This window comes from Hibiscus syriacus, unplaced genomic scaffold (genome assembly GCF_006381635.1).
Source record: "Hibiscus syriacus cultivar Baekdansim isolate YM2019G1 unplaced genomic scaffold, ASM638163v2 tig00111016_pilon, whole genome shotgun sequence".
Lineage (NCBI taxonomy): Eukaryota > Viridiplantae > Streptophyta > Magnoliopsida > Malvales > Malvaceae > Hibiscus > Hibiscus syriacus.
Window position 1 is genome coordinate 2,186 of NW_024062955.1, and position 72,089 is coordinate 74,274.

Below are 72,089 nucleotides of genomic sequence, written 5' to 3' on the forward strand. Positions count from 1 at the left end.
TGATAAGATAGCTAAATCCACTTAGGGGCTCTAAATTCAATTTTTGAAACACGTAACATTAGGTTTCATAAGTTAACTTCTTTAATGACAGTTTTAGTTGAAGATTCATGGGTAAATGCATATTGGTAAAACACCATGAACATTCTCCCATGACCTCCAAAACACAAATCTATCCAAACATGATCAACATTAGATGATTTCATGGTTGTAACTAAACAAACGAGATGCGAAACTAAGACCTGTTGCCGGATGGGGAAGGATGTCGTTGGATATTGGAACGGATGTCGCCGGAGAGAGTGATAGATGGAGATGGAATGAGTTGCGATTAGGGATTTAGGTTATGAGTTGTGCTGCTGCGTATATATACATACACAAAAAATTTGGCTTGCGAAACTAAAACCTGTTGCGAACTTTGAAACTCGCATTGCGATTCTGTATTATCTCGTTGCGAAAGTCAGAATCGCGTTGCGAAAGGCAATCATTGACCATCGCAATGCGAACTGCAAATCGCAACGATAGAATCGCAATGCGAAATGAAAAAGGCAACGAGGATTAACATGCATAAACTTTTAACATTATTATTGAATTCTAGGTACTTAACCAAACTTTTCAAAACAAAGGAGTATATATGTTAACAAAACTTGCATTATGTGTATTTTATGTGTGCACTTTTAACATTTTCAGTTAGGCATGTAGTAACTTGAGTTTGAACATTGCTATGATCTGTTCAGTTGTCATCACTAATTCATTTGACTATCGCAACGCGAAAATGGTTATCGCAACGAGAAAATCGCAATGCGAAATGAAAATCGCATTGCGATTTTCTCGTTGCGATAACCATTTCGCGTTGCGATAGTGTTTGCCTTCAACATAAATCAGATTGAAAATCAACAAATCAACTATTACATTTCAACACAAATTATGTACACATCAATTAAACAAATCACATTTACAAATAATCTTTTACAAATCAATTAAACAATCAAAAAATAATAATAATTCTTATTTCTTCATCATTATTGAATCAAGAATCAACAACTTTGTGACCCGTACATCCATTTCACGCAGCTCACTTAAGGATTAACCTGCAGAAACCAAATATTTGCTCAAACAAGACTTCCTACACATCTAAACCTACAAACAGCAAATTATTGAATTCTAGGTACTTAACCAAACATTTTCAAACCAAAAGGAGTATATATGTTAACAAACTTGCATTATGTGTATTTTATGTGTGCACTTTAACATTTTCAGTTAGGCATGTATTAGTAACTTGAGTTTGAACATTGCTATGATCTGTTCAGTTGTCATCACTTATTAGACATTCATTGACTATCGCAACGTGAAAATGGCTATCGCAACGCGAAAATGGTTATCGCAACGAGAATATCGCAACGCGAAATGACAAATCGCATTGCGATTTTCTCGTTGCGATTTTCATTCGCATTGCGATTTCATTTCGCATTGCGATTTTCTCGTTGCGATAGCCATTTCGCATTGCGATAGTCTGTTTTGCCTTCAACATAAAGCAGATTGAAAATCAACAAATCAACTATTACATTTCAACACAAATATGTACACATCAATTAAACAAATCAACATTTACAAATCATCTTTTACAAATCATTAAACAATCAAAAATAATAATAATTCTTATTTCTTCATCAATTATTGAATCAATGAATCAACAACTTTGTGACCCCGTACATCCATTTCACGCAGCTCACTTAAGGATTAACCTGCAGAAACCAAACATTGCTCAAACAAGACTTCCTACACATCTAAAACCTACAAAACAAATTATTGAATTCTAGGTACTTAACCAAACATTTTCAAACCAAAAGGAGTATATATGTTAACAAAACTTGCATTTGACTTACCAATTAACAATGGACACTTTCATAACGCGGATGCAGGTAGGCAGCGTCTCGAATATATTGCTAGCCAATAATGCCGAAACCACAAGCCTACTGCAGCTCTATCTCTATCGGTGGGAGGTAAAAACTCTGTGCTTCCGTCGTCAAACGCGCCAAGCAAAGGCATACGAGAGGACCACAATCCCTCTGCTCCCGGCGATTGCTGTGGCGCGGTCTCGTCTCTGACAACTGTGACATTGAACTTCTTTGGCTTCTTGTGTCCAGAATGACTCCAATACTTAATCCCATCCAAGAATTTAGCCAAATGAGAGCTCCATCCCTTGAAAATATCTCTCAAATCAGACAGTGATATGTAATTGATCATGCTGTCATACATATTATCTTCAGGGATGGGAGCTGAAGTTGGACGAGAAGCCATGACGACGTTCCAAAACAGGGATAAACACCTGCGATCATAAGTAATAATTCATTTATTTGCGCACTTATTTATTAACACCTTTAAAAAATTTAAAAAATTAACACAACCTATCGACCTCCCCATGCAGGATAAAGTTTAGCTTGTCCATTGCCCAACAAAAATGATTCATCTCGTTGATTCTTCAAGTGAACTGCGTGAAAAGCCGTCGGCATTATTGTATATAGCGAATTTTTTATTTTTCCTAAGCTTCCTTATTATTAGTAGACGTAACACCCATGCATCGATATGCTGTTTACAAAAAAATACATATATAGTGAATTACATTAATTTTTAAACAAATTAATCAAAATCATATATAAGACAAATATAGTCTTACCTCCCCATCCAAATAGCCACTGTCTTCAACCCCTAATAGCACACCCCACCAAGACCGATCAAGCAACAAAAACATTTCATCGTTGAGTTTGCTGATGTCAGTGTAACACCCTTGGCTCCGCTCATGTAGATAAAAATCAACTGCGGTCTTAGCCCAAAGGGTATTATCCACATTGTTTCCGGTAGTTGTCCTCTCCACTTCAGATACCGGAAGGGTACTAGCCGGTAACTCATACGAGAGCCAACTCTCATCCATCATGTCCGGAACTGGTGGGGGTTTCTCAATACTCGATATTACCCCATGTGAATCGGGCTCTGGAATGGTGGAGGGACCTCTTCAACGATGACAGTGGCCTCTTGAACGGGGGGGGGGAATCTGAGGGAGAATAGGGGCCTCTTGAACGATTGGAGGGACTCTTGAGGGATGACCGGGTGAGTCGGGCTTCTTCTTGCGGAGTCTTCGCACCATGGGTGAACGGAGACGTAATAGCACGTCCACGCCGTCTGATGCGTGAACTCTGTCGTGCAAGGAAAACCCGACGTAAAGCATCCACCTTATCGGGCCGCTAAAAAAAATTAATACATAAATCAGTAAATAAACAGACATGATATTAAACAAAGACAAATATGTTTCAAACTAGCATTGTATTCACCCAAATCATTATTCTATAGTCACAAAATGCTCAGATAACATTCCAGAAGTAAGCACTTATATAAACATTTAAAAGGACAACATATATAAACATTCCAGAAGAAGAATAGTTTACTTTCGCAACACGAAACTTAAATCGCAACGCGAAATGACTATCGCAACGCGGAAATGGCTATCGCAATGCGAAATGAAAATCGCAACGACAAAATCGCAACGCGAAATGAAATCGCAACGCGAACACAAATCGCATTGCGATTTTCATTTCGCGTTGCGATTTTGTCGTTGCGATTTCATTTCGCGTTGCGATTTTGTCGTTGCGATTTTCATTTCGCATTGCGATAGCCATTTCCGCGTTGCGATAGTCATTTTCGTGTTGCGAAAGTAAACTATTCTTCTTCTGCAAATTGAAACTTGAATGGATTGCATTACTTCAACCAAAAGACAAAACAAAACCAAAAACAAATACTAACAAAACAGATTGGCAGCAACCGAAGAATTACGAGTATGAAAAATCTTAAACTTACCTCGTTGCGTAGAGTATGAACCTCATTCTGTAACGATGCTACCATCTCACGTAGAGCGGCTACCTCACCGCGTAATGTAGACACCTCAACACGCCATGCACCATCGTCTTTGCGTAAAGTACCAACCTCCTCACGCAAGGCATTGACCTCATCACGTAACTCTCCTAACTCATCCCGTTGAGGTGGAGGTGGGGAATAGGGAGATAAACGTCGTGACATCTTTGCCGGTCGCCTATCTTGCGGTGATGGTGGAGAAGAGACTCGATGATGTGAAAGAATAGGTGATGGCTGTCGTTGTGGAGGTGTATAGCCGGGTCGATCAGATGATGGCTCTAGGTGAGGTGATAGCTCTGGGCGAGGTGATGGCTCCCGAAGTGGGGGCTGCTCATCAACCGTTCCATCAAAAAAACGCTTACTAGCTTGCCACCAATCAGTGGCAAGCTCAGCTTCCGTGGGTGTCAGCCTCTGTAGAGGAGTGTTGGCCTCCTAACAATATAAAAGCTTAAACAAAGTTAAATGTGTACTAGTAATAACTTGTTTATAAACATATGGTAGTATTTATGTTAACTTACATTATTTATTGTCGTATACCGTAGTAAATCTTCCCATTGCAAGGTTCATTTCCTCTTCCAGGAAATAGCCCTGGGAATATTATTTGAAGTTTTTATTACATATGTCTTCATGGCGGGAAAGGCCTCAAATATCCAATCTACAAACATATAATAACAAACATTAGTAATTGTTAAATAATTACTTATAATTTTGGAAACATTATATAAAAATTCTTACCTTAAAGGCCCAAATAAAGCCTGTCAAAGTGTATTTGGAACCATCGCCATGCAAACTTTTTCGATCATCCAAGGCAGACGATAACTTATTCCATGTAGCTTTCCATAAATACGAGCCCCACGGAAACAGGTTCCACGCATTTAGGTCTTCTACCAATTTGATTAGATCATTTGGAATAGGTTGTCTGGCCTCTCTGCCTAAAAAGCCGGCATGCAAAAGAATTAGAAGGCATACTCGGACAACGTCGACGTCATCCATCCGAGTAAAACCATCTTTATTATTCAAAAATCTTGTCAGGTCTTCTACGTGTAGACTCGGCCTCTCCAGCTCAGGGAAAACCCGGGATAGCCATGATGGGCGGGTAATGTGTCTAGTATACCGACCTAAATCATCGTGTCCGAAGCGTAGACCGGTGATTAAGCAAAACTCCTCCCGCCCAAAACACGTATACGCCGGTGGAAAATCAAACCATATCTCTTCATCACGACGTTGTATAGTCTCTGGTAGATCTCTAGTCATGGTTTGAAGAAACAGGTGTGTCAACATCGCATCTCCACCGGGATGTTGTACTTTCAGCCATGGCCCGAAGCATGTATCCTCAAACATTTTTCTTTGTGCAGGTGAAAGCTTCAACGCAATTGTTTTGGCCAGGCTGACTTTATTTCTCAAGGTCAATTGAGCCGAATAAAAGTTCTACAAAAACAATAAACATACTAAATTAGATATACCAAAAACTACACTGTGAAGATATACCAAAAATAATAATAAACATAAATAGTAGTAGTTTATTCTTCAAACTTAAATATGCAACACTGTGAATTTCGTATTTGTCTTTGTTTTTTGGTTGAAGTAATGCAATTCATTCAAGTTTCAATTTGCAGAAGAAGAATAGTTTCTGAAAATGAAAATCGCAACACGAAAATGACTATCGCAACGAGAGAATCGCAACGCGAAACTAAAATCGCGTTGCGATTTGCATTTCGCGTTGCGATTCTTGGTTGATTTAATAAGCAATCTAAGTGAAATGGTTAATCTATTATTGAAATTACCAGTAAACCTATAATCAATTTCAATGTGAAAAACCTAATAATAATGCAAAAATTTCAAAAAGAAAATAATTAAAAAAACTAACCCTCGTTGGTTGATTTGGTTGATTTTCCATTTCTGATTGTGAGGGTGGCTTTGAGAGATTTAGATAGACGGATTTCGCCGGAGATGGGGACGGATTTCGTCGGAGATGGGTGAGAGAGTGAGAGATGGAGATGGGACTGAGTTGTGATTTTAGGTTTTAGGTTATGAGTTGCGATTACGGGATATACTGTGGACAGTTCAGTGTTCCAATATATTTATATTCATGTTTGGAATTTAAAAATAAAATACTTGGCCAGGATACTAATGGCGCTTTGAAAATCGCATTGCGATTATGTATTATCGCGTTGCGAAAGTCAGTATCGCGTTGCGAAAGTAAGTATCTCGTTGTGATTTTTTATTATCGCATTGCGATAGTCAGTATCGCATTGCGATTTTCCCAATTCGCGTTGCGATTTACTTATTCGCATTGCGAATTTCCCAATTCGCGTTGCGATTTACTTATTCGCATTGCGAATTGGGAAAATCGTAACGATACTGTAGACCATCGCAACGCGATTTTCAACTATCGCATTGCGAAAATGCAACGCGAATTTGCGATAATGGAGATCGCGTTGCGAATTAGTGATCGCATTGCGATTTTGTTGGTCATTTTGACAAATCCGAAAAAAATTGGTTAAAATCGTATATTATATGGGATTTTTGGTCACTGAGATTATTTTCTCTTTTAAAATTCACGTAAATTTTTTATCTTTTTGTCTGATGTGAACTTTATTATTTTATCCAAAATATTTAGAACCACAAATGAATATGATATTTTGGTGAAAAAGTTTAAATTTAAATCAGAGAACCAGGGAACTATTTTGGTTACTCGTCAACCCGCTTAATCGACCCATAGCATGCCTTAACTCGAGCCATCAACATTTTCGACCTAAGATCAGTAACCCGAACCAAAAACGACAACAACAACCTTCTCTCATCCAGTAACAGTAGTGATAGTGTTCCAACAGTGTCAAGCTCTGACAGTGTTGAAAGACCGAGTATGCAAGTTTGTTCATGCACCGTGTCGTCACCTGTAACCAAACGACCAAGGAATAACATCCAGGCAGCAAGAATCAACAAGAAATGAAATACAAAGGTCAATGGGGGTAAGTTTTTCGATTCCCGATGATTCTGATGTTGGTTGGAAGATTCGTGCGGCGGGAAGAGCGGTATGGTAGCGAGGATCAACATACTGTAAACATGGCTCCATCGGACGATTGTCGACGGCGAGCGAAAGCCTTTTATTTCCAGAAAGCTAAACATTTTCTGTAGATCCACGACCATCTATGGAGTTTCTCGATGAACATAGGACATATTCATGGAGAGGAGACCAAGGCGCTTTGAACGGTGTAACTTGGGTCTTGGTTGGCAACCGTCGACGACGGCCGACACGGTGGTCACCGGCATTTGAATAATGGCCGATGAAGCTTCTTTGTCTTCGTACAGAGCTTTCGATTGTGGGAGAATTTAAAAGAAATAAAATAAATTGTGAAATAAAGAATGGTTCAAGCGTATATGGTTTTGGAGATTGTTAATAAATTGAGAATGGAAAATTACAAGGTAAGTCATCCAAGTTTGGTAAAAGCTTAAGCTTGTTTTTCAACTTCCAAATTGTTATAATTATGCCATAATTGTTTCTATTTTACTTCAAAGGTAGCATGGTTTTTGGAAAGGGAGATGGTCAAATCACATTTTTATTCCTCCATTTTCAGTAAAATTCTGATTTTGTTATTCAATTTTAGTGTTCAACCTAGCTTTGATAGTTTAGATTAGTTCGTTTTAGCCCTGATTTTAGTAATTAAATATTATAGTAGCACCATCAGTTTTTAGTTTTACCAATTGGGTCCTCAAATTTTTTTTAGATTCTAATAAGTTATTTCTATGGCGAGGGAAATTATGTTAGGAATTGAGTTCATATATTTGATGGTATAACTCCTGATACCTCGCGATCCATCTGTACGCGATTGTGCAATGCTGTAAAGCGTAACGAGACGAGTACTCAGTATAACTCCTGATCCGACCCGTTTTGCGAGGTGTGTTCCTTGTGTGATATATATATGTTTGAAATATCATGTGCACATAACTATTTTACTTGATTTACAATATAGCTGGTTGATCTGATTTAATTTCGTATGATTTATCTGTTTCAAGCCTGATTTCTGATTTAATGAAGTTTTAAGTATACTTGTTTGATTCATGTTCTCTAGTTACTGTTCTTATTAAATTGATATCTGCTGGAACTATAATTTCCTTGATACTGTTAGTTACTGCTTGAAAACTATTCTCTTTGGGGTACTTTGGGATATGGTATTGAGTCTCTGTAGGTTCAACTCCGATCAAGCTGGTAATTTCTCAGTAGGTTCAACACCGATCAAGCTGGTAATTCATTATGGACATAAGGCGACCTTCGGGTGGGCTTCTGGGTCCAATGGGCCTAGTGGTAAGACCTTATGGACCCTAAGATACTCCTTTAGGGTGGATTTTCTACTATGTGCATTGGGTAAGTCCTTATGTGCCTGAGGGCACACCCCTCAGGTAGAAACCTACGCTTCGGCTAGGATAAGACCTTGTGGACCTAAGGTGCTCCCTTAGGTTGGCATCTACGCCCTTTGGGCCTAAAGTAAGTACTTATGGATGCAGTTCTGGGGAATTGCATATGGCGTACGTTTGAAGGGTTGTTTTGTATTTTAAACTATAACTCTACTATCATTTTCATAACTTTGATAATGAACCAATTTTGAAACTTAATTGTATGTTTTTATTTTGCACTGCTGGAACACATTAAGCTCCCTAGCTCACTCCCCCAAACTTTTCTCTTTCTGATACTTTTTGATAGGCTATCCGAACCTGACACTTGGAGGATCGATACATTCGTACAATATTATTATTTTGTTAAGTTTTTATCTTCCGATTTGCCATTATGATGGGTGATATGTGTCTATTTATTTTGAAATACTTATATTGCAACATATATTGCTTTTGCGACTAATGTTAGAATTACATCGATACTGATTTGTGAAAGATTTTGTTTTACTTAGACATTTATAGTTTTATATATTACTCGAATATGAACTTATTATTAATAATTATGTTTTTAAAATGTGTTTATTCATAATATGGATTTAAATTATTGAAAAATATTTTGAAAATTTTTATCGTAATCTGCTAGATTTAGTCGTAACGCATAGGCCGGGTCTAAGGGTTACACAAAGTGTAGAAGATCTTATAAATGTGTGGTCAACTATACCTCCTAACTTTGCACATATGTTTTTGAGAACCATTGCAGCTCTCTCCAAAGTTCCAGATGAATAGCACAGGTTTTGTGTGGTCAATGTTGTACTCCATAAGCAAAGTTAATGGTATTTTTGTCTAGAAAGCTTGACCTTTACTATCATCATATAATATTTGGTTTGAGTTGTTGGTATTTTGATGGTACTTGCATGTCGAAACCTCGAAAAATGTCTTACTCGAGCTCACAATTAGGTAAGATTTCAAGCATTGTTCTGTTTTCATCGGATCAATTTGGGGTTTTTCTTTTATGTTTATTACACCTTTTGCTCTTTGTTTCCTGGTTGGTTCTTTGTGCTTTCTTTTTTATCTTGGTGACATCCTTGTAACTTCATGGTATAATAATTCTACGGTGTCTTTGGCATAAGGATCTTTAATTTTTGCTTGTTGGATTGGTTCAAAACTCTTGATAATCAAGCAAAGCCCCAATGCTAAGAAACATGACCGTCTCGGATACTTTCAAGGCTACGAGGAAAACTCAAAATAGCCACTCGTTATTTCAAATAGGTATACTTGTGGAATAATTTTTTTTGTCGACGGTGCATAAAATGGTATCCACTCGATATTTCAAGCTTAACTTGACTTTTATGCTTTCCAAATGTCATAAAGGCAGAAGCGTGCAACTTTGGATGATATACTATAGCTTCAAATAGGACATTTTCTTATTAATCCAATATAAAAGGTACCTACAATTGGCAGTTTTAGAGCTAGATGGAACACAATTGATTAAACAAAATATAAAAATCATGAAAAGAAAATGACCCTTTTAGAAACTTTTGCAGTCAAGGGGTATACAATGTAAATCTGTAAACTATTTACCTGTGCTGACTGCTCGCGGTTGAAAAAACATTCAGACTAAGAATCTTGTAGAGAGCCAACATGAAAAAAATATATTGATCTCACTTCCCTGTTTTGGTCAATAACCGTTGAGGATCATTGTAAGAATACCCGTCATGGAGAACGATCGGTAGCCATGGAATTGCTATATGGATATCTGCCTCTGATGATTAGTCTTTTTCTGATATTGTTCCGTAAGGCTCCTTCAAAGAATACTGTTGATTGAACTCTCTTTAGCTGGCCTTACATGACTATTTTGCATTAGAGGAACAACCGGCTGTGGACGAGAACGGATCTCTGCACGGGGAAATACGAACACAACTCAGATCCTCGTTTGCTTTGTAGAAAAGAGGTTCCTGTACATAGAACAACATATAACACTGCGAAGCTCTCACAATTCCTTCATCAACCTCGGATACCCAAGCATCATCACATTTGTACCACTGGTTCTTTTGTCGCAGATAAGTCACGTAATGACCTGATTCCAGCATTCCTGAGTGAGCAATCACAGAAAAAATCTTGTATTCTGCACAACTATCAGAGTTTTCATATTCGAAAGCGAAGATTCTATTTCCAAATCTGTTTCTAGTAATGGAGGACGACAAATATGGGGTCATGTCCAATGAGAAAGGGAACTGCAAATATTGATCAATTTTCCTCGACATTTTTCTGACTAAAGAGTGCTCAACTCTCTTTATATGTAAACACAGCACCAATGGGAGCCTTCTAATAGAAAGTTGCTTTGATGAGTCACGTAGTTCTTGACAATTCTGGCAATGGAGTTTCTGATCAGAACCTAACTTCTCTGCTCTGGTAAACAAATTCAAACAACCTGAAAGAGTAGAAACACCCGTCTTCTCATCTGCTTTAATGGGGTTTGTTAGCTACATTGGATGGAGACATGCTACTCGTGTCCAAGTTGAGTGAAATATCAACACAAGGATCATAAGTTGTCGAAGTAAATCCGCAGGAGATACAACTGACATCTGATCTCAACAACCCGGAGAATGCCCTATGAGCAATACATTGGCAGTCTCCATCATCTGTGTAAAAGAATTAACAATTTCATGAGTGAAATAGAACTACAACAATGTGACAAAACTTCATTTCTTTCAAACCCAGATTACATCCAGATCATCAATTCAAGAAACATCGCTACCATTCCAAATAAATTTCTAAAATTCTTAAGTTACCCTTGATAGCTTTTGTAAAAAAATGAGACTACATATCAGTTCTAATTGTTTCCTGCCTCTTCAACATTATCACAACGATATCAAAATCTGAAGCTACCTCTAAAAATTAATCAAATTTTGTATTCTGCCTATATGGTTGGTGTCTTACAATGCATATACCAGAAGTAAAATTGTATTTACGGTCACATATTAACAGCATATGAGATAGAGAACCATTACCACCTTTTGATAATGTAATATTGCACATACGATGTGAAATTGATGAAAGCAAACATCATATCAGCATCTTATTACCTTTGCTAGAGTTCAGCATTTTGCTTTCCTTCTCATGAATCACGTCCAAGACCGAAATGAAGAACTCATGAGCATCCTGCTCCTCATAACTAGATAAAATCAATGAATGCTGCCACCAGCTTCAAAAACAACAACAAAAATCCATCATTAAAGCAATCGATCCATATTTAGACATTTTGCAACCCAAGAAAGGGAGGACGAAATTGAAGATTACTCAAACGAAATCTCAACAAACCAAAACATTGTCATTTTCGTTTATAATATGAAGAATTTGATCTAAGACTGACTAATCTTTACAATACCTGAAAAGGCCTAAACAATATCGAACCAAACTTTCGGTCTAATTAAAATTTCAATCAAACAACCAAAGCAGACTCATTTCATTTCACGTTATGCTTGTTCCAATGGATATGTGGAGCTTCTAATGTCATAAAATTTTCACACTTTTTCTTTTAGTTTCAATCAAGAGGCTGAAAGTTGATTACAGACACAAGCATATTTATTAATAAACACCACTTTCCAGATCTCAAGTAAATCAAAACATTGTGCTAAAGGCAGAAAATTATTAATTTCATACCTATAAAGAAACTGAGCTGGGCTATACGGGTCCGATCACCGGAAAACATAGCCAAAGAAAGGGCATCGATATCGCAAAGCAAGCAGACCTTTTCACCAGATCTTTTCCTGCATTGAACACTGTTGTGCCGATCACTGAGAAAGTAGTTCCTCAAAGGAGGGCGTGAAGCAAAGCCCGCAACACAGAATTCATGAAACAAGTACTCCCCAGATTGTTCAATCCCCTCAATCCCAATGGATAACACGATTTCGCTCTCCGATCTCTCATCAAAATCATCAGCTTTGATTTCTTCAAATCTAATCCTATCCCTGAATCTAACCTCTTTCTCTTGCTTGATCTCTCCCAACAAACCTCGAAACCATTGTTTTTACCGCCAGGCAAGTCTTTGACTTGTTTAGACACAACTACTTTATCAAATCAGGATCATAGACCTGATCACGACATAAACAACAATAAAGCTCCGATCTTTCCATGTCAATAGCTACCTCATGGCCCTTCTCAGATTGGGTATGCAAAAGAATGTGGCTTGAACAAGAGATTGAAGAGCAAATCAAACAAATGTAAAGTCTACCTTGACTTTCATTACAGAAACTGCATCTAGGTATTTTAGTGTTGTGTTTAACAACTCTAGCTCTTCCATTAGGGGTGGTTTTGAGGCAATTTTGGAGGGAATCATAGCCATCGAAGCCACGTCTGAGCTTGTAATCAGCTAGGTGTTTGCAGGGTTTGGGGTTAGTGTACAAAGAGTTTCTAGCACACATGCTGAAACTGATTGAAAGTAGCTTCGAATTGAGATGTGAAGCTGAGATTTTATGAAAGCAAAAGTGTAAAAATCTATGAACCGGTAATAATAATACACTATGATCTATATATTGAAAAAGAGAAGAAATTGATTTTCCAGGAAAATTATCCAACTAAAAGAAGAAAATCAGATGAGATTTGGAAAATTTGCAGCGGAAAAATCAATGGGTCTGAACTTTAATTTCTTGTTTGTTGGGTTATTGAAAAGATTCAGTGAAAATGAGAGCGGAAAAGACGTATGCAATTCTGGAAAGGTACTTTGAGGATTTATTATTTCATGTTCTGAGTATTTGTATTTTATTGATGAGCAATGACTAATTGACGATGACTATTGTTTTTCTTTTTCCAGAACCGACTACACTTGTGTGCTTTGATTTATGTTTTTTTTTGTACATTTTAATTCATTTAAATAAATTTGTAATCTAATAAATAAAATAAAATAAAATAAAATGAAATGAAAATGGTGATAAAAATAAAATATTATTGAATATTACTATACTATATCATATGAAATTAGAAAAAGGACGGCTTTCAATATTTTTTTATATAATTATGAATATATGATTCTCTAACTAATTAGTTCCGATCGAATATTATATAAACTTTTTGTTAAGTGATCTATTCAATGTAATTTGTTCTATTCGTATATTTAAATTTTTAACTATAAACTTTGTATGAAGAATCTAACACCTATCATACTAAAATAATTAATAACTTTTTTGTCAAAATTATTTTATGGTTCGAAAAAATAATTTGGATTAGGAAATTCGTTCACATCTTATTTCGGTAGAAAAAAATAAAGATCCCCTTAAAAAATCTTTATTCTCACCGTAGGGTTCCTTATAGAGATTGACATTTGACTTGAATTTGATGGTTTTCGACTTGATTTAATTAATTTTTTTTAATTAGATCGAGTTGGTTTAAGTTTTTTTAAAGGGTAAGTTGAGTCAGATCAGGATAAGATTTATGATGAAAAAAATATAGACCAATATTATATTATAATTACCCATTATATATTTAGAAATAAATGTAATAATACTCCCTCTATATTATTTTTCAATTAGATCATTATTTTATCTAATAAAAATAATTTTTTATCTATTCATTTGCACCAGGTCAGGCGAAAATTTTCACCTAAAATTTTGAATTAGGTTTTGAATAGGATGGAATCCTCTTAAATTTGAGTTAGAACAAATACATTTGGATGAGTTTACTTTCCCGTTCAACTTCGAGTGAGTTAAAAATTTTATTCGATCTAACCATAGCTCTCTAATTCCTCCTAATTTGACATCCATTTTTTTTCAGAAGTCTTTATATACGAGAATAATCTTTTTCAATAGTAACTCAACCCTTGTGGGATTTTCTTGGATAAATCTTTTTATTGTGTGCCTGAATATTATTCATTTGATATATTTGGTCATGAAAAATTCACTTCAACTATTCTCTTTTCTTTATGATCGTTTTTGGCCCGGACTCAATTGATTTTTTTTTAAATTTTAGTTTTATTAGGACACATAATGATGAAATCTTGAATTTAATGGTAACATTGTTTCTATCCCATAGACCAGAGAAAAAGGTAGTGTTCGTACAGATGTGAAATTTGGTGGAACTAAATTGATCAATTTCAAAATAAAAAGAGAGATTAAGTTGATCAATTTCAAAATATAGGAACTAAATTGATATAGACCCTATAATAGAGGGACCAGGAAAGGTACTTTCACTATTTAAAGACATGGTGAACTGTAATCTTTGGAAGTTAACAATGGTTATATTGGTCCACGCTGTTAATGGCCCGTAGGTTGCAAATTAAAAGCGAAAAAAATTGTAATTAGCTTCATGACTAGGAGGCGGTAAATTTCATATCTTAAATTCAAAGGAAGAAAACCCTAATGAAAGGGAGAGAAAGGATGGATCATAATCGCAACAATGAGGAGTATAGCCATCATCAGGCAGCTGATAATTTGGTGAATTTGTTCACCAAAGCAAACCATGATCTTCTCGTAGTTCAGTACAAGCTTGAGAAGGAGTTTCAACAAATTTATCCCGATAATGTAAGCCACAATTTTCTAGAATTCCATTTTAGATTCCTCATCTCTTGATTTTGAATTGTACGGGGGTGTTGATTGCAGGCGAATCCTATGAAATTGGTGTCTCGAATAAAGAAGATGCAAGAAGAGTTATCGAGCTTGACCGACCAGTGCCGTGAGCTTCTATCGGCCAAACAGGTTTTTTCTTCTTCTTTTAATCAAATCTATCGAATTTCAGAGGTTGGGTTTGTTTTAAAAGTTTAAAAATTGAGAGAATGGTGATATTGGAAATTTACCTTTGTTTATTTGCTGAGTTCATTTTCAGGATTTGATTGATAAGGCTAGAACAGTTCTTGTTGGGAACAGAAATTTAGTCCAGCGTATGCAAGCATCAATGGGCATTCCCCTCGCAAGTGATTCTGATGATCCAGCATTCACTAATTTCAACCAGGTTTCCCTTATTCTTTTGAAATCGAACTCGCGTCTGTCTCGACATTGTTTTAGGGTTTAGGGCTTAGCCAACGTTTAGATCGATCGATTCCACTGCTAAATGATTTATGCACCAGTTGTTAAGGTTGTCTATTTTCCAAGTGGTGTCCATAGTCGTCGCACCACTTGTCAGCAAACAACCAACATTAAACTAAATGTGGTTATGTGGGCTCTGCTCAAGATTAAACGCCCATGCTTAGATGTTCCATGGGCAGTTTAAAACAAAGCCTACAGAAATTGAATCTTTTCGGTAGCACTTCATGTCTGAATTAGCACACACTTAAACCATAATTATGCTGCTTTCACACTTTGATGTTATGCCTCTTGCAGATCATCGATGAGTGGACGGTTCAAGTCAGATCAAGAATAGGTAAGTTTGTTGCTTTACCCAATAATGGCAGACACCGTTCTTCGTTCTCTTTTGTTAGGAAAAGGGTAGGGTATCTAGAAATATTCAAATATATATCATTGGTTCACTTTGTTGGTGCTCTAAAATGGTCCTAAGCAAACGCTTGCATTGGCAATTATGCCTCTGGTTTTGTCTCCCTTTAAGATTTGGCATCCTGCATCTAGATGGTACAGATTTAATCGGTTCTAAAAGATTCAGATGTAGTAGCTATTTGTCGCTTCCCATAGTGTGTTCTCTCGTCTCAATACTTGCGTATAAACATACTTGGCATAATGTCAAAAAAGGCCCCTAATGTTTGACTAAATAGTCATTTTGGTCCCAACTCTTTTTTATTTGGAGTATTTTGATCTCTAACGTTTCATTTTGGGCCAAAAAGGCTCCTCCATGGATGAAAACCATTAGTAAACAAACGGTTAACGCTCCAAAGTATGGGCCTTTTTGCCCTAAAATGAAATGGTGGAAGGCAAAATGCTTTCGGAAAAGAATAAGGATCAAAGTGACTTTAATTAGATGTTCATAAAATGAAAAGTTAATACCAAAATACTAAAACAAATTTAAGGATCAAAGTGATTATTTAATCAAACATTAGGCGTATTTTTTTTATATTATTCCAACATTCTTTGGGCTGCTGTATCTTAATAAACTTGTTGAATTTTTATTGGGTGTAGTACGTATGGAATTGTATGAGCTAGTTCCGCAGGTCTTAAGCAATTCATACGTTTGCATCGATATATTTCATTTTAACTCACATTTTATGCTGTTGATTCAGGAGAGGAGATGCAGGAATCGGAGCCGGAGGATATTAACAAATTACTATTCTCAGCAATTGTTCCGAGCAACTGAACAACTTTCCCTTTACTAGTCATCTCCAAGGATGATGAGTTGAGAAATCAGAGTGAGTTGAGGGTTCTACTCCAAAAATTTGCATGAAGGTACTCATTTCTTCTCTTTTGCCTAAACCCCGTTTAAAACCTTGTCTGCTGTCCGGCGACGACGGCATACGAGTCGATCTTTGCTTGTTGATTTACCGTTACTTTGAATCATTGGTTTAGTTCTCTCATCTTGTTATAAGTGCTTCTAATGATTAATTTTGTTGTCTATCTTATGCGTATTCGAATTTGATATTTGCCTTAGTAATGTAATGCATTTAATAATTTTTTTAATATATATATATATATATATATATATATAAAATAAATATCTATAAATTTATAATTATAATAATAGTTTTTTCCCAAAAAATTATTCTTATAATATTTGAAAATTTTACATTAAGCAACTTAAATGTGTCACATGATTCAAATAATTAAAATAATTGTTAATATTAATCATTAATAGTCTGTTAAAAGAGTCGATATGACAAGTGATGATATGTTATTAAAATTCTGCATGGATTGTTTGATATGGCAAGTGATTTTTCTTTAAGTATAAAATGATTTTTTATGATAATGTAACTTTTCTTTTTTATATTTCTAATTTCATATAAACTTTTTGCCTTAAGGTATCTGTTTATACAACTACGAGACGATGTTTGTATAAATTTACAAAAATAATTTTAAGAATTTTTTAAACGCTATTTTCAGGAAAAAACACCGACAAATGAAAACATACTATAAACATATACAAAAGATAAACAAAAATATTTATCTACCTAGAAATCATTTTCAATGCAAAAATAATTCAATATACCTCAATAAACAATATAATATATAGCTTAATTATTTAATATGAAATAATATTATTTTAATAAGTTTAATACATTCTCTGTTTAATTCATATTTTCTTATAAAATAATACACCAATGCATTAAATAATTTATTTTTAAATAAAATTAGAGTTAAATTAATATGATGGGCATGCAATAAGGATTGAATATGTTAGTATCTCAATCAAAATTTAGATACATCACGATTTTGACAAAATTGTTAGTTTAATGTTCAAAATAGAAGTGTACCCATAGTTCAGTGACCTAAAATAGAAGTTTCCCAATTTGTAAGGCATTTACTCGGTAATCCATGATGTGTGGATAGAAAAACACTCGCTAGATTTCCTCATTTCAACTTCTTTTTCGCATCTTCGCTCATTATCTCTCTCTTGAAGGAAACGAAACTTGTTTCTTATTTGTGATAACGACTACTTAGGATTAAATTGAATTGTTTTAACTTCTTTCTCATCCAACACAGATAAAAAAAAACCCTTTTCAAAATGCAAAGCCCTTCTGCTGTTACCCAATAATCGGGCCCTGCCTTCGATCTCGTCACTCAATTGGGTCACTTAGCATTCAACAAGAGTTTTCACAGCTTAAATTCTGATGGGTTTTATTCATTCAAGCCGAATCACGTATTTTTCTGGGTTCAGAGACTCTGTTTCTGACAAGAAGCGTGTTGTTACAGCTGCTGCTTCACTCAGTTTGGGTGCTCGAAACAGCGTTAGGAGAATCGTGAATGAGTTTAATAGAGCGATTAAGTTTCACTGTGATAGAATCCCAATTGGGTTTGCTTCGATTCGGGTTGGTTCAGAGGATAGCAATGGAGTGAGACAAGCGGTGATGGCGGGTTCTTGAGGTTGAAGATTTGCCTTTGAATGGGGTCGAAGCCGAGACCCCCAAAAAAGTTCTGATTTTGATGAGTGATACTGGTGGGGGTCATAGAGCCTCAGCTGAAGCTATTAAGGCTGCTTTTAACGAGGAATTTGGGGACGAATATCAGGCCAGTTTCCTTTTGTTTGGTAGCAAAGAAAATGCGGGCATTGGAAAAAGTTACAAATTAAGAAAATTTGCTTCTTTTATAACTACTTGCAGTGTTAGTTTTTGTTTGACCAACTGGACTACATGAAAGAACACAATTTTCAATTTTGTTTGCCTTCTATGTTTCTGCAATTTCTTGACAAATGGTAAAGGGTAGATTGAGTATTAGGTTGAGTTGAGTTAATATCTAGTTATATTTTATAATTTAAATTTTATTTGAATTTTTTGGAGTGAAATTTATGTAATTCGAGTTTATGTTTAAATTTAATATATTTATAATTTTATGGTACTATTTTTTTTATAAAAGTTTGAGGTCTCATTAAAAACTCCCTTCGTATTCGTCCACATATTAATAAGTTAATAAGTATGTTAACGAACATTGGAAGAAAGAAAAGAATACCTCATAGTTTATTAAATAGAACACCGAATACATATGAAAACACGAAATACCCTCATATAAGGATATATACTGTTATAAAAAACCAGAATTACCTAAAACTCTCACATCCTCAACCACAAAATCTCAGAAATAATCGCCCTATTTCTAAGTTACACCTCCATCAATAGCAAATAAAAAACGCAGAAAGACATAACACAAAGGAAAAACCTACACATGCGACCATTAAAACTAAATCAAAATCTCAAATGGAGAACCAAGATCTGAAGAAGTATCGACTTTGTCAGGGACCCAATAATTAGGTTTGAAGGAAGGCTCTGTTTAATGCACCGTGATTTTGAAGAAATTATCACCGACCTTCAACTCCAAGTATTCATCAATTCTCTCATGCGTCTTTGTTAGGATTTGAATTTTTGCCCGATCGAAAGATGAAGAAAACTGACAACTTTCGTCGATTGCTAATATTTTGCCCCACTTATCTGCAATGTTTTTGAAAGTTTTCCAATTCCAAGCGTGAAAAGAGACCCCTTTCAAATTAACCACACTCGACGACACTCCACCACCATACTCTCTGACCAAGCTTTGACTTTAGAAAACCACTTTGCAATCGTCTCTGATTTTTCGTTCTTCACACTTTTCAACGAAACAAAGTCTTCAAAAATCATTAGAACTAAATTTCCAGTAGCTCTCATTAGCAAGAATCCAGTGAGGCCTTTGGCTTGCATTTGACTAGCAAGATCACCAATTTTAATTTAAACAGTATTTTGTAATTATATATGATATGTGATATACATATATCATATAAAGTTGGGGAATTCAATTTGGACTTGAAAATCAATCTACTAATAATTAAAAAATTTTAGTTATTCGAATTCTATTTTATAACTCAAATCGAATTTAAAATTTTTCGAGTCAAATCAAATTTATGAAATTACAAGTCGAGTTGAAAAGTTCGATTTTTTCGCGTCGAGTCGAGTTTTACGTACCTATAGTAAAAGGATTAGTGGGAGCGTATTGTTTTTAGCTTACATTTGCTCTATATGTCAGGAGTGACAAATTGCAGGTGTTTGTTACAGATTTGTGGACCGTTCATACGCCCTGGCCATTTAATCAATTACCAAAGAGCTATAACTTCTTGGTCAAACATTGATTACTGTGGAGGTTAACGTATTATGGAACCGCTCCTCGGGTGATTTATCAATCGAATTTCGCTGCAACTTCAACATTCATAGCTAGGTGAGAATATATGTCGATATGCCTTTTTCTGTTTTCCTTTCATGTTTTGGTTAATTAAGTTTCTATCGATGGTTGTCTTAATCCTGTTGATCTGATGGGGGAAGATATGTGAATGAAACGGAATATCGTATGTCAGGCCTCGCAGCAAATTAGTTATATGATTTCCTTCTCCATTCCTCCAACGCTTATGTGTTTAATTTATTCTATGTTCTTGTGATAGAGAGGTTGCCAAAGGGTTGATGAAATACCAGCCTGACATTATTATTAGTGTACATCCTCTGATGCAACATGTTCCACTTCGTATTCTTAAGGCAAAGGGTCTATTGAACAAGATAGTCTTCACCACGGTGGTCACCTTTAAGAACTTGCCATCCGACATGGTTAGTTCTGCATCTTAGTTTCCATGCTTTGAAATCTGCTTATTCTTTGGTTATGTTCATTCTTGTTTTAGGTTTCATAAGCTTGTAACAAGATGCTATTGCCCAACAGATGATGTTGCAAAAAGGGCATTGAAAGCCGGGCTCCAACCATCCCAAATAAAGGTTTATGGCCTTCCAATACGACCCTCTTTTGTGAAGCCTGTTCGGCCAAAGGTCGGCTTACCTTTTAAACTAATTAGTTTATATGCTCATTTCTCTATGACAATTTTATTCTATGAAAACTATTTTCCCAAACTTTTGCACACAGGGAAAAAAGTCTTGATGCAACTAGTTTATTTGTATTCAGATTCTGCAATTTTTCCAGTTCTTGTTGCTGGTTTTCGTAACACCATTTGTTTGTTTCATGTGTTATAGCAATTATGTTTGGTTTCAATATACCCGTTGATATCTCTTTTCATCTTCCATTGTCTTATCGGATCAAACGATACTGACAATTTGATATTTTGACAACGTAGATTGAGCTTAGGAGAGAATTAGGAATGTATGAGTATCTTCCTGCAGTTTTGTTGATGGGAGGAGGGGAAGGAATGGGGCCCATCGAGGTTACTGCCCGTGCACTTGGAAATGCATTATACGATGAGAACCTTGGCGACCCATTAGGTCAAATCCTTGTCATTTGTGGCCATAACAAAAAAATTGCCAGCAAATTGCGTGCAATCGATTGGAAAATTCCCGTCCAGGTATCGACTTTTCTTTGATGTTTTAATCCGAAGTAACTTTGCACAGCTAAGTTTTCTATGTCTAATTCCTATCCAGATGCCTTTTAAAAGAACCATGAGAAGACTTGTGATAATCTGATTCTAAGTTCTGACAAAGTTCTATCGCAGTAAACATGCCGAACAATATTATTAACATTCACTATATTGAAACTTGCATGGTGTGCATTCCTCTATTCTCTTTGGGGGGAACGAAACAGAAGATTGTTCAAAGGAAACTCTAGAACTGTAGTTGAAATTCTTAAAGCTATCAAGGAGATGGTTGGCATTCAACTACGAGGCCGGAACATTAATAGACTAGATAGAATTAATATCACTCTTTGTAAGAATTGGAGTCTTGAATAACCTATAATCTGTTTTGTAATAGGTTCATGTTTTTTGTTGATTTTCCTTTGATGATTGTTTTGTAGCAGAACTCTGCTCATTTGGGTAATAAAATTTTAATTATCCAAAAAAAAAAAAGGTTTATGTAGGCAACTGATAGTTCAGGATTTTTTGCAAAATCTTATAGGTGAAGGGATTTGTCACCAAAATGTAGGAATGCATGGGTTCTTGCGACTGCATTATTACAAAGGTAACTTTCTAAATGAAAGACATAATAATATACGGATGCCTGTAATACATTTCTTGATATTGCATGATTTTTGCTTCAATAGGCTGGCCCTGGAACTATTGCTGAGGCTATGATAAGAGGTCTTCCCATAATTTTGAACGGTTTCATTGCCGGGCAGGTAAGTCGTCGTACTATCTTTACTAGGTTCTAGCTTTATTTTATAATTATATACTTACGATATTTCATCTTAATAGGAGTTTCCGTAATTTGTCGAACATAATAAAGTAATAAGTTGACCACATTATATAGCTAAACTAGGCTATAGGATCATGAAATCCAAATTTCCTTTTTTTTTCATGCACCCTATGGGTTTCACTTATCAGCTGCAAGTACTATCAGTCAAATAATTCCCAGTTTTTGGTTAAATAATACGGGATTACATGGTCGGTGTGAGTGGTGCAATAGAATATTGCAACGGGGTCTTTTAACTTTCGCCAAAGAAGTTAAAATCTTGGTTTCGGTTCTGCAGGAAGTCATGTCCCGTATGTGTTGGAAAATGGATGTGGGAAATTTTCAAAGTCACCAAAAGAGATAGCCGAGATCGTAAGACAGTGGTTTGGTCCCAAAGCGGATGAACTCAAGTCCATGTCGAAAAATGCTGAGGCTGGCTAGGCCTGATGCAGTGTTCAAGATTTTCCATGATCTCCATCAGCTGGTTAGACAGAAATTTTGTACCACAGTTTTCTTGTACAACTTGAGTCCCATTCGCAGAACAAATAAACAAATTTTCATGCGATTTCCCCCCATTTATTACAGCATCAATTACTGTGTTCTCTCAATTTCATTAGTTTGATACAATTTTCTGTGAATATTGTCACTTGTTTCTTATTACTACACTGCTTCAAGCCAAGACAAGCTGAGAGAGCATGAACATAGTAAAAGGAATTGTCTTAAGAACATTCATGGAGAGTTCTGCAGCAAATCTGCAAGCTACAAGCTATTTTGTGATTCATGGATCATTGATATTGTTTCTTTACTATGTCTATTAACTGTAAATTACGTCGATGTCATTGATATTGAATTCCAGCTTGAAGAATTCTCCAGTCTAGTGTTATTTTTCTGCAAAGGTAGGTGTTACATCTCCGGATCTTCTCTGTAAACTGCACCTTTGTAAGAAATCTTTTGCATATTAAGGTTTTTAGAGTTTTGGAAGTCTCCGGAATTTCATATCCTCCTTACTGTTATCAATCCCGTCATCGACTAAATCTGCTACATTGTCAGATCTATTCATCCTACAAGTACTCATTATTGCTTTAGACTCAACACTAGTAGCACCAATGTTACGTATATGAGCTGCCATGCAAAACCGAAGGAGGGCTCTCTCTCTCCTTAATTCAAAAGTTATTATTCATCATCTTTTTCAACTCATTAAAATAACTGATTGTACCTCTCCGTTCAAATTGAAAAGGATGAATTGCTTGCCATCGTCACAATCACAATTTGTTTGTCAACCGTAGGTAACCCATGATGTAGACAGAAATTGAAGAGTTTTGTTTGCCTTGGAAACCTTGCATATTAATGGCACATAGTGTCATTGAATCAAGTTACTGCCCTACACTGTCCCGATCGACGGAATACATCGAGCAGAGAGTTTCCGATGCTTGCCAAAAGAAGTTATGATCCAGGGAACTTAAGCATCAACAATGAAAATGACACAATTAAGAACCGGGTAGTCTTTGTTTTTCTCAATTTGTCTTTGTTGTTGGGGACGTTGTGCATTTAAGAGAGACTAAAACGAGAAAGAAGAAACTTGAAAATGATTTTAAATGCTTGCTTGGCCAAATGTAACTAAATGCGTGAGTTTTTACTCATCTACCGCCCTGACAGCGGCTCAAGGTCATTAATGCAGCTTTGAATAAGAGTAAATTCATGGTCCATGGCGACCAGTTCCCTGTTGAGCTCCTCTTACTCTAATTGCATCAGTAAATGGCAACCAGTGCATCAATGGAGACCAAAATTACTCTCCTCGTTGCTGTTTTGCTCGCTTTTGCTGCGTCGCCTTCGCGCGCTAGCCTCTCGTTCAACTTCTACGCTACATCGTGTCCCGCTGCGGAGTTCATCGTTAGCAACACGGTCAGATCAGCTTCCTCTTCTGATCCAACCATCCCTGGGAAACTACTGCGCCTGTTGTTCCACGACTGCTTCGTCGAGGTCAGCAATATCGGGTTAAAACACCTTATATCACCATGAATGTTGCATCTTGCATGTATTAGTTTTATCTGAATAATGGTTGCCATGAGTGTTCAGGGTTGTGATGCATCAGTACTATTACAAGGAAACGGAACCGAGCGAAGCGATCCGGCAAATACCTCACTCGGAGGATTCTCGGTTATCGATTCGGCTAAAAGGGAACTCGAAATCTTCTGCCCCGGAGCAGTTTCTTGTGCCGATATCGTTGCATTGGCTGCAAGAGATGCTGTTGTTATGGTAAAATCTCTAATCTTCTTCCTCCATTTCTGCATGCAATCTTCAGTCCGAGGGATTAAACATAATGATCATGGAACAGCCGGGCGGACCTGCATTTCCGATTCCGACTGGAAGAAGAGACGGAAGAATATCGAATGCTGCAAACGTCAGACCAAACATTGCAGATACAAGTTTCACCATGAATGAGATGATCAAACTCTTCAAATCTAAGGGCTTATCTCTAGACGACCTTGTAACTCTGTCAGGTATTTCATTCAAACAAAAGTCTTGAACAGGAGCGATCAAAACTCTACTCGATTTGAAAAATCAATTTTTTTTAATGTTGAGTTATTTTATTCAAGTCTATTCGAATTTTCAATTCGATTTTCAAGTTCGTTCGAATTGAGTTAGAATTTAAAACTTTCAACTCAACCAAAAAAATAAAAAAATTTCGTTGAATATTTTAATAGTTTTACTAGGGATGGGCATGGGTCAGGTTTCGGCTAACCCGACCCACAAATTTTACATCCTTCACCCGACCCAACTTTTTGAGATAAATTTCGAATCCGATCCGATCCGGAATAATAATAAAAATATTATTTTTATTCAATAAAAATAGTGATTTAATTGAAAAAAATAATATATAGAGGGGTATTATTGTAATTATTCCTAAATATATAAGGTAAATTTATATTTTTTTGGTCGGGTCTGGTATTTTTCACTCTAAACCCGAATCCGACCCAACATTAACACCACCTTTAAAAAACCCGACCCAAACCCGTCTTATTTAAAAACTCGACCCGATCGGGTCGGGTCGAATCGAAACTCATCTTATTCGGGTCTCATGTACATCCCTGAGTTATTTCTTTAATTCATCATTTATTTTAAGTTTATTTTTTATTAAATTTGAACCACGTGCTCTTAAATTATTGTTGAATACCTATATATCTTTAATTTCATTTTTATAGAGTATTTTTTTAGTTTATTCCTTCAACTTTGCATAATTTCTTTATTTTTTCAATATATCTTTCATTTTAAGAGTTTTTTTAATTTGAATCATATACTCCTAAATTATTGTAGAATATCTATGTATTTTCAATTCATCTTTTTTATAACAAATTTTTTTCCAGTTTCTCAATTTTGTATTATTTACTCATTTCCTTTAATTCATCTTTTATTTTAAGTCTATTTTAATTAAATTTGAACAGCATGTTCCTTTCTCATTGTAGAACCCACAAAAAAATTATCTTCAATTTTTTAAAATAATTTTATAAATATATTTTATAATTTTAGATTGTATTTGTATGAAAAAAATATGAAGAAATATATGTGTATCTTATATGGTTAAAGAATGTCGATAAATTAAAACCAATTCGTATCATAATATTGTAAATAATTATAATTAAAATTGTATATAAACTTGAATAAATTTCATAAATTTGACTTGAAATTTTTTCAAATAAAACTTGAGTTAAAAGATATGGCTCATCAATTTAATTTCTTTTATTTAACTCGACTCGATTGCTTTTACAGGTGCTCATACTATAGGATCAGCACATTGTAACGCATTCAGCGATCGATTTCGAATGAACTCAAAGGGAAAGCTAACCCTGATCGACAAATCACTAGACAGTAGCTATGCAGAAGATCTTATGAAGAAGTGTCCATTGGGTTCGAGCGCATCGAAAACCGTCGACAATGATCCGGAGACGTCGTTCGCATTCGATAATCAGTATTACAGCAATCTAGTGGCTCACAAGGGGTTGTTTCAGTCGGACTCTGTTCTTTTAGAGGATGGAAGAACCAGGGCGAAAGTAGAAGCTTTTGCAACTGATCAAGAAAGCTTTTTCCGGAGCTGGGGGGAGTCGTTCTTGAAGCTCACTGCCGTTAGAGTGAAAACGGACGATGAAGGGGAAATCCGACGGTCTTGTTCATTTGCTAATTAGAGGTATATATGTGTGTGTGTGATTCTTGTCTTCCTTGTGTAGCTTGAAATAATGTCTATGTTACATATGACTTACGGGTAAGATTTGTTTGTCTTTTCGTGTAGCTTGTATATTTCCAGATAAATCTAATGTAACTTGTTATTTTTATTATTATTAATCTGAGTAAGCACGATATAATATATATTCAAAGAGTACTCTCAATAACAATAATTATTTTACTACCGATGTTACTTATCAATGCTAATGTAACTAGTTCAATGAAATAGAAGATAGTTTTTATTTAGAGTTAATTGTATCACATATCTTAAAAAATATGACTGTTATTTTAAATTAATCCTTAAACTTTTAAATATTTCAATTACATCCCCAAACCATGACATTCATTCTAAATTGATCTTGAAACTTTTTTAATATTCCAATTCGATCTCAAACTATACATATTGACTAATCACATCCATTGTTAATAAAATCGTTAGGCCAAGTTATATTATTATATGCTTGGAAAAAAAATCTAGGTTAAACTAAGGTTGAAACTAATTATATATTTGGATGAATTCGAGAATGAAATTGAGATATTCAAAAGTTTAGGGATGAATTTAAAATAAAAATTATAATTTGGGGTCATATGATACAATTAACTTATTTTTTTAATAGTATGAGATGGTTTCAAAATCTATCTTAATCATTGATAATATATTTACACTCTGCTATAGATGTACTTACTCAAATCCAGAACATTTAAGAAGAATAAAGTCATTTGATGAGTTTAAATAGATAAAAATTTATATATAAATCTATAGTTATAATGTTATAACATCGTTATATATTTTTAAATTATTATTTCATTTTTAATTAATCCTTAAATCTTTAAATTTTATTTTCAAATTATAATTCTTATTTTAAATTGATATTTAAATATTTAAATTTCATTCTTAAATTTGGTCTTCATTTTTAAATATTATTTAGCTTAATAACAACGTAGTGACTAGCGAAGGCAGAAAGCATAGTTGGGGAAAGCGAAGGAAATGAGCCACAATCCGCAATCCAGCGATGGGAAGCACGATGACGACTCAACTCTCTCCGATTTCCTTGCCTCTCTCATGGATTACACTCCCACTGTACCATTTCTTTTTCTTCAATAATCAAATCCAACTTCGTTTTAAGCAGGAAATTCTTCTTCTTCTTAATATTTCTTACGATTTCTCAACCTCCTCTGTGGTTGATTCTTGGCAGATACCTGACGAACTGGTGGAACAGTACTTAGCCAAGAGTGGTTTTCAATGTCCCGATGTTCGATTGTAGGTGCTTCTCTCTACCCCCACTTTTTTTATTTTCATTTTATGGTCTTTGGATGCCTGTACGGAAATTTGTGGAAATTTGTTCCTTTTATTGGTGCTAGGGTTCGGAGAAATGTTTTAAATCTTTTATCCTACTTTAACCGACTAGCTCTGCCTATGGTTACTTATCTTTCTTTTAGTTGGTTCTAGGGTTCCCAAAAATTCAACCTTCTATAAGCTAGCTTGTCTATGTTTGAGTTCTTTTGCTTAGGGATGGGGTCTTGGGCAGGAGATTTTCTTTAATTCGAGCATTCTTTTACAGTCCATACTAGTAGGGCCGTAGACGAATCAAGTTGAGCTCGAGTATTGTTAAACTCACCTCGAAAAGTTCAAAGTTAAGCTCGTATTAAAAGCTTGTGACCTTAAAAGTGCAAGCTCGACACAAACTCTAAATCAAATGTTGAAGTTCGATATGGTTTGAAAAAAAACTTGAATCTAAAACATTCTTAGACTTAGCTTGATCGAAGCTTTAACTGGACTTCGGTTTAAGCTTGAACTAGAACTCATACCTGAAAAAAATCTTATATTATATTTTTTGTTAAAAATACAACATATAAACGTTACTATTATTAATAATTTAATTTAAAAAATCAAAATATTATTTTTTCGAGTTGATCGCAAGCTTTTCAAGTCCGGTATTAAGTAGTTTGCTTCAGCTCGTTAATAACTTGAGTTTCGTTTGCTCGAGTCGAGTCCATTTGATTAACGTGTTGACCGAATCGAACTTGAATAATTTGTATTATGTCTCGTCTTATTTATAACTCTACACAAGATGGATCGAGAGTCACATTGTCGATGTATTATTTCCTTTTTGTCTGATCCTGTTTGATTCTTGTTGGGCTTTTGCAGAATAAGGCTTGTTGCTGTTGCTACTCAGAAGTTTGTTGCCGAGGTTGCGAGTGATGCACTTCAGTATGACACCCAAAACATTTAAATTATATCCCTTTTCGTTCTTTAAACTATGAAGAATGGAAACTTCAAAATTTCTTGATGTTATATATCAATTTGAAGTAGGACACTTTGTGGAGATGGCCAAGTTCTAGTGTTCTTAATTTATGTGAATTCATCAAATATTTCTTTCTGTTTCGGTGCAAGGGGAATATGTTAAACAATTGAGTAACCTTTTGAATAGTTTACGTTTGGATTTATTCACATTTAACTCATTAAGTTTGCTTACAACGTTTTATTCGTAATGTAGGCATTGCAAGGCAAGGCAGGATGCAGTCGTCAAGGACAAAAGAGATAAGCAGCAAAGGGTGATTTCTTATGTTTGTTTTTAAAGATTCCTGATCTCTTATGGCTTGTCTGACTCTCTGTTGGAACAGGATAAGCGCCTAATCTTGACGATGGATGATCTCTCAAAGTCCTTGCGCGAGGTAGGCACTGAAAATTTATACGGCCTCTTTTTTCTGAATGCCAATGGTTATTTCTGATTTCCCTAGTTTGTAGTTGAGTTAATGGAATTTTAGCACATGTTAAGGGCATTAAGTTGTAGCCTCTATAACTAAATTGCTCATTCAAGGGAAATTTAAATGCCCATCAGATTACAGATCATTTTAGCACAGAGGTTTGAGCATTATATTTTATCAAATGTAGGAGCTGATTGTTCTATAACGTTATATCGTCGAAGTTACTGAGAGATGTGTGTTGTAGCTGCTTAGGCATACACAGAATATTCTAACTACTAAGTGGGGTATTTTCCTTGGAGAAATATAAGAGTATGTTCAGTCATTATGTATTTTGCTTGTGAACCCGTCGTTTATGTCTTCGATGAATAAGTGTCTTAATTTTGCTTAGCATTTTCATTTGTATTGGGAAATAATTGTTTTATGGTGTTTGAATGACCAGTATGGGGTGAATGTGAAGCACCAGGAGTATTTCGCTGATAGCCCATCGACCGGGATCGATCCGGCTTCTAGAGAGGAATAGTTGGAGTTCGACCATGTTTGTATTTAGTTGATAACTTTTTGAGATGCTATTACTTGTGCTACCATATGCTGTCCACTTTTCATCAACATAATATGTGTTGGCTGTTGAATATTAAGGATGAGTAATACATAGGAAAGTTTGTCCAGATTTGATTCTTATGAGCGACCAAGGAAAGTTATATTTGATTTGGTTTGTTTCTATAATTTATCTTTATAGTATCATTTGTGATGGTGGTGCTCAAATGGTGGTCCTCGCATCGAACATGTCGGACCTTCATCTCCCACCTCCATCCGATCATGGACTGAATCCATTGAACTTCATTTTATATATTTGATTTGGTTTCTTTCTATACAACAACAATAAAACCCTATTCACATATGTAATGGGGTAAGGGGGAGGTAGGTTAGTAGGTTGCCCCCAACACCCGGTTGAGAGCAGTTTCTGTGGAAGACCTCCGGCAATTCAGAAAATTAAAAAAATACAAATTAAATACAATGCATGTATAAATAAATAAATAAATACATAGTTGAACAATCTTCATATGCAGTCATTCATATGCGCGTCTGTAATGGGAAGTAATCCATGTAAATAAACTATGCCTAAAAATCTCTGCATATAGATAGAAAACGTAAGTCCTGGATTAATTTAAAAAGAGGAAATATGATGAGAAAGATACACGCACGTTAGCGTTAGCAAGCTACGAGAAGGAATAAAGTCAAAATGGATTAAAACCTAAATTAAGGCAATAGAAATTACAACAAAGACAATTAAAAAGAAGACAGGGATATTACATCCTATGGCTATTGACCCACACTACTCGGCTACCCTGGTCTTAAGTCTCCATACTTTCTTATCAGAGGTCATGTCCTCGGTAAGGGATATGTAACACCCCCAACCCGTATCCGACCCGGATACGAGTCCGAAGTGACACATTGACTTTTTAAACATTTATTCGTATAAAATAGTGGGTAATTTAAAAACTTTGATAACATTTAAATTATTTCCAAACGTTTACGACAGATATCAGAGTTCATACCATTTATATCTTTAGACTACATGCCAACTACACTCTGTAAACAGTACATACATTTTCTGATCTGACATTTGGTAAGGAAAACTGACCTGTCTTGCTCCGCATTACTCTTTACTCTTCTCGAAACCTACGTGTGAAACAATCACACGCTAAGTCGAAGACTTAGTGAGGCATAACGACTTATAATGCACTTCATAACATATATCAATACATGCATGTTCTGTTCTATCATGTTATACCAATTTCATGCATTCTTCGTATCATATAAGATCATATCAGATTAATTACAGTAAATACATACAGACACATAATTCATCATTAACAGTTTATCATGTAATCACATACTCTTATTGTTAACAATTTTCAATCAAACACTATACACACACAACATCATATGATTCACGTAACACATTTCAAACCACTTATAAACCCATCGTATACATATCACATTCAGTATGCTTGTTTAATCACTTTATTAGCCCATGTACACTAGTGAGAACTTAAGGTATGTGAGTACATTGAGGTTGTGCACACATATGCTGTCACCACAGCTCGATCAATGTCCCGAAGGACCAGTCCATAGATTCCGAAGAACCTAGGTAATCAGTCCATATGTCCCGAAGGACATAGGTAAACAGTCCATATGTTCCGAAGAACATAGGTAAACAGTCCATATGTTCCGAAGAACATAGGTAAACAGTCCATATGTTCCGAAGAACATAGGTAAACAGTCCATATGTTCCGAAGAACATAGGTAAACCCTCGACCCTTGGCATGCCAACTATACCCCTAGCTCTCATATCACATAACATGGGCATTATCATTTATAACAGTTCACATTACTTATTCATATTCTTTCTCTTATAACCACATATCTTTTCTTTTCAGTCACGTATCACATGTACGTGTAATCATTGATCTCATAACATATACTTGTTTTCACATATATATTTCATATCATTTCACATATACACTTTCATATCACAGGCCATATAAGCTCATATCTTTCTCATGCAGTCACATAGTTCAGTTTCACATATGTTCATATATATACATTACATAGCACATACTTCTCATAACATTACATTCAAAAGCATGTTAACACATATAATCATGCATACATACAATTCATGTCATTCATATACGTATAATCATATATTCATGCATTCTAACAGAGGAAAAAGACTTGTCGCAAGTCTTGTTTCCATTTAGCACCATAAACTAATTAATATGCACTCACCTGGCCTCACTAGTCAATTCCAATCTCTTATCTTTCCCTTTGATCGATCTTACTTGCCAAACGTTCCGGAATTCTTTATGCGTAGAATCTACATAAATGTACATTTCGGGACAATCATTAGATACCTACACCTTGTAATTGGATACTAGCAACTTAAACGAACTTATTAAACCAATATTAACATTTTTCTTTAGGGGGAATCGGTTCCCTACCATGGGGGTATCGATTCCCTCAAGACATTCTGGAATTCTGCCGTTTGAAGGGGTATCGGTTCCCCTTGAATGGGTACCGATTCCCCTTACCCAGAAATCATATTTTCAACCCGAAAATTCCTTCATTTTCACTCAAACACTTCATATATCATCTCCTTTTCATTCTTAACTCTAGTACACATACTTAAACCAATCTATATTCATTTATTTCATCTTAAACCTCAAAATCCTATCTTCCATATATAATTCAAAAATCATATCAAATTTTCTATATGTTCAAAATCAAATTCTATCATTCCAAATCTCTTAATTTAACCATTGACAAGTCAAATTTAACTTCAAATTCTACTTATCAATTCTTTTCCAAAGTTTCATATAAAAACTCCAAATCTTTAATCTCTCATAACCCCTCCATCATTTGTTTTTAAGATGATTTAAGCTTTCCTTAAGCTTATTTAATACCCAAAGAATCAAAACTAAGCTTAAAACTTAAGAATTAACCAACTGAAATTAACTTACCTTTTGTAGCTAGCCCCACGTGAAGAAGAGAAAGTAAGAAGAAGAAAGCTTCCAGATAGCTCTCTTCCCACGTTTTTCACTCTTATAAAAGGGGGAAGAATATCTTTTAAAGGAAAAGACCATACTACCCTTAATTTCCTTTAATAATTACCAAATAACCTTTAATATAAATTCAAATAATCATTGAATTCTTTCATTCTTATACTTTAGTCACCAAATTCTGAAACTCTACAATTTGGTCACTAACCCGGTATTGCGGATGTTACAGGATAAATCATTCAAATCAGATCTCAAGCAGTCTACCCACTTCCTCCTTGGTCGTCCTCTCCTTCTGGCACCGTTGACTGAAATTGACTCTACCCTCCTGACCGCATCCGACGGTTGTTGCCTAAGGACATGCCCAAACCACAGTAGTCTTCCCTCCCTTAATTTTTCAGATACATGCACCACCCCAAGGACATCCTAATAGCAGAGTTTGGTGTCATGTCCCACAGAGTCCTACCACACGTCCATCGAAGCATTCTCATTTCTACAGCCTCCATCCTCCTTAAGTGATCCTTCTTGATTGCCCAACATTCTGATCCATACAGTAGAGCTGGTCTTATTGTCATTCTATAAAATTTTTCCTTGAGTTTTAGAGGCACCTTCTTGTCACACAAAACCCAGTAGCAGCCCTCCACTTTAGCCATCCTGCCTTTATACGGTGTGTAACGTCATCATCTACACCCCCATCTTTATGTATCATAGACCCTAGGAACTTGAAACAATCATTTGAGGGGATAACGTGTCATTCGATGCATACTTCTACATCTTCATCGTTTTGGTTCCCACTGAAGTTTGAATATAAATACTCTGTCTTTTCAATATTGATCCTTAGACCCTTTTCTTCCAAAGCAGTCTTCCAGGTAGCAAGTCTTCTATTCAGCTCATTTTTTGTTTCAGCAATTAGGACAATGTCGCCAGCGAAAAGCATACACCATGGAATACCGTCTGGAGTCGCACAATAGATGTCATCCATAATCAAGGCAAAGATGTAAGGGCTAAGAGTCGACCCCTGGTGGAGTCCTATTTTCACCGGGAATGCCTCGATGTCGCCAACTGTAGTCCTGACGTATATAGTAGATCTAAAGTACATATCACGAATCGCCCGGATATAAGCAGTTGGGATCCGTCTCATTTCCAAGGTCTTCTAGATCGTATCGCGCGGTACGCTATCATACGCCTTCTCAAGGTCAATGAACGTCATGTGAAGATCTCTATTTTTCCCTATATTTCTCCATAAGCCGTCGAAGTAGATGAATCGCCTCCGTAGTAGACCTGCCTGGCATAAAGCCAAATTAGTTTTCCGAAATCTTAGTAACCTGTCTCAACCTAGCCTCTATCACTCTTTCCTATAGTTTCATGGTATGACTGAGTAGTTTAATACCTCTGTAGTTACCACAATGTTGGGGATCTCCTTTATTCTTATAGATTGGTATCACTGTAGACTCTCTCCACTCCTCTGGCATTTTGGCATTCTCTAAAATAATATTAAAGATGTTAGTCAACCACTGAACTCCCTCTTCTCCTAGGGTCAACCACACAGTGATAGGAATTTGATCTGGACCGACAACTTTGTCCCTCCCCATCTTTCTAAGGGCCATTTTGACTTCCTCAATCCCAATCCTACTTGTAGTGCAATCATTGGCAGTAGTATGATGGTCGGTTAACCCTTCTACGTTACTATCTCTGCAGGGAGAGGCACCGTTATTAAATAAGCCAAAGAAGTAACTACCCCAAACCCTCTTAATATCATGATCTTTCACTAAAAGAACACCATTGTTATCATTGAGAAACCTAATGCTACCTAGATCCTTTTTCATATTCTCCCTAGATTTTGCAAGCCTGAAGATGCCGTTTTGTCTTTCTTTGGTGTCTAATCTCTTGTACATTTCCTTGTATGCCTTATCCTTTGCTTTAGCCACTGTTTTCTTGGCTTCTCGCTTTGCCTCCTTGTATCTTTGTTTAGCTCTCGATCTTTCTTCGTCGTCATTGCATTGTAGCAATTCCTTGAAGCAAGTTTGCTTTGTCTTTACCTTAGTTTGGACTTCGTCGTTCCACCACCACGATTCTTTATGTTCCTTGGCCTTCCCTGTCGACAACCCAATAGTGTTTTTGCCCACATCTCTGATGGAATTTGCCATATTTTTCCATAACATATCTGCATTATTTGAGTTTGTAGTTCCAAAACTTGTATGAGACAAAACCTTACTCCTAAAGTCATCAGCTGTCGCTCCATGTAAGTTTTTCCAAAGGATCCCAGGTTTACTTAGTGTAACCCTCCTATGAGTGCTCTGCCCATGGCGTACGCGGAACACCAAAACTAACAATCTGTGTTGTGATGCACATGCCTCTTCAGGGAACAATTTACAGTCAATGTAAGCTCATCGATCCCGACTTCGAACCAGGATATAGTTGATTTGGGTACAATGTCCCCCGCTATGGAACGTAATCAAGTTCACATCTCTCTTGTTAAATAATGAGTTAGTGATAACTATATCGTGTGCAGTTGCAAAATCAAGCAACGTACGCCCCTCCTCGTTCCTACTACCAAAACCGAAACCCCCATGAACACCGACATACCCATCGATTTCACTACCTATATGGCCATTGAAGTCTCCCCCTATAAAAACTCTTTGGTCCTCAGGGATGCTCCTAAGTACATCATCTAACGAATCCCCGAAGCAACGTTTCTCACCCTCCCCTAAGCCAACGTGTAGGGCGTACACTAAATGGACATTCACCACTTCCTCTTCTATAATAACCTTAATCATCATGATCCTATCACGGTATCTACAAACTTCAACTACATTTTCCTTGAGTTTAGAGGATACCAAGATACCCACCCCATTTCTAGCGTTATCTACGCCTGAATACCACAACTTGTACCGTTACACTCTCTGGCGCGAGCCCCTTTCCACCTAGTCTCTTGAATACATGTAAAATCTATTTTCTTATTTCTTAGTACGTCGGTCAACTCCAGTAGCCTAACATTTAATGTGCCTACATTCAACGTACAAACTCCAAGTCTAGTCTCCTTGACATCACTATGTCGAGCCCGCCCCTATACGCCCTATGAAATCTAAAAGAAGGACATGACCTCAAGTAATCATCTTTAGCTGAAGCTTATGAGGAACTATGAAAAATGGATCCAAAGAAGATAGAAGATGCACCAATAAAACGCTAATGAATTAATGGGTACTAAGAAGCCTAGTTTGTTACTTAATAGGATTTTAATTTATAAAATACTATTTTTATTATTATTGCTAAAAGCCTATTGTTAAAAGGGACGGAAAAAGCTCTACGTAAACAAGTAGATATTTTCAAGCCTAAACAGTCCAGGTAAAAATTAGAAATGGCTTATTGCCACCAAAGAATCAAATCGAGAGCTCAAATCAGAAACAGAAGAAGTAAATTCCTGTTTTCTTGTACTGAAACTAGGCTAAAAACAAAATATCAACATAAACAAGTAGTATTTTCAAGATTAAACAGTAAAACTAAACGTAGGGAAAAAAACACTCAACTGCAGTTTTGTTCCTTCAACAAATTTAAATATAAGGGGAACGGGAAAAAGGAAGAACAATACCCAACAGCAAAAGCAAAGAAAAATTGATCCGTAAATCACAAAATGAAACACGCCCAGATCTTAATTTTGAAACGAGAAGTATAAGAATATGGGAAAGATAGAAAATCTGATGAAAAAGAACAATAACAACTTTTAAAGAGTGTCAAAGGAAAGATAGGACAAAGTGTCAAAGAAGAATCAGACCTATATTTCAAAGAAAAACTAATGATTCACTAAAGAAAAATACAGCTATAATAAGATCTGGAAAAATTGAAGAGAAACCTATGAAACAATTCTCAGGCTATTAATCAAGTTTCAATTCAACACCGAACAAACAACCGGAAAAAGGGGTGTTCAAGAGAAATTAAACCTAGATTGAAAAAAATTAAAATAAACCACAAAAGACGAATCAGCTGGGAAAAATAATATGCAATTTCTAATAATAATTAGAGAGAGTGAGATATGAAGCTCAACCTTGTGAAGCTGCGCAAATCACCCAAAAAATCAACAAATACTCACAAAAATCAGACTATAATTCATCTTTATAGTATCATTTGTGATGGTGGTGCTCAAATGGCGGTCCTCGCATCGAACATGTCGGACCTTCACCTCCCACCTCCCACCTCCATCCGATCATGGACTGAATCCATTGGACTTCATTTTTCATTGAATCTGAACTGCATTAACAATGGTTTTGTTGATTTTGTTTTTGTTTATAGTTTTGTTTGCAAGTAGCCAGTGGTCATTTCCTCTTATTAATATCTGTACAGATTTAAGTTCTTAAAGGAAACTTCACCTACTAACAACCGCATGATCAACAAAATTATGGTTTAAGACCATTATTATGAGCTTTTCTTTTCTCCTGCTAAGTTGAAGAATGGCTCAAGGCATGATGTCAACCCCAGCTAATGCCAAGATTAATACTCATGCCTACTACAAACCCTGATTTTGTTTTCTCATCAAAATCAATAGCGGATCTAGAAATATTTTTGAGAGTGAATACATTTATTAACAACATAAAATTCTTAATGGGGTGAGCACAAATAAAATTTCAGGTGAGTACAATCAATAAAATAAATAATTATCGAAGAAAATTCAGATTTCAAGTACTTAGACGTTGATCCGTCACCTGTCAAAATATAAATCAAGTTTGAGATGAAATATTTTAACTTCCAATGAATCTAATTTAAATCGAGTTAATTTGAGTTTTGAGACGTTAGGATCATTTTTAATTTAGATTGTTTGAGATTTTAATTATTTTAAATACAATTTATTTTAGAAATAAGTCATTTTATAAAAGACGTTAAAGAATGACCGTTTTCGACGACAATTAAAATTGGATGAAATTCTTTTTATTTTTGATGAAGAAAAAAGTAACATAAAAACAAAACAATTATTTCTTGACTTCTATGTCAGCACACATTAAAATCAAAACTGTCATATCATCATATCAAATTAAACGATTTAATACTTTATTTGAACCCAAAATTAAAATTCAATGCTTACATTGAAGCATTTTTAAATATTAAAATTGATATAAAACCTAAAGTTTAATGACTTAATATATAATTTAACCTAAAATATATATATATTTACTATTTCAACGTTCCTGATCCGAAACTCTACTTATAGAAGTGAACGTCTCAACTGTCAAGAGCTTCAAAAACGGCGTGGAAGTAGGCATAAGTAAAGAGCTTCTCCTTTAGCAATTCCTTCCATAAGGTATAAACACAAAATGCTCTCACGCCACTTCTGTTCTAGAAATCATTTCTTATTCTTTTAAAACAAAGGTTTTGCTAATTTTGTATGAATTTTGGGTTTTAGAGTGAGAGTAAATTCAATATGAAAATCACGAGTTGGTAAATAGTTTGATTGTTGAAAAAAAATCGATGAAGAAGAACCCTAGGATCGGCGTAGATGCATGTCGGTAGAACAACGTTGGATTCGAATTGGTTCATGCAATTCATATTCGCGCTTTTTGTTCTCGCTTTGGGGGCTCTTCATCTGATCAAGAACACGGCCTCGAAATACTTGGAAGTCGACGCCGGTTTCGATCGCGGACTAACAATGCCTTCCTTCCCCATCGACAACGATGTCTCTGCCTGCGCCGTTTGCTCCAATCCCGCCCCCAAGAAGTGTTCGCGTTGTAAATCTGTTCGTTATTGGTAGGTGACGCCTTTTTTTTTTCTTATCTAAAACATTTTGTTTCTTGCGATCCTCTTCTTCCTTGTTTGCATTTTGCGACGGTTATTGCTGTTTTTCAGTATTCTTACAAGCTGCATCCGCCATGGGTTATATAACCATATATTTAAATTATGGTTATGATCATATTTTAGGTTATATTGTATCTAATTATGGTAGTAGTAGTATTTTTTTTTAAATATCCACAACTTATTGTAAAATTTAATAATTTTAATTACTATAACGAGTTGTTACTTTTTTAATTTTTTTTATAATAGAACAATAATAATAATAATGGTCTGTTATTTAATTTTTTTAATTGTGTAACTGGTTATAATCGAAGTATTTTTTTTTTAACAAATTTTGTTTGGAAGGAAAAAAATTTTGCTTCCTAGATCTTAATTTAAGAAATTTTAATCATATATTCTAAAGATTATTGATATAACTGAAGTTTTCTTTTACTTTTGATATAACAAAATGACAATTATTACTCTATTCATCTTGTTATTTGTGTTCATTGTTGATTAAGTACTTAACCTCATGTCAAGTCATATAAAATGAAAAAATATATAATTATTCTAAAAAATTGATTGATAAATTTATTTTGATGGAACAATATGATAGAAGTTAAAAAAAATTGGAGTATAAATTTTATTATTTGTTAATTTTTTAATAGGATATTTTGATTGAGATAATTTTTTTAATAGGATATTTTGACTGAGATAATTTTAAAATTCAAAATGTATAAATTTAGTGGGACGAAGAGATAATTATTTTAATTTCTTTAAAACTCTCTGTACCCGTTTTACTGGTGATCTGATTTTTATTTTATTTTATTTACATCGAGGTAAGGTTAATTGCTTAGGATTGATATTATTTTTTCTGTTAATGTTCATATATGTTTAAGTTGCAAGTTTTATTATTTTTAATTGATTAAAAAAGTTATAATATTTATTTTTGTATTTTCTGATTTATAAGTTAAAAAATTGTTTTTGTATGAATTTTATATAAACAACAGATAATAAATTATTTGGTGTTTTCTGATTTATAAGTCAATTATACAACTTGCCAGCAGGTGCACTGGAAAGATGGGCATAAGACAAAGTGTAAAGTAATAAATTCAGCAGCAACTGCAAACACAAAACCATTTTCCAGAGTTGCTTTGGTTCCTGCCTGTGGAACCTCTAAGATGAGCAAGAAGCCAAGAAAGGTTAATGGTTTGAAACTTTTGAAAACCAATACAACAAGTAAATTTATAACTCATATATATATATATATATATATATATATATTTGCACAGGTTCTTTTCCCATATAATGAGTTTGTAAAACTTTTCAACTGGGAGAAACCAGGATTCCCTCCGTGTGGACTCTTAAATTGTGGGAATAGGTACCATGCTTGTATTTGTTTTTGTTAGACTGGATAAGTTTATGTTTCTTAATTTTGTCCTTTTTGGCGCAGTTGCTTTGCCAATGTAGTTCTGCAATGTCTTGTATCTACCCGGCCACTTGTTGCGTACTTGTTGGAGGAAGGGCATCGGAAAGAACGTAAAATTTGAAGCTAAAACTGCTACACTCAAGCTCCTTGAACATCTGACCTTTATTGTTATTCATGTTTTGCAGGCAGACGAAATGATTGGTGTTTTCTGTGTGAGCTTCAAACTCTAGTCCAAAGATCAAGCCAGACTCAGAATCCATTTTCACCAATTAATATTCTCTCACGCCTGCCTAATATTGGAGGTAATATTGGTTATGGAAAACAGGAGGATGCTCACGAATTCATGAGGTTAGCATCTCTCATATTTCATTGAATTTTCTTTTCATTGTTGATTTCTACATGTATTTGTAATTATTCATCGACTTTTATCTTTTTTTCAGGTTTGCGATTGATACAATGCAATCGGTCTGCCTTGATGAATTTGGTGGGGAAAAGTCTGTAGATCATAGCTCTCAAGAGACAACCCTTATTCAGCATATATACGGTGGTCATCTGCAGTCTCAGGTGATTATCCCATTTTTCCTTGGGTGAAGTACACAAATGGTCCCTCAACTATAGGGTGTTGCTTTGTTGAGTCTCTCGACTATTAAAATTTATAAAATGGTACATTGATTATAGGGTTTTGTTTTGTTGAATATCCTTTTACTATTAAAAGTTACAAAATGGTCACTTGATTGTTTGTATATTCCAAACTTGTCATTTTTCGTTAAAAACTTGACAATCGTTTGAGCTGACCGTTAACTTGCTGACTAAGATATGATAAAATCATATTTTAATAATGTTTATTAACACTATCGTTGCTTTCAAGTAATGGCTCGATGTCATAATGTTACAAGCATTGACTCAACGACATAATGTAAACGAAGAGTTGATCCACAAAATACAAGTCAAACGATTCTATAATCAGATTTTATCACATCTCGATCAACATGTTGACGTCAAGTTCAAACCGCCGCCAATTTTTTAAAGAAAATGATGAGTTTGGAACATATGAATGATCAGGTGACAATTTTGTAACTTTTAATAGTCGAATAACTCAACAAAGTAATGCCATATAATTTGATTGAGGGATCATTTTGTAACTTTTAATGGTTGGGAGAACCAACAAAGTAACATCCTATAGTTGGGGACCATTTGTGTACTTTACCCATTTTTCTACTGAACTTTGGTTATTCATCTGCGGATTCGGTTAGCAACCAATGTTCAGTAACATTGTGTTCTTCAATTTGCTTCTTATTGTGTTGCTCCTTTACTGAGTATTTATTCATAGTTTGACCATGTTACCATTAAAAGCTATTTCAGTTGATGTTACCTTAATCCTTTATATAAATCACATTGCTTGGCGTTTCTTTATGTATAAGTTTTGTACTCTGATTTCTATTGCTTTATCATCATGTTAAAACCTTGTAGGTGATTTGTTCAAATTGCAATAAGGTTTCAAATCAATATGAAAATATGATGGACTTAACTGTTGAAATTAATGGAGATACTTCATCACTGGAGGAATGCCTTGAACAATTCACCGTTAAAGAGTGGCTTCATGGGGAAAATATGTACAAATGTGATAGGTATGATTGCTTCTCCTCAACATCTATATAAAGTGTAGTTAGGGTGGTTTGCGTTGTCAATAGTTAGGAAAGATTTTGAATTAATATTACATTCTAATCACCACATACTATTAAAAAAAATCAGGACATATGTTTGTGTAAACTACAAGTTTAGTACCCCAAATATCACTTTTGTTCCATTTTGGTTACCAAGCTATTTTTTGTTTCAAAATCATATCTAACATTATATTTTGATTTCATTTTGGTCACCCCATTAAAAAATTAACGGTGCTGTTGGCATGTCATCATAAAGTAATGCCATGTCATCATTGATTTTTTTAAAAATGTCACATCAATAGTTCTGTTAATTTTTTAACGGTAGATGACCAAAATGTAACCAAAAATAATTGTTGGGTGACTAAAATGGAACAAAAGTAATAGTTGGGTACTAAGGTGTAGTTTATCCTATATGTTTGTACAGTACATTGATGTGCAACTGATTGGTTTAACTATGGTGTTTATTCTTTTTAGTTGCAATGACTATGTCAAGGCATGGAAGCGGCTTACTATGCGATGGGCTCCTAACATTCTTACAATTGCCTTAAAAAGATTTCAGGTCTAACCTACATCATGCAAGTGTTATTTGTTTGCTGTGCCAGTTGATGCTTGCTGTTGTTTCCATTTTCTGGTCTGAATCTATTGACAATCTTTGCAGAGCGGCCGGTTTGGAAAACTCAACAAAAGAGTCAGCTTTCCTGAGACATTAAATCTTACCAATTATATGAGTGAAGATGGAGATGATACCAATGTATACAAACTTTATGCAATTGTTGTCCATGTGGATATGCTGAATGCCTCCTTTTTTGGTCATTACATCTGCTATACCAAAGATTTCAGTGGAAACTGGTATAGAATTGATGACTGTAAGGTATTCACTCTCTCATGGCTTTAAACATCCACCTTCAATCATCATTACCAACTGGGGTTGACAGCAAGAAAGATTTTTTTCAATTTTAATCTCGTTTTTTTCTGCCTCGTTTCCCAGGTCATGAGAGTTGAACTCGAAGAGGTACTTTCTCAGGGATCGTATATGCTTTTGTATAGCAGGTAACTTTTTCTCCCCTCAATAAATTCTGGCACTTAAACCCAATTTTGCTCTTCCTTTCTCTTGTTCAAAGACTTGATTTACTTCGCAGCAATGGATAAGATTTGTAACCTGCAATTCGAATATCTAGAGTGCCTTAATTTTAGTTTCTTATTCTACAAGAATAAAACCCTAATTAATCTCTATTCAAGGGGGTTAAGAGAGAATATGTACTGATCATTTATGGATACTGACCCCTTGTTATTTTCAAAAAATATTATGGTATAGTAAACTGATTAAAGAGGGTATAGATGGTATGCATCCTTTGTGAGTTTATGGGACCAAGTAAGACGTGCATTTGAATAATCTTTGTTCTGCACTTTTCCCTGCATAAAGATAAGTACTTCGAGAGAAATTGCTATTGCTTTCGTTGTATGTGTAATCATCTTTGCAAGTGCTTTATAACAGTGACCATAAAGGGTTCCATTTGTGCAGGGTTTCCGTACACCCGTCGTGTCTTAGAACTTCAGGAACTCAGTGGAAGGATGAACAGAAATCGACGAAAGGTGCTGTTGAGCATTGTCTGAAGGAACAAATTCAGTCTGTACCTGTAAATGAGTCTGTTACTTCTGATCTTTCTCCACCCCTGTTATTGAATGGTAGTTTGCATTCAGAAATTCCTGGACTTAAAGTTGAGTCATCTACAGGAAAGAACACTAATGCCATTCATCAACATCAGGATGCTGATGTGGTTCAGTTATGGTCAAATTCATCTCTTTCAGAGAATCTTCCCTTCTGTAAAAACAATCTCTCATTCCAGAATGATTCACAAGCTATCAGAATAAACCGCAATGATTCGGATAAGGTTAATTATATAGCCGTGACAGAAAATCCGGAGCATATGAACAGGATTAGTACTCAGCCATGTTCTTCTCATAAGGAGGTTTGCAGGTTTGACAAACATCTGCTTGTTTCCGCCAGCTCTGAGTATATAAAAGCTCAAAAAGTGAAGCTGCTTGATGCTAAGCAATGTTCATCACTTCCGAAAGAAATAAAAACTTTCGAGTTAGATTCCGAAGACGACGTTGATTTGGCCATTTCCAAATCAACTCCATCTACCCAGGGGGATAACCAGCCATTACAACAGTAGTTTTCCATTATTCGGACTCGAATCGACCTTTTACCGGGAGGGGAATCAGGTCAAGAGAAGCTGAAACAGCTGATGGCCATTTTTTCTTTCTCGGGTAATTATTTTGTTCATACATATGTTTTTGGTCATCCCATGATTGAAAGAAATGGATGAAATGTCTAGTAATCAGATAACCTACTGTACCAAATTTTAGATGGCCCTTAACCATTATAGGTTTTTACACAGTTTGAAGAAAATGGTTAAAACTAGTAGTAGCTGCAGGTATTCGATTGCTAATAAATTTAAGCACAGGGCTTGCATTATTTGTTAGTTTTTGCAACACATTTAAGCTACTTAATAACACATTACCACACCTTTCATGACACAGTTGATATTTACAGACAAAACAACAGTTTGAAGAATATGGTTAACAATGAGATAAACCAAATCCCATATGTAAAACGAATCAAGTTTATAGAGGTTGAGGATGAACTGGTCTGGAGCACAGAAAAACTAATTTACAGTACAAGAGATTGTTGCGGAATACGGCTATCAGATATAGCAAAATCGCAACTGATAATTTGAGAAAATAAAAATGAAGATAAAGAAGACACAAAATTTACGTGGAAAACCCCTAAATAATATAGGACAAAAATCACGGGTAACGGTAGAAGAATTTCACTATGAGAAAATATGAATTACAACTTCTCTCGATCTACCAAGGAGAAAACAATGACAATTCTCTCTTGATAAAAAGGAGAAAACAACTCTCAAGAAACTCTCTAAATTCTCTAGTATTGGGAGAAAATTAGAATGATTTGGGATGATTTTGAAGTTAAATGAGTTAGTGCATTTATAGTTGAAGCTTAAAGACTAATCTTGTAAATACCCTAAAGTACAATGACTAAATTGTGATTTTACCATTGTCCAAATTCAACTAAAAACCAAGCTAACTTTCGATGCATTAATTTTGTTTGACTATTGATGCCAACTTGTTTGGCACTTTCGGTGATTGCATGCATTTTCAACAATCTCCCACTTGAAGATTTGATTGGGAGAAAACAACTCTAAAGAAACTCTCTAAATTCTCTATTGATAAATAGGAGAAAACAACTCTCAAGAAACTCTTTAAATTCTCTCTAGTATTGGAAGAAAGCTAGAATGCATTGGGATGATTTTGAAGCTAAATGAGCTAGGGTATTTATAGTTGAAGCTTAAGGATTAATTTGTAAATACCCTAAATTAAAATGACTAAATGTGAGATTGTACCATTTTCAAAATTCAACATTTTTGTTGTCATTTGCTGCCACTTGCACCGAAAGTGCATCTCTACTAAAATTGCATGTGCTTGCATGCTTTCCACCGAAATATTGTTTGGATTTTTCAACAATCTCCCACTTGAAGATTTGATTGGAACAATCATATCTTTACATCATTCTTTCTACCTTGTACCTTCATGTTGTTTACGTCTCTGACAGGCCACAAGAGGATCGACACCAAGTAAATTTATCAGCATTGATCGCCTTCGTCATGAAATCTGCTATGTTGTCTTTGGTATGGATCTTCTGCATATCTACCGGCCCTTCTTCCACCTTTTCACGAATGAAATGGTACTGAACTCGTATGTGTTTTTTTCTTGAAGGAAATGCTGGATTCCTTGCTAGATGTAAGGCGCTTTAACTGTCACAAAATAGAGAGACATACTCTTGATTGTGTCCAAGCTCCTTCAATAGCATCTTCAACCAAATTGCTTCTTTACTGGCTTGTGTAGTTGCTATATATTATGCTTCTGTTGTGAATGTAACCACAACTAACTGCAATTTTGAAACCCAGTTTACAACTTCACCAGTAATTTTGAATACATATCCTGTAATAGATTTACTTTTATCCAAATCCCCTGCATAATCAGAATCTACATACCCATTGATTAGTAAGTTTGATCCTCTGTAACATAATGCAACATTTGAGGTCCCTTTAATGTATCTCAGGATCCTCTTTACTATATTCCAATGCTCTTTGCCTGGATTCGCCGTGTATCGACTAACCACTCCCACTGCTTGTGCAATGTCTGGTCTTATGCATATCATAGCGAACATTAAACTTCCCACTGCCGATGCATACGACACTCGAGACATTTCCATCCTCTCTTCTTCACTGCTAGGACTCATACTAGAGGATAATTTGAAGTTAATAGAAAGAGGGGAAGAAATTGGCTTACAATATTGCATGTTGAATCGTGACAAGATCTTTTTCAAGTAATTATTTTGTGAAAGCCAAATCTTCCTATTACTTTTGTCTCGGTGAATTTGCATCCCTAGAATCTTGTTTGCTGATCCCAAGTCCTTCATTTCAAATTCCCTATCCAGTTGTGCCTTCAATTCTTCAATATGATCTTTGTTGGGTCTTGCAATCAACATGTCATCCACATACAACAGTAATATAACAAAATCATTATCACCAAACCTCTTGAAATAAGCACAAGGGTCTACATTAAGTCTGTTGTATCCAAGGAACATAATGAAGGAATCAAATCTCTTATACCAACACCTCAGCGCCTGCTTTAGACTGTACAAAGATTTGTTCAACCTGCAAACCAAGTTCTTCTTTTCGTTTTCTTCAAAATCTTTAGGCTGGAGCATGTAAATCTTTTCTTCAAGATTTTCATGAAGAAAAACTGTTTTAACATCTAGCTACTCTAGATGTAAGTTCAATGTAGCACACATTGCCAAGACTACTCAAATTGTTGTTAGTCGAACCACTGGAGAAAAGATTTCATTGAAATCAATACATTCTTTTTGAGCATATCCTTTAACCACCATTCTTGCATGATACCTCTCCACTTGATCATCACCATTTCGCTTGATTTTGAAGACCCATTTGTTACCAAACAGCTTCATTCCTTGTTGTAGTGGCACAAAGTCTCATGTATTATTTTTATGAAGGGCTTCAATTTCTTCTTGCATCGCCATCATCCATAGTAAAGCATCTGAGCTGTTTATTGCCTCCTAGAATGTTGATGGCTCACCGTCCTCTGTTAAAAGGCAATATGCAATATTACCTTATATAACATAATCTAAGTACCAATTGGGACGTCTTCTCACACGATTTAATTGGCGAGTTGTTGGAGCTTCAGAACTCTATGGTTCTTGCTCATCATATGCTGGTTCTGCTTCAGAAGAATCTCCTTGTTCAAACTCATTTTCCACATGTGTAACATCCGCAATAACGGGTTAGTGACTAAATTGTAAAGTTTTAGAATTTGGTGACTAAAGTAGAAGAATAAAATAGTTCAATGATTATTGGAAATATATAATGAAGGTTATTTAGTAATTATTAAAGGAAATAAAGGGTAAAATGGTCATTTAACCAGAAAGATTTTTATCTTTCTTTTAAGTTTATAAAACACGTGGAAAGGGTGAGAAGAAAAGAAAAGTCTGGAGCTTGGGTTATCTCATTCCTCTTCTCTTCCCGTAAGCTCCATGGCAAAGGTAAGTTTAATTTCAGTTGGTTAATTCTTGAGTTTTAAGCTTAGTTTTGATTCTTGGGGTGCTAAGAAAGATTATTTAGAGATTAAAGTAGGTTGAAACTTCAAAATGGATGAGTTATGAAGGATTAAATATGAAGAGTTTTTAAGTGAATTAGTGAAATAGAAGGAGTTAATAAATTTTTAAGTTGAATTTGACTTGTCAATGGTTAAATTAAGAGATATGAAGTGATAAAATAAGTTTTAAAACATGTTGAAAATCTGGTACGATTCTGGAAGTTAATAAAGAGGAGAGAATAATAAGGTTCAAGAAGAGGTAAATGAACATAAATGAGTTTAAACATGTGTATATGAGTTGAGAACATGAAAGGGGATGAAAGATGAAGCATTTGAGTTGAATTAAGTAGATTTTCGGGCTTAAAAATGAATTCTAGGCAATGTGCATTGATGCACATTCAATTTGCACCGATGCATCAAGGGTAAATTTCCAGAGACTGTTCAGTGTGTATCGATGCACAGGAAGTGCATCGATGCACCCATTAAAAATGAAAACGTCGAATGCAATTAGTGCATCGATGCATAAGGAGTGCATCGATGCACCCCCCTTAAAATGAAAACATCGAAGGTGATTGGTGTATCGATGCATGGGTAGTGCATCGATGCACATGTTAAAGAATGCATCGATGCACTGTAGAATGCATCGATGCACTTCAAGGGGAAATTGAAATATACATTTCTTTTGGTATAAGAAATGATAGATTAGAGTATATCAATTAAATATTGATATGTATCAATGTATGATTATGTAGATATTGAACATGAACAAGTTCTGGAACGAGTATCAAGTTAAGATTCGAAAAAAAAGAGGAAATCATAAAAAGGGGATTGAAACTTAGTGAGGCCAAGGTGAGTGCATATTATTAGGTTGTGCATATTATTATATGAAAATTAGACTTGTGATAAGTCTGTTTCCAATATTTTATGTTTGCATGAATAGAAGCATGATTAAGGATTGTATTATGTGTATATGCTTTGTTCATATTATATGTTATGAGGTGTGAATTTATATGATATGGGTTATATGAAAACAAAATATGTAACTATATATGAACCTTATGAGTTGTGTGAATATGTAAAATAAGTTATAAGGGCACGAATCATGTATAATGGTTAATGTTGTATGTGATAACCATAGAAAGAAAATAAGTTAAGTGATCATGAACATGTAAATATATGTTTAGATGAAGACATAATAGCAAAACATAAATTACATGATTATAAGAGATCAGACATGCGATAAGAGATAAGTGTTATGAATGTGTGAATATGAAATGACATATATAATAATGCCCATGTTATGTGTCATGAGAGCTAGGGGTATAGTTGGCATGCCAAGAGTCGAGGGTCTACGCGGTCCTTCGGGACATATATGTATTCCTTGGAACATGTGTGATGTCTTTTGAGACACATATTTGATCCTTTGTATATGTATATGATTCTTAAGGAATTTTCTACGTGGTCATTAGGGACATTTTATATGGCACTTCGGTGCAATCCTACGTGGCACTACAGTGCATTTCTATGCGGCACTTCGGTGCAATTATACGAGCTGTGGTGACAGCATTTGTGCACAACCTCTATAGACTCACATATCTATAGTTCTCACATGTGTACATGGGCTAATAAAGAGATAACAATAACCATATTACATGTAATTTATATGCTTTTGCGCTATGAATTATATTACATGTTATATATATGATTATATTTGGATTGTATGAATGAATGAGTCATATGTTGATTAAAATTATAGGTATAAGAGGATGTGGTTAAGGGATATAAATGATAATAATATTGATGGTAAAATAAGGCTAATGATGGAAATGATGAGTGATGAGTATATGTGTGTATGTTCTTACATTTAATGATATATTGTATAGGTGTTCTAGGTATTTATTACATGAATAATGATATGAGTGATAGGATATGATAGCAGTGATTGCTACGGCATTATTACAAGTTATAGTTACATTACATGTTTATTTGCCTCACTAAGTCATAGACTTAGTGTATGATTGTTTCACACGTAAGTACAGAATCGAGAAGAGAAGCGAAGAAGAGCAAGACAGGTCAACATTTCCCTTACAAAATTTTAGATCAGAAAGTAGATAATTTAAATGTGTTTGGTTATTTTGAATATAGTTTTCATGTACTAATTGATTAAGTTGAAAATGCTCTGATTGATTTTGGTTATTTTGGTTGCTTTATGTAAATAAACCACTTTTATTTTAATGAAAGTTTTAAATTTTCTTTGAATTTTCTCAAGAGTCAAAGTTTGAAAAGTCAATGTGACACATCAGACTCGTATTCGGGTCGGGTACGGGTTGGGGGTATTACAACATGTATCTGTGTAGTCTATGACTTTTTAGTGCTATCATCTTCTCCTTTTCCTTGTAGTTTATCTTCTACAAAGATAACATCCATGCTAATGATCACTTTGCGGGCAGTGGGATCCCACAAGCGATACCCCTTTACTCCGTCAACATACCCCAAGAATTTGTATTTCCTGAATTTTGGATCCAACTTTGAAATTTCTTGGGAGTTGTACATCATGTACACAATACTTTCAAATACATGGAGGTTTGAATAATCTGATGGTTTACCAGTCCATATCTCCATTGGTGTCTTCAGCTCTATTGCAGTTGATGGAGCTCGATTCACCAAATAACAGCTGTATTGACTGCTTCTGCCCAAAATGATTTTTCTAGGCCTAGAACCCTCAACATTGCTCTTGTTCTTTCTTACAACGTTCTGTTCATCCGCTCTGCCACTCCATTTTGTTGAGGAGTGTTCGCATTGTGAACTGTCTTTGATGCCTTCTTTCCTGCAAAAGTCATCAAATTATTCACTTGTGTATTCTCCTCCATTATCTGTTCTAAAACACTTGATATTATTTCCAGAATCAAGTTCCACCCGTGCTTTGAAGTTTTTGAAAATTGAAAACACATTTGACTTCTTCTTAGTAGGGTACACCCAACATCTCCAAGAGTAGTCATCAATAAATGAGACAAAATATTTTGCTCCGCCTATGGATGTAACTGGTGCTTGCCATACGTCAGAGTGAACCAGTTCTAGAACACTTTTGCCTCTAGAATTTGATGTGTTGAATTTCAACCGGTGCTGCTTACTTGTTATGCAATGCTCACACAAAGTAAGTGATACCTTTGTTAAGCCTAGAAGTAGCATTTGCTCCACAAGGACTTTCATTCCTTGTTCTGACATGTGTCCAAGTTTCTGATGCCATAACATTGCATAATCTGAACTACATGAGGCAACAGAGGCTTCCGCTTCTAGCAAAGTCTCTCTCTTCAGCATGTATAAGTTTGTTGCTATCTTTTCGCATTTCATCACCACAATCGCTCCACGGAATACCTTCATGATTCTTTTCCATTTTTCAATCTTGCTTGCATTATTATCAAACAATCCGTAGGATAATAAATTTTTCTTCAGGTCTTTCACGTGTCGCACATCTCGAACAACTTTAATTGCTCCATCATACATCTTCAATTTGATGGTTCCCACGCCAATGATCTCTAAGGCATGATCATTGCTATACACAGATCCTCCTGATACAGGTTCATAATGACGGAGTCATTCTCTTCTTGAGGTCATGTGACTCCTGAATCAATGAGTCATATATCTACAAATTTGTTTCTACTTTCCACGGTGGTTGACGCTTCACAACATAGAGCATCTCCATTATCTGAAGTGTTTGATGTATTGCCTTGTGGATTGGAGTTTTTGCTTAGACTCCAACAATCATTCTTCAAGTGTCCCTTCTTTCCACAGTTGTAGCACTTTAAATTCTCCTTGCTCCTCGATTTCGATCTACCATATTTGTGACTGCTGCTTTGGACACATTCTGTTGATCTCCCTCTCATCGTTGTCAACGCTTCTGCTTGTTGCAGATTTACTTGTTTTTCTTTCTTGCTCTTTCACCGATTTTCTTTTTGTAGAATAGCAACTGCAACGTCATCGAAGACTAGACTGGTGACATTACTGTTTGTCAAGTTGATGATGAGTTGATCATACGAATCTGGTAAACTTTAAAGTAGAAGTTCATCACGTTCTTGTTCTCCTATTTTACAGCTTAAGGATGTAAGCTGCGAATAGAAAGTGTTCAGTGTGTTTAAGTGCTCCGTCACTGAAGTAGATTCTGGCATACGGAGAGTGTACAATTTCGTCTTAAGGAAAATTTTATTATGCAACAATGTGGCCTCGTATAGTTTGGTGAGATGATCCTATATCTCCTTAGTTGTCTTCTTCTCCTCGATGTTTGACAATACTTCATTTGCTAATGCTAGATGAAAGTTTGCTATAGCATTTCCGTCCATTTCGATCCATTTGTTATCATCTGTGAAATCTACCGGTCTTTCACTGATAGCTGCTAGACAACCTCTTTCCTCAAGGTGACCTTCATCTTCAATTTTCACAATGAGAAATTTCTCCCATTGAACTTTTCAATACCAAAGTTCGTTGCCATAGCTTCTATTACGGATAGCTCTTACTATTTCATTATCGTGAATAGTTCTCTGGAACCTTCAAAGAATGGGTAATAACTTCTTACTTTCTTATGTTGGAGGATCCACCTTTTGGTGGCAACCACAAAGACAATAAGTAGATATTACACACTCTAATCTGGCTCTGATACCAATTGTTGTGGAATACGACTACCGGATAAAGTAAAATTGCAACTGATAATTTGAGAAAATAAAAATGAAGATAAAGAAGACATAAAATTTACATGAAACCCCCTAAATAATATAGGGTAAAAACCACGGGTAACAGTAGAAGAATTTCACTATGAGAAAATAGGAATTACAACTTCTCTCGATCTACCAAGGTGAAAACAATGACAATTATCTCTTGATAAAAAGGAGAAAACAACTCTCAAGAAACTCTATAAATTCTCTAGTATTGGGAGAAAGCTAGAATGATTTGGGATGATTTTGAAGCTAAATGGGTTAGGGTATTTATAGTTGAAGCTTAAGGACTAATCTTGTAAATACCCTAAAGTACAATGACTAAATTATGATTTTACTGTTGTCCAAATTCAACTAAAAACCAAGCTAACTTTCGGTGCATTAATTTTGTTTGACTATTGATTCCAACTTGCTTGGCACTTTCGGTGATTGCATGCATTTTCAACAGAGATTGGTTTCAAAAACCTTGTGTCTCACTTGTAGTTTAGATGCAGAAACAATAGATCATTTGTTCGAGGATTGTCCTTCTACAATCAAAGTGTTGCAAGAATTCTGGGTGCATGTACACATCCCTGCTCAAGTGTGTTGTATCATCTATATACACCAAGACTTTCAGAGAGCACCTCAGGTGCAAGGCCTCAAAAAAGCATCGCCAGACATAGGACTTTCGGAGTCTTGCGTCTCTCCGAAAACTACGATTCTTTGACATAATCTCTAACAGGTTTCACGTGATCTGTCGGAATCAAAATCAATTGACAATTAACTAAATCAATGAGGTACATCTATCCTGTGAATAGTCATCATGTTCACACATCTTACACCAACATTAAGAAATATTGTAAAACCTCTCGATCAAGATCGAGAAAATGACTAGACTCTTCCTCTTCATGATCAGCCTTTCTGAATCTTGTGAGGCTATGGATGACCTCTCTTGCATCAATATGCTTATTAAAGAAACTAAAGCAAGAATGGTTGAGTTTGATGTTGTAATACTAGATGCTTGTCGATAATAACACTAGAAATAATCATAAAATAAAAATAAAAATGAGACATCAAAATTTTATGTAAAAATTTTAAAGGGGAAAACTATGAGTGTACGAAGAAAAGTTTTTACTATGTTAAAAAGTGAGTACAAAGGAGTTGTGATTATGTGTGATTTAAGGATGAATCAACTCACTCCTAACCCTAATAGTATCTATTTTTAGGGATACATAATTGAATACAACAAAAACTCACATAAAAAATTTACTTAAATTAAATTTTCTACTTTTAATTAATATCAAATCATATACGTACGATCCTATAAGGATTCAATAAATGAGTTGCATTTATTTTATAAGTGGATTACACCTTAAATTTTTAAATAAAATTCGAATTATATAATTTTAACAAATTTTATCTTGATACGAATCGTTGATCAACAAATATCATAGGAAATAATTAAGGATGGTAGATCAAAATAAGGATAAAGATACTCCATTTATAAATTACCAACTCATCCATTTCAAATAGAATTCGAATTACATAACTCATCTACCTGAAGTATGATGGTTTAGGAAACACTTAAAAATTACCAATTTAATTTGAATTCTAAGGATAAAGATAAGTGAAAGTCTAAATTTTTAGAACTCGGTTTATAAATAGATTTAAATCTAAACCATTATTATAATTCAATATGTATAGTTGGGCGTGAAAAAACTTCAATGTGGAAATCTAAACCATTATTAGAAGTTGAATTGTAGATGAGATGGAGATGGAGACATGGTGTCGCAACCGTATTTCGGTTGGGTCTCAGGATTGGGCTTCAACTTGAAAAATATGGATTGGGAGTCGCCACCGATCATTTATTTAAAAATAAATGAGTTGATCGGATACTCTATTTCTTACCTGATCTGCGTCTTACCAGAAATATGTCGGGCTCGGGAGTCGGTTACGGTCAAGGAAGGATTAGCACCCTTGAACCGCTCTTTCGGTACTACGTAATTTCCCGTTGTCTTAATTAAGAAAATTGTAATTTTAAATTAAAAGGTAAAATTTGATAATGAATTACTTACCTCTGATTAATTGACGAAAATACCCTTAAAAAGTCATAAGATGTGTCAGAGGGAAAAAATGAATAAATGAAAAAATGAAGAATAAAAATAAGTAAAAAAATAAAAGGAAAAATAAATAAATAAATAAATGAAATATATATATATATATATATATATATATATATATATATATATATATATAAATGAGTAAAATAGAAAAATAATAATCATAAAAATAATAATAGTAATATGAAAATATAATATAATATAAAAAAAACCAAAAAAAAAATAAATAAATATATAAACCAAATATAAAATTATACATATAATGATAATTGACTTATAAATAAACTATTTAAAACATACATATATATGTATAATGATAAAGTAAAAAAAAACTAAATAAAGATAATTACAATATATATACATATATATATATATATATATATATAGTAATAATACACTTATAAGTAAAATATTTAAAAAAAAAAGTGTATATATATAAAAATAATAAATATAGTATTAAAAATAACCAAATGAATATAAATAAATAAAAAATATATGTATAGATAATAATAATATATAGTGTAAAAAAATCAATTGAAAATCATTTAAAAGAACATACGTATATATATTTATATAATGACAATAATGTAAATAATAAATAAATAAAAATATCTATACAATAAATAAAATGACTAATATAAAGAAAAATAAAGATTGGGGCAAATTTGAAAGACAATTAACGTTGATATTACACATTAGGGGGATAAAAAATGAACACGCCTCGGGGTAGATCTAGGTTCGAAACTTCGAAACCCCACCCATTTTTGGTCATCGGCGCAACCCACGTTTTGGGTTATTCGAACCAAATCTCAAAAAAATAACGTGCACATGCGAGAAATGAACGAATAAAAAAATGATACCTTTTATTTCCTTTTCGAATCGTTTACAATAGCTTTGCCTTTGTATTTTCCGTGTTTTCCTCTGTATTTTGTCTGTAAATCGTCTCTTACAATAGTGAGTTACAATGGCTATTTATAGTGCTTGTGGATCATATCTTTAGGAGTTTAAATCATAGTAGAACTCTATCCTATTTTAAGGAGTTTGAATCCTAGCAAAATTCTATCCTATTTTTAGGAGTTTGAATCCTAATAGGACGAAAATGTGTGTTGACAGCTGCCCTCTTTGCCCATAGTCGTGTAACGGGGATAGGGCAAAGACTAAAAGACATACTTTTCGTTTGGTGGAGTTGAAAATTGACTCTGATGTTTCAATAACTCCCTGTCAAATTGAGTTACGGATGACTCCTCCGTCGTGAAGCCGAGTTCATCTTGAAATGATATGAAATTGAAGCCGTAGTTCGGAATTTGATTCAGCACGTAGCTTCTCGTTGCCCTTGGGTCTTCTTCTCAGTTTAAAGACCTTGGATCGGAATCGAACTGAGAAATCTTCATTGACAGATAGCTTTTGCTTGAAAATGGTTGTTTGTCACTAAAGCACGGTTAACCCAGGTCCTCTTCTCGACTTGAAAACCTCGACTACAACTGGAAAGTAGTGTGATTGATGTGTCATCGAGCTGAATGGAATCGAACTCGACAATTTTGATGGCAGATAACCCTTATAGCCTTGAGTTATTGTTCCCGTGTTGTGAGTACTATAAAATATACACAAATAATGTGCAAGTATACACAATCGCTCAAGTAATATAATGATGAGTGAGTATCGTCTCCACAGGGATTGGGTGAAATTACAAAAGTCTAACCAAATCAACGCACTAAATTATCTAAGTATAGTTAGTCTTGATATATACAAATGTCACGGCAATGAATATGTGTATGTTGGTGGATGCGGATTGATGGTGTGATGGTGTAGCAAATGGAAATGCAGTGACAATGATGGATGTTTAATATTGAGTATGGTGAAATGTCAAGGCAATGAAAAATGGTAAAAACAGTAAATAAAAAGATAAATAAAATAAGAAGAAAATAATCCTCACGTGACAAGCTTCCAATTAAATGAATGGTAAGGATTGGTCTAAGGTTGCTAAACTTATTTCTCAAGTATATTTAAACTATCTTGACTTTACTTACTCGACAGGGCTTTCCTAAGGTGTTCAAAAGAACCTAACAGAATAGGATGCCAAGGCATCTGCTCTCACTCAACGATGTTGGACAGCCTACCCTATTGATAAAGACACCCTTTTTAGTCGTTGAAATCCTATCCTAGTCTCTTCCGAGATCTAAGGGATTAAGTTATAATATTCCTAGGCCGGTTCAAAGCCCCTTGAAAATACCATAACCCATTGCTTATGAGGATCTTATCTTGCGTTTCTTCTGAATACTTACAAGTATTTATAGCTTAGGATTCTTCCGAATACCTAACCTTCATCTAAGAGATGGACATTTTCATGCCTCTTACAAGCCTAGATGGTGAAGCATTCATAAGCAAAGCAAATAAAGAACCCAAAATAAACTTAAATATACCCTAAAAAATAAAGTTTAAACAATCGTTCAACCAACAACCACCAAATAAGTTAGTTCATGGTGGGGTTCGAAATATCCAAACACAAAGTCATGAAAATATTCGTTCCAACAACCCACAAATTAATAGAAAAATAGCAACAAAAGGGAAGTGAGAAGAAGCCTTCGACGCGCCACTGGAGGTCTCCTCTCGGCCACCATGAACCACCTAGCTCGCTAGCTCCTTCCGACGCTTAGCTTGCCACTCCTTGGAGCTTTATCAATGGAGGAATATCCCAAGAAGAAGAAAGGAAAAGAGAAAATAAAAATGTGATTTTTTTCTGCTCTATGCGTGTGCTCTCTGTCCCCCTTTTTTTCTCTCCCATGAGGTGTCATATATAATAAAAATATCTAGGGGTAATGATGAGGTTGTTGGGTGCAAAATACCCGTAGAATCACATGTTGTGCATGAACCTTATCCTCCAAGTGGCAGTGGTCCTTTGGCAGCTCTGGCAGGCGGTTATAGCAGTCCTTCACGTGCAGAGACAGCTGTCCAGTGCCAGCTGTCCTTATGCAGAAATATCTTTTTGTCTTTTTCTGCGCCAGAAATGCCAAGGCATTTCAATCTGCTTTAGCAACGTGTGATGCCGCGGCATTACTTCCCAAAGAATCCTTTTTCTTGCTATTCCCTGCACACCATAGACAAACTGCACCTTTCCCTCAAACAACACCATTAAGAAATAAAATAGCACAACCACCACAAATGCAACTATATGCAACTACATGATCCTAAAATGACTAAAATGAGCTTTTAAACAAACAATAACTTAAGTGAAAAATGCTTTAAAATTAGCCTTTTTAGGAAGTTAACACACCCCCAAACTTAAGCTATTGCTTGTCCTCAAGCAATGGATAGCAGTTACATAAGCATAATGTCATGGCAAAGTTCGATAGTAAGACAATAGGACAAAATTGAATTTCAACCCTCAGAACGATAGGCTTCAACATGCTAGACTTATCAAGAATTCAAGTACTTTTCCCTAGTTCAAAATCCTTTGTGGTAGTGTGTGTGTGTGATTGTATCCAATCTATACTTAGCGAATTTAGACAATTTCTAATCAAGTCCCCTAGTTTTTGTCAAGGCATATACTTATCATTAAGCACATTTTTACTCCCTTTTCTTTGATTTTTTTATGCTGTTACGAAGGGAGTCAGCTCATCACACCTACTCTCCCACACTCTAGATGAAAGGGAGCATACCTTCCATCCCCGAGCTAGTTAAGTAGAGTCATCTCGTGACTTCTTTCATTCACTCATATGCACAAGGCTTCCATTTATTAAAGAAAGTTCCAGGAAATGCCACGGAAAAGAGCAGTGTCCCTCTACAACTATGCTTAAGCATTTATTCACAGTTTCATTTCTAAGGGAGTTTGTTTTTGATTTTTCTTTTAAACACCATACTATATTTTAATGCCAAGACTAACTAAAGTTCCTTCATAAAAATTTCCTAAATTTTCTAAGTATAGAAAACATACAAATTGTGTAAATATTTTTCATAAAGCATCAAGCCCTAGAGAGAGTTCTATCATTCTCAACAGTCATTTACATTCAGATTCTAGCCTAACAAAATTATCATCATCGGGTATCCTCAAAACATTTCATCTAACTGTCCTACCATTTACTGATGCCATGGCATAATACTATGCTAATGCTATCATGCATATGACCTACCAAGAACAATACCTCCCCCAAACTTAAGGGAAGCATTGTCCTCAATGCTTTAAAGAGAACTAAACTAACTATAAACTATATGTTATGCAATGAAATACAACTAAATGAAAATGGATACAAGAGAGGTACCTCAATGTTTACGTGGTGGTGGTGCTTTGGAGGTGCTAGCAGCTCCTCGTCGGGTGCGCTTTCGGATAGGTGCTGGGCTGGACTCGGAAGAAGTGGAGTAATAGTGCGCAATGCGTCCAGCCATGGTCTTGGTGCGGCGACCACTACGTTGTGCATGAGAAGGATTGGGTACTGGGACGGGGCTGGGTGTTTCTTCGACAGGGACAGTGGGCGGATATTCAGGAGTCTCGAACCGGTGTATATCAGGAGTAGGGTCAGCAGCAGGAGGATCGGGTGCATCGTGCTCAGGCTCTGGAGATGCCTCGGCATTGAATGCCGGCAGAATTTCATCTGGGAAACCAGGGAAATTCCATTGACCGTGGGGAATAATTTCTTGAATCAACGATTCCACCATAGCATCTCTATGCTTCACGTATCCAAAGAAATTACGGATGTCACCGTGTAAAGCATGCAGTTGAGCTTGAGTCTGCGTCACAGCTTCCTCGAGAGCAAGTAACCTTGCCTCGACATTCGATTCTATAGTACCTGTAGATTGCTCATGAACAGGGTCTTTAGACTTGGGATTTTCAAGTCCCAATTATAGTGGAAGTCTAGCCCTAGTGATGCCCGATAATCCAGGTAAAATTTCATCAAAAGCATTTTCCTCAACCTTTTTCTTACGACATAAAGCGGTAATTAAATTAGGAGACACCAAAGCACTTGCCTTTTTACCCAAACAGTCATGAACTTGCTGAACAATAATAAGACCCACATCGATCGGACGGGATACTATCATAGAATGTAAAAGCAATAAGCGTGAAAGTGATACCGTAGTGTTGTGGGAAGTGGGCATTAGTTTATGCTTGAGAAAGTGATTCCATAACTTTGCGCGCGACTGAAGACGTTCTCGGTTGACCGAGTATCTACTCGTTTGTCGTCCATTCCACTCAGTGTTTTCAAAACAAAGGTCCTCCAAGACCCCATCGCATGTGTTGCTATCGGCTTCCTCTTCGAACATGGCACAGCCATCTACTTCCTCCTGTAAATGAAAATAACGATTAATAGCAGTGGATGTAAAACGGATTTGCTTACCTCGAACGAAGATGGAGTGTTGATTGGGCTTGGAGATGTTCGCATAGAACTCCTTAACTAATGAGGCGTTCACCGAACCAGGATGACAGGCAAACTTCTGCCACTTGAGCGGCGTCACGATGTCCATAACATCGGGTCCAAAACCACCATCGGTTTCCTCGGTAAAAATAAATCCCAACTCAAAAAAGAGTTTTCAGTTCTTGAAGTTTTGGAACCGAGCCTTGGCCTCATCGTTCTCAAACTGTTGCCAAACGGTCGTGTCGGTTGGAGCTGGTCTTGAGCGCACCATTTTCAGTGTTTTTGAAGTAAGAAAAAGGAAAAAGGAAGAAGCTTTTGAAAGCTTTAAAAACTTGGATGTATTTCAGCTTTGGAGAGAATAAGGGAAGAAGATGAGTAAAAGAGAGAAAAAGTAAAAGTTAACATGAAAGAGAAAAAAATGAATAAAGAAAGAGAAAAGAAAAAGTTAAAAATTTGGGAGGGAAAAGGGGTGATAGGACGGTTAAGAGAGGAATTAGTGGGTGGGGGTTGTGCATGTATAGGGAAGGAAAAAAAACTGCCAAAAGGTAATGATGGTGATAGGATAAGTCTGTGGAAAGAGAAAAAGAAATGTCAGAAATTAAATTAAATAAAAAGAAACAAATCAAAAGAATATCTCTCCAATTAATGCTTTGTCCTTTCCTCCCTTTGGTAACCGCTCCTTGTACGGTTTGCAGCAATGTGGTCCCTACAAATTAGATCAAAAATTAATTACAAAATAAAATAAAATAAAACTAAAGAAAAAAACTTGAATGTTAAATTTTATTTATGCACAGACACAAATTCAATGCCGAGGCATCGAATTTTGGTTCTCCTCTAGGCACGCTTCAATATCGTACAGCCGTAACACGTCCTTGTTGTGCGGTGGTGGAATTCCATTGTAAGCTTTCAGACGCTGGCCATTGACCTTGAAGATCTTCCCATTGTCTATTCTCTTGATGTCAACAGCTCCATGGGGATAGACATAATGCACCTCAAATGGCCCTGACCATCGAGATTTTAGCTTCCCATGAAAGAGTTTAAGTCTGGAGTTGTAAAGCAAGACTTGGTGCCCCACATGAAAATACCGTGGCATCAGTTTTTGGTCATGCCACTTCTTGGTTTTCTCCTTGTATGTCGAGCATTCTCATATGCTTGTGCTCTAAACTCTTCCATTTCATTAAGTTCTAATAATCTCTGCTCCCCAGCTAGTTGAGCATCGAAATTCAATCGCTTGATAGCCCAATAAGCTTTTTGTTCAAGCTCAACCGGGAGATGACAAGCTTTACCATACACTAACTTGAAGGGTGACATCCCCAAATGAGTTTTGAACGTTGTTCTGTACGCCCAAAGTGCTTCATCCAACTTTGGCGACCAATCCTTTCGCTTTGGGTTCACCACTTTCTCTAAAACTGCTTGATCTCTCGATTAGATATCTCAGCTTGGCCATTTGTCTGCGGATGATATGCCGTGGCAATCTTGTGTCGAACTCCATATCTCAGCAATGCCTTGGCAATCAACTTGTTATCAAAATGGGTTCCTTCATCACTGATGATAGCACGAGGTACTCCAAACCGAGTGAAAATATACTTGTTCAAAAACTTGAGTACGGTCTTGGAGTCATTCCTTGATGTTGTTATTGCTTCCACCCACTTTGACACATAATCCACAACAAGCAATATATATAATTTTCCTTTAGAAGATGGGAATGGTCTCAAGAAGTCGATGCCCCACACATCAAACAGCTCTATCTCCAAAATATTTTGCAGCGGCATCTCATGTCGTCTGGAGATGTTTCCAGTCCGTTGGCATCGATCACATCCTTTGTAAAATTCTTGGGCATCTCTAAACAAAGTTGGCCAGTAAAAGCCTGATTGCAGGACCTTAGCAGCAGTCCTTGCTCCACCAAAATGGCCTCCACTTGGGGCCGAATGAAAAATGGTACAAAATATCACTTTGCTCCTCTTCAGGTACACATCGTCTAATGAGCTGATCGGCACAATGTTTGAACAGATATGGCTCATCCCAAAAATAGTGCCTTGCATCGTGCTTGAACTTCTTTTTAGCCTGACTATTCAAATCAAAAGGCACAATTCCACTAACAAGAAAATTAACAAGGTCAGCGTACCACGGGATTGCCGCGGCATATAAAATTTTCTCATCAGGAAATTCCTCTTGGATATCTACAGTGTCATGGCATTCATAATTGTTCTCTAGCCTAGATAAGTGATCAACAACTTGATTTTCAGTTCCTTTTCTATCTACCACCTCTAAGTCAAATTCTTGCAAAAGTAAGACCCACCTAATAAGTCTAGGCTTGGCATCCTTTTTGTTCACTAAGTATTTTATAGCCGAATGATCAGTGTGAACAATAACTTTAGTGCCTATTAGGTATGGTCTAAATTTATCAAAAGCAAATACTACGGCAAGTAATTCTTTCTCAGTGGTGGTGTAGTTCAATTGTGCTTCATTTAAAGTGCGGCTAGAGTAATAAATAACATGAAAGATTTTACCTCGGCGTTGCCCCAAAACAGCTCCTACAGCATAATCGCTTGCATCACACATCAGCTCAAATGGTGATGTCCAGTCGGGAGGGACTACAATGGGTGCCGAGATCAGTTGTCGCTTTAGCTCAGTAAACGCGCCGAGGCATAATTCGTCAAACACAAAGGGTTGGTTTTGTTGAAACAATGTGCACAAGGGTTTAGAAATCTTGGAGAAGTCTTTGATAAACCTTCTATAGAATCCAACATGTCCAAGAAAACTTCTTATTTCCTTGACCGAAGTTGGCGGTGGCAATTTTTCAATCACTTCAATCTTTGCCTTGTCCACCTCAATACCCTTGTGTGAAATTTTGTGGCCTAATACAATACCTTCAGTCACCATGAAGTGACATTTTCCCAGTTTAAGACCAACTCAGCCTCCTCGCATCTTTTGAGAACTTTTGCTAAATTGCCGAGGCATCGTTCAAAGTCATCCCCACAAACAGAAAAGTTGTCCATGAAGATCTCCAGAAAATCCTCAACCATATCTGAAAATATAGCTTGCATACAGCGCTGAAACGTTACCGGGGCATTACAGAGTCCAAAAGGCATCCTCCTAAAGGCAAAAGTGCCATAGGGACAAGTAAATGTAGTCTTATCCTGGTCCTCTGGTGCGATGACAATTTGATTGTACCCCGAGTACCCATCCAAAAAGCAATAGAATGATTTGCCGGCCAATCGATCCAACATTTGGTCGATGAAAGGTAGAGGAAAGTGGTCATTCTTCGTAGCTTTGTTGAGTTTTTATAGTCCATACATATCCTCCATCTGGTCATAGTGCGAGTGGGTAATACTCATTATCCTCATTCGTAACCACCGTCGTACCTCCTTTCTTCGGAACACATTGGACAGAGCTCACCCATGAGCTATTGGAGATAGGGTAGACCACTCCAGCATCAAGCCATTTCAGAATTTCTTTCATCACCACTTGCTTCATAACAGGGTTGAGTCTTCTTTATGGTTCAATTGAATTGCCGTGGCAATCTTCTAGCAGAATCTTGTGCATGCAGATCGTGGGACTAATGCCTTTCAAATCGGCCATAGTCCAACCAATTGCTTTCTTATGCTACATCAAAACTCTTAACAAACTTTGCTCTTGGTTAGCAGTAAGGTTAGCGGAAATAATCACCGGTAAAGTCTCATCGCTACCTAAGTAAACATATTTAAGATGCCCTGGCAAAGTCTTAAGCTCTAGATTGGGTGCATGCAATAATGAAGGCTTAGGAGAAATGAATTCATTAAAATTCAGAGGTTCAAAATTCATACCTGATCTAACTTGTACTAAGCTAGATTGCTCCTCCAAAATTGGAAAGTCGTCGGACTCCACTAAGCTTTCATCATCCACCCAATATTCATTTTCTGCTAGCTGAATGAAGTTGTTCTGGCAAAGATGTTCAGTCTCTTCTTCAATCACTGAGTTCAATTCAGAAATGCCTTGGTATTCTTCAGTGTCATCAACATATTTGAGCGTTCTAAAAACATTGACAGTCACACACTGATCGCCACTCTCATGGTGAGTTCACCTTTTTCACAGTCTATCAAGATACGTCCAGTGGCTAGAAAAGGTCTTCCCAGAATGATTGGTGCCTTGGCATCAACTTCACAGTCCAGAATTAAGAAGTCGACTGGAAACACAAACTTGTCCACCCTTACTATGACATCCTCGACTCTCCCTTCAGGTTTAACATGGGATTTGTCAGCAAGTTGTAATGGGTCTTGCATCTCCTATGCCAAGCTTCAAGAATATCGATTTCGGCATTAAGTTGACACTTGAACCAAGATCACATAAAGCCTTTCCAACGAAATTAGCTCCAATTGAACAAGGAATAATGAAGCTGCCCGGATTATTTCTCTTTAGCGGCAACTTACTCAATGAAGAACAAAATTCTGTTGTCGTGGCAACAGTCTCTACTTTCCTCTTCTTGGTACAGATGTCCTTCAGAAATTTGGCATACATCGGCATCTGTTCAACAGCTTCCAAGAGAGGTATATTGATATGGAGCTGATGAAGAATGTCTACGAACTTCTTGAACTGAACTTCATCATTGTGCTTCTTCAATCTTTGCGGGAATAGTGGGGGAGGTCTAGCTTCCTTAGCTGTAGGAATAGAATTTTCTTTTGCCTTGGCATCATAATCTGGTACCTTGGCAGAATCCTCCTCCTTGTCCTTCTCAGAAACTCTATCATCTTGTAATTCAGCTTCAGTAGTGGGATTAGAATCATCATACTGTGGCCCACTATCCTTGACTTGTCGATTGATTTGTGTTCCACTCCTAAGAGTTAACACATTGCAGTGCTCTTTTCCAGGCCCTTTAGTGACTTCAGTATCACTTGGCAAACGTCCTTGCTGACGCTCTTGCAATGCCGTAGCAATCTGACCAACTTGACCTTCCAAAGCTCTCAGAGAGAGCTATGGCTTTGAAGTAAGGCGCCTTGACTATGAAGTAAAGCTCCTTGATTTTAATTGAAGTATAATGGTCTTGCAGCATTGTCTTCGTAGTAAATATGAATTCTTGAATTGTAGCTTCTAAGGAACTTATGCTCGCTGAAGATGAAGCTCCTTTGTTAGCATTATGCCATGGCATAGCATTTTGGTAACTTTGAGGCTCATTGTGATTCTGCTGCCTAGTAGGTTGATTAGCATTATGGGCTCCTTGATTTCCCCATGAGAAATTAGGATGCTGACGCCATCCAGCATTATAAGTGTTTGAGTAAGGATTGTTGCTGCCTCGATTGTAATTACCAACAAAGTTGATTGACTCATGGTTGGTTGGGCATTCGCTCTCGTGATGATTGCCTTGGCATAACAGACATGCCAGATTAGTTGTTTTCACTTCCTTCACATCAGTGGAACATTGTAAGTTCTTCAACATATTAGTAATAGCGGAGAGTTGAGCGGACACCGAATCTTTGGCTTCTAACTCGAATGCTCCAGGTACTCTCCTCCAACTCCCAAGTCTTAAGGAAGGAAATTGATAATCATTGTTAGCAATTCTGTCCAAGATAGCAAACGCCTTCGTAGGTGATTTGTCCAGCAATGTCCCATTTGCCGAGGCATCCAGTAACATCCTCGTGGGTGCATTGACTCCATTATAGAACATGACTACTTGAGTCCAATCATGAAAACCATGATTTGAACACTTTCGAAGCAAACTCTTGTAACGATCCCAACACTCATACATGGATTCGTCGTCGCCCTGGCAAAAAGATGATATTTCATTCCTTAGCTGCGTATTCATGTTTGGTGGGTTGTACCTCAATAAGAAACTCTTGCAAAGATCGACCTATGATTCCATCGAACCGGCTGGTACACCACTCAACCAAGCTCTTGCTCGATCACGCAATGAATACGGAAAAAACTTTAATTTCAGAAAATCCTCATGCACTCCTTCTTGGCGGAAAGAATCACAAACTTCCAGAAAATTGCGAATGTGCTGCCTGGCATCTTCAGTTGGCATACCCTCAAACTGCCCAATGGAATTCAACATGTTGAACATGATTGGTTTCAGCTCGAAATGTGCAGCTTGAATTTCGGGTGCCACAATCCTAGGATTCAGATCATCCAGCATCGGATTTAAATGATCTCGAATAACACGAGGCCTGATAACATGTTCAACATTGTTTAATGCCGCGGCATTCTAATTTCCGTCATCTTGACCAATGCCTTGGTTTCCAATCTGATACATATTTCCTTGAGCACGTCTTCTTCTTCTAAAGAGTCTTTCAATCTCAGGTTCTATTGGTTCCAAAGGCTCTTCAAAATTTCTTCTAGGCATACACTAAATAAACCTGAAAAATAAAACAAAAATATCAAGTAAACTATATAAAAAATAAAAATGCAAAACAAAATAAATGCTCTGGCAAAACTAAATAACTTCAGGCTGCCAATCCCCGGCAACGGCGCCAAAAACTTGTTCGCGTGTTGTGAGTACTATAAAATATACGCAAATAATGTGCAAGTATACACAATCGCTCAAGTAATATAATGATGAGTGAGTATCGTCTCCACAGGGATTGGGTGAAATTACGAAAGTCTAACCAAAGCAACGCACTAAATTATCTAAGTATAGTTAGTCTTGATATATACAAATGTCACGGCAATGGATATGTGTATGCTGGTGGATGTGGATTGATGGTGTGATGGTGTAGCAAATGGAAATGCAGTGGCAATGATGGATGTTTAATATTGAGTATGGTGAAATGTCAAGGCAATGAAAAATGGTAAAAACAGTAAATAAAAAGATAAATAAAATAATAAGAAAATAATCCTCACGTGACAAGCTTCCAATGAAATGAATGGTAAGGATTGGTCTAAGGTTGCTAAACTTATTTCTCAAGTATATTTAAGCTATCTTGACTTTACTTACTCGACAGGGCTTTCCTAAGGTGTTCAAAAGAACCTAACAGAATAGGATGCCAAGGCATCTGCTCTCACTCAACGATGTTGGACAGCCTACCCTATTGATAAAGACACCCTTTTTAGTCGTTGAAATCCTATTCTAGTCTCTTCCGAGATCTAAGGGATTAAGTTATAATATTCCTAGGCTGGTTCAAAGCCCCTTGAAAATACCATAACCCATTGCTTATGAGGATCTTATCTTGCGTTTCTTCCGAATACTTACAAGTATTTTTAGCTTAGGATTCTTCCGAATACCTAACCTTCATCTAAGAGATGGACATTTCCATGCCTCTTACAAGCTTACATGGCGAAGCATTCATAAGCAAAGCAAATAAAGAACCCAAAATAAACTTAAATATACCCTAAAAAATAAAGTTTAAACAATCGTTCAACCAACCACCACCAAATAAGTTAGTTCATGGTGGGGTTCGAAATATCCAAACACAAAGTCATAAAAATATTCGTTCCAACAACCCACAAATTAATAGAAAAATAGCAGCAAAAGGGAAGTGAGAAGAAGCCTTTGACGCGCCACCGGAGGTCTCTTCTCGGCCACCACGAACCACTTAGCTCGCTAGCTCCTTCCGGCGCCTAGCTTGCCACTCCTTGGAGCTTTATCAATGGAGGAATATCCCAAGGAAGAAGAAAGGAAAAGAGAAAATAAAAATGTGATTTTTTTCTGCTCTATGCGTATGCACTCTGTCCCCCTTTTTTTATCTCCCATGAGGTGTCATATATAATAAAAATATCTAGGGGTAATGATGAGGTTGTTGGGTGCAAAATACCCCTCATACCCCTAGAATCACATGTTGTGCATGAACCTTATCCTCCAAGTGGCAGTGGTCCTTTGGCAGCTCTGGCAGGCGGTTACAACAGTCCTTCACGTGTAGAGACAGCTGTCCAGTGCCAGCTATCCTTATGCAGAAATATCTTTTTATCTTTTTCTGCGCCAGAAATGCCAAGGCATTTCAATCTGCTTTAGCAACGTATGATGCCGCGACATTACTTCCCAAAGAATCCTTTTTCTTGCTATTCCCTGCACACCATAGACAAACTGCACATTTCCCTCAAACATCACCATTAAGAAATAAAATAGCACAACCACCACAAATGCAACTATATGCAACTACATGATCCTAAAATGAATAAAATGAGCTTTTAAATAAGCAATAACTTAAGTGAAAAAGGCTTTAAAAGTAGCCTTTTTAGGAAGTTAACAGTTATACTGTAAATGATGTGCATTGGAGCTGAGCGTAGTCGAACTCGAAGGTCTTTGTTGATAGATACTCCTTCTTTGAGTTGGATATCCTTCGTCGTGAAGTTGAAATCCAATCTAAAGATGGATGATGCTTGTGTGCACAATTCCCTTCGGCGTTAAGTTTAAACCGCGGGTGGCCCATTCGTCGTGAAGTTGAGCCTGAAATTGGATATCCTTTGTCGTGAAGTTGAAATCCAAGTAAGTAGCATTGTTCTTAGTCAAATATCCTCTGTCGTGAAGTTGAAATTGGCTCTGGAACCGGGAAATTATTTGTTGACAACCAGCCGTCCCTTCGTTGTGAAGTTGAACTTGTGTTGTCTCGACTCTAATATCCTTCGCTGTGAAGTTGAAATTGACTCTGAATGAAATTTTGTTGACAATCAGCCGCCCCTTCGTCGAGAAGTTGAGCTTGTGTTGTCTTGGGTCCAAGATCATTCGCTGAGAAGTTGAAATTGGCTCTGAAATTATGAAGTTTATTGACAACCAGCGGTCCCTTCGTCGTGAAGTTGAACTTGCGTTGTCTAGAGTCCAATATCCTTCGTTGTGAAGTTGAAATTGGATCTGAAATTGAGAAGTTATTTGTTGGCAACCAGCGGTCCCTTCATTGTGAAGTTGAACTTGTGTTTTCTTGAGTGGCACGATATCCTCCATCGTGGATTTGAAATCGTGGTTGTTTGGCTTCGAGCTATATATCCTTCGTTGTGAAGTTGAAATCTACTCTCGAGCAAATTGTGAGTTCGAGAGAAACTTTCAATCTGTCGAGTTGGTCGAAATGTAGCTTCTTGCTGCTGAGTTAAGCAACCAACATGAATCTTTAAAGGTGCTTTTGAATCGAGTATCCTTCGTCTTGAAGTCGAAACTTGACTCTAAAAGCTGCAAAAAATTATGTATGTGGAAAATGATAAATATGATGCTCTAAAATGTATGCATAAGATGCATGTAACATGAATTGGTTATATTTTATCTCCTGAAAAAGGTCTGATAATTTGCATTAGGATGTTGAATCCAAAAATGCCCCAATATTTGATGTTGAATCTTCAAAGATGCCCCAAATGTTCCTCATTTCTTGCTTCAGTATTGATTCTGAGCATGAGTTTTGTGTCTAAAAGTCACATGTCATTTACCAAGATCCACTCTAGAGAGACTGTCTTGTTTGAAAAAAATGTTTTTATTTCTCTTTTATTTTCAAAGTTATGAAAATATCAATTAAAAGAGTTTTGAAAAATGTTTGATCCAAAGTTTTGAAAATATTGTCACTTTCACGGTTTTACAATTGAGACGAATCATAAACTAGAGTTCATCGGATATCAAAGAATTAATTATATTGTTAATCCTTCAATGAATTATAGCTATTTGACAAGTGCCAAGATCAAAGCTATTTTTGGGAAGTGGTTAAGTAAGGAAAGGATAAAAAAAATCTCAGGTTATTATGTTTGGTCAAAGATTTGACATTTGATGCTCAAAGGTTTGGCATTTGATGCTCATAGGTTTGGCAGTTTATGCTCAACGGTTTGATGGGGTAGCTTGCATGCTCCTCTACTAGAAGTGTTCTTTGACTCCCAACCTTCGTGATCACACTCGGGTTGTGTGATGTCGTATCAAGGAATTTGTGTGTTCGCCTCAGTTGCACAATTTTTATATTCGAGCCGTCTTTTTAGGTTTTCAACTCGAACCCTCCTTTGGTTTCAAGACGTTATTCAGGATTTACGTCTTGAACCCCCCTTTGTTATTTTTCTCTACCATGCATTAATTACATTGTTTTTTGCAAACAAAGATTAACCCTGATGGGCGGGATGAAATATGAAGATAATCTCTTATGTTTAGAAATCCATGTATGATTAGAAGGGACTTTTAAGGCATGTAATGTAGGTCAGGGTTCATGGTTATGAAAGAAAAGGATAAATAGGCCCAAACAAGTGTTTCAGGGTGTTGAACCAAGGATCAATTCATTCTGATTCCTTCAATCATGTCCTGCTCAAAATGTCTCTCTCTTGATGCTCTATGATCTTTGAGTGAAGTGATTCAGTGATTCGAGAATGATTGTGATTGATCAATCTCATAGTTTGAAGCTTGATGTGCCATTTCAAACAAGTGTTTCAGGGTGTTGAACCAAGGATCAATTCATTATGATGTCTTCAATCCTGCTCAAAATGTTTCTCTCTCTTGATGCTATATGATCTTCGAGTGAAGTGATTCAGTGATTCAGGAATGATTGTGCTTGATCAATCTCATAGTTTGAAGCTTGATGTGCCATTTTTTTAGGGAATCTTTGCATGTAATTTTTTTCCCTTTTCCCTTTTTCTTTTTTATTTTTGTTCTTGTTTCTCTTTTTTCTTTGCTTTTTTGCTTCTTTTCTTTTTTGTTCTTGATTGGATCTTTGCACTTGCCATTTGGTCCACCTTTTGGTATCTCATCTGAATCAATGTCTTCGCTCATGTGAGCATATTTCTTCCACCTTGCCCCCCAGTGTGGAGGGTGATCCTTGGTTAGGGTTGAATCAGAAGAAAAATACTACAGGCTCAAAAGGGGACACAAGGGATATATTTATTTCTCCTGTTGTGAAGGGATAAAGAAATAAAGCCGTTCATCATTTCATACATGTAAATCTTCACAGAAGATGTATCCCCAGGGGGATAGATTTTCAAAATTAATTCTATTCACATGAAAACAGTGTAATTAATGCATGATAGAATTATTTCGAATGAATTTTTCTTCTTTTTTTTTCCAGATGTCTCAATGTTCAGGCTCCCCGCAAGATACCCCAAGTTGGTTCTTTAGAAGAATGCTCATGTTAAAATGAACAACTCAATGCCTTGGGTTTTAATGGTAAGAAAGGTTATTTATGAGTCTAAAAAAGACATTGGTGTGATCTTATTGACTCAAAGAAAAGTGTGGGTGTATCAAAAAGATAAAGGTAATGTTCAAGAATTTAAAAGGGAGGTAATGTCAAAATTTGGTCTTTTTGGTAATGACCATGAGTTATTTTGGGTAAAGAATCAAGGTATTTTGTTTTGGGGTTTGAGACATGATAAGAAAAGTCTAACCTTGCCATATTTCAAAAAACTATAATTCTTGAAGAATTAAAAGAATCCTTAATTCATTTAATATTCGAAGAACTAAAGATTAGAATTTGTTCAATTGCTCCACCTTAGAAAGTAGCATAAATTCAATCTTTAAAAGATTAAGAAAACGATGAAAGATTAGAGACGTGTTTAAACAAAACAATCCTCTAAGTGCAAATGGTATATGCCATGCCCCCTTCTTCGGCCGTTTATGCCCCTAAATCCATCAGGTTTAGGATCTTGCGCTTCAGCGCCTTATAGTTCTCAGAGGAATGTTTGGGGCTTCTTATGTGGTAACACCTAACAACTTCAACATCGTAGTCCTTAGGATATGGGGATTCTTTTCTTAGATCATCCTGACCGGCTTTGTCCTACCATCAGCTGATCAGGCTCTTTAATGTTACAATCTTGTTTCCATGTGGTTAAATCTACTTCATCGAGTCCTTCATGACTTAATTTCATGTTTGTGAAAATGCTTGAAAATGTAGATGAAGATGCAAAAAGGCAAAAATACAAAATGCAAGAATGTATGAAATGTTCGAGGCATTGATCCAGAAAAGTGTCCATTATTATAAATAATCTTTACTTAGACAAAAATGTTTTATCTTGTAAGAGACATAAAAATGATCAAAGGTACATTCAGACTAAATCCTCTAGACCCCGAACAACTTCTAGTAGATTGACAAGTCTTCTGTCTTCATCTGTCACTGGTTGTATGCCTTGTCGGACCATTCCAGCTTCCCTTGCTAGGCCGTGTAGATGACGAACTGCCTTCTGTACTTGATCCAGGAAGTCTCGGATGACTGCGTCTCTGGCCTTCACCTTTTGTTGTGCTTGCTCCCAACGGAAACGCCACTGTAAACCTCCGTCGAAAAGCACTATCTGAAGCTCGCTCACTTTCTTCTTGAACCCATCTACAATAGCTTCTAACTCAGCTATTGTTTTGTCATCTCTCTCATGTTGTTTCTCCAGATTAGCCATTTGGATTCTCAAGCATTGGTTTTGATGCTGATTGTCTGCTAAGCGCCTCTGGGTAGTCTTCATCTGTTCCTTCCAAGCTCTCTCATCATGCCCTTCGAACTTTCTTTTCAGGCTATGAGCTTCGTCTTTCCAGTATTCAGAAGCCACTTTCAACTTGGAGTTATCCTTGACTTTATCTTGATACCCATTTCTCAAGTCTTCGAGCTCAAAACAAACTCTTTTTTGTTCTCTTTCTAGTTTATCTGCTCGATCTTTCTGAGAGTCGGCATCTAGATTCCACTGATAGCGCTCAGCCTCAAGTTCCTTTATCCTCTTCCCAGCTCATTGTTCACAGCTTCAAACTCTGTTTTGGCTATCTCAAGTCCAGAAGGGACGGGACCGAGATGTTCCTCCATGGTCCGGGTGTCCTCACGGTCTAGCACCAAAATATTGTCATTTTCCCTCAATTTTCGCCACTCCACATAGTCCGGAGCAAGCATGTTTCTGGCAGCTACCACATCCATCCGGAATACTTTCTTCCATGAATCGACTGCTTCCTTAATCATCTTCTTATAGTTGTCACCGTGATACTCAAACTCTGATTTAGCTAGTCCGCATGTTGCTGGGACAAACTGACGTGCCCCATAATGTTTAAGTGCTAACAATGGAGCATACCCAACTGCATC

General features: G+C 36.0%; 4 protein-coding genes and 2 pseudogenes across 4 annotated transcripts; 5 read left to right on the plus strand and 1 right to left on the minus strand.

The window, feature by feature from the left end:
* Positions 1-9,786: 9,786 nt before the first annotated feature.
* On the minus strand, positions 9,787-13,032 carry LOC120150201 (annotated as a pseudogene).
* Positions 13,033-14,619: 1,587 nt separating this feature from the next.
* On the plus strand, positions 14,620-16,613 carry LOC120150200. The gene is made up of 5 exons (XM_039162896.1): positions 14,620-14,807; positions 14,886-14,981; positions 15,109-15,234; positions 15,603-15,642; positions 16,451-16,613. Exons 1-5 carry the CDS (start codon positions 14,646-14,648, stop codon positions 16,522-16,524), a joined length of 498 nt encoding a protein of 165 aa, XP_039018827.1. The 5' UTR covers positions 14,620-14,645; the 3' UTR covers positions 16,525-16,613.
* Positions 16,614-17,886: 1,273 nt separating this feature from the next.
* Positions 17,887-22,608, plus strand: LOC120150202 (annotated as a pseudogene).
* A 1,125-nt stretch (positions 22,609-23,733) lies between these two features.
* On the plus strand, positions 23,734-26,260 carry LOC120150199 (peroxidase 18-like). Its single transcript, XM_039162895.1, has 4 exons — positions 23,734-23,980; positions 24,077-24,256; positions 24,336-24,501; positions 25,769-26,260. Exons 1-4 carry the CDS (start codon positions 23,756-23,758, stop codon positions 26,179-26,181), a joined length of 984 nt encoding a protein of 327 aa, XP_039018826.1. The 5' UTR covers positions 23,734-23,755; the 3' UTR covers positions 26,182-26,260.
* Positions 26,261-27,156: 896 nt separating this feature from the next.
* Positions 27,157-29,591, plus strand: LOC120150174 (transcription initiation factor TFIID subunit 10-like). The gene is made up of 6 exons (XM_039162879.1): positions 27,157-27,299; positions 27,415-27,479; positions 28,368-28,430; positions 28,717-28,774; positions 28,844-28,894; positions 29,367-29,591. The coding sequence occupies exons 1-6, from the start codon at positions 27,207-27,209 to the stop codon at positions 29,445-29,447; spliced, it is 411 nt and encodes a 136-aa protein (XP_039018810.1). The 5' UTR covers positions 27,157-27,206; the 3' UTR covers positions 29,448-29,591.
* An 8,381-nt stretch (positions 29,592-37,972) lies between these two features.
* Positions 37,973-43,514, plus strand: LOC120150183 (ubiquitin carboxyl-terminal hydrolase 18-like). The gene is made up of 11 exons (XM_039162886.1): positions 37,973-38,209; positions 39,312-39,446; positions 39,537-39,625; positions 39,698-39,783; positions 39,859-40,021; positions 40,114-40,237; positions 41,144-41,301; positions 41,812-41,896; positions 41,996-42,208; positions 42,326-42,387; positions 42,860-43,514. The coding sequence occupies exons 1-11, from the start codon at positions 37,973-37,975 to the stop codon at positions 43,512-43,514; spliced, it is 2,007 nt and encodes a 668-aa protein (XP_039018817.1).
* The last annotated feature ends 28,575 nt before the right edge of the window (positions 43,515-72,089 follow it).

Excerpts from the sequence above, each read along its gene's own strand:
- LOC120150200 (XM_039162896.1), top strand. The coding sequence starts at position 14,646 with ATGAAAGGGAGAGAAAGGATGGATCATAATCGCAACAATGAGGAGTAT. Across the intron at positions 14,982-15,108 it reads AGCTTCTATCGGCCAAACAG|GATTTGATTGATAAGGCTAG; the intron begins GTTTTTTCTTCT and ends GTTCATTTTCAG. Across the intron at positions 15,235-15,602 it reads CATTCACTAATTTCAACCAG|ATCATCGATGAGTGGACGGT; the intron begins GTTTCCCTTATT and ends TGCCTCTTGCAG.
- LOC120150199 (XM_039162895.1), top strand. The coding sequence starts at position 23,756 with ATGGCAACCAGTGCATCAATGGAGACCAAAATTACTCTCCTCGTTGCT. Across the intron at positions 23,981-24,076 it reads TCCACGACTGCTTCGTCGAG|GGTTGTGATGCATCAGTACT; the intron begins GTCAGCAATATC and ends ATGAGTGTTCAG. Across the intron at positions 24,257-24,335 it reads CAAGAGATGCTGTTGTTATG|CCGGGCGGACCTGCATTTCC; the intron begins GTAAAATCTCTA and ends ATCATGGAACAG.
- LOC120150174 (XM_039162879.1), top strand. The coding sequence starts at position 27,207 with ATGAGCCACAATCCGCAATCCAGCGATGGGAAGCACGATGACGACTCA. Across the intron at positions 27,300-27,414 it reads TCATGGATTACACTCCCACT|ATACCTGACGAACTGGTGGA; the intron begins GTACCATTTCTT and ends GATTCTTGGCAG. Across the intron at positions 28,775-28,843 it reads AAAGAGATAAGCAGCAAAGG|GATAAGCGCCTAATCTTGAC; the intron begins GTGATTTCTTAT and ends CTGTTGGAACAG.
- LOC120150183 (XM_039162886.1), top strand. The coding sequence starts at position 37,973 with ATGCATGTCGGTAGAACAACGTTGGATTCGAATTGGTTCATGCAATTC. Across the intron at positions 40,022-40,113 it reads GATGCTCACGAATTCATGAG|GTTTGCGATTGATACAATGC; the intron begins GTTAGCATCTCT and ends TCTTTTTTTCAG. Across the intron at positions 42,209-42,325 it reads ATAGAATTGATGACTGTAAG|GTCATGAGAGTTGAACTCGA; the intron begins GTATTCACTCTC and ends CTCGTTTCCCAG.